This window comes from Haliaeetus leucocephalus, unplaced genomic scaffold (assembly GCF_000737465.1).
Source record: "Haliaeetus leucocephalus isolate CR32 unplaced genomic scaffold, Haliaeetus_leucocephalus-4.0 Scaffold1014, whole genome shotgun sequence".
Taxonomy (NCBI): Eukaryota; Metazoa; Chordata; class Aves; order Accipitriformes; family Accipitridae; genus Haliaeetus; species Haliaeetus leucocephalus.
Window position 1 is genome coordinate 2586181 of NW_010973450.1, and position 60948 is coordinate 2647128.

General features: G+C 42.3%; 2 protein-coding genes and 1 long non-coding RNA gene across 7 annotated transcripts; 2 read left to right on the plus strand and 1 right to left on the minus strand.

The window, feature by feature from the left end:
- Positions 1–17602: 17602 nt before the first annotated feature.
- MFSD1 (major facilitator superfamily domain containing 1) lies at positions 17603–38146 on the plus strand. 5 transcript variants are annotated; one of them, XR_775478.1, is made up of 18 exons: positions 17603–17774; positions 17850–17902; positions 18944–19056; positions 19418–19460; positions 20016–20083; positions 20922–21030; positions 22197–22299; positions 23037–23135; positions 23912–24023; positions 24791–24847; positions 25499–25655; positions 26730–26827; positions 27165–27277; positions 27796–27843; positions 28539–28599; positions 32045–32369; positions 37855–37933; positions 38068–38146. XR_775478.1 is itself a non-coding variant. In XM_010584963.1 (17 exons), the coding sequence occupies exons 1-17, from the start codon at positions 17609–17611 to the stop codon at positions 32300–32302; spliced, it is 1521 nt and encodes a 506-aa protein (XP_010583265.1). In that variant the 5' UTR covers positions 17603–17608; the 3' UTR covers positions 32303–33945. The 5 variants fall into 5 exon arrangements, 4 of the variants coding, with proteins under 4 accessions (XP_010583265.1, XP_010583264.1, XP_010583266.1 ...); XM_010584963.1 differs by lacking the exons at positions 37855–37933; positions 38068–38146 and having other exon boundaries at positions 32045–32159; positions 32297–33945; XM_010584962.1 differs by lacking the exons at positions 37855–37933; positions 38068–38146 and adding an exon at positions 32428–33945 and having other exon boundaries at positions 32045–32159.
- A 370-nt stretch (positions 38147–38516) lies between these two features.
- Positions 38517–39175, minus strand: LOC104842573 (P2Y purinoceptor 3-like). Its single transcript, XM_010585001.1, has one exon. It carries the CDS (start codon positions 39173–39175, stop codon positions 38543–38545), a length of 633 nt encoding a protein of 210 aa, XP_010583303.1. The 3' UTR covers positions 38517–38542.
- Positions 39176–40051: 876 nt separating this feature from the next.
- Positions 40052–49472, plus strand: LOC104842544. Its single transcript, XR_775479.1, has 3 exons — positions 40052–40136; positions 46066–46200; positions 49360–49472. It is a non-coding gene; the product is annotated as an uncharacterized LOC104842544 (long non-coding RNA).
- Positions 49473–60948: the final 11476 nt, after the last annotated feature.

The window sequence follows — 60948 nt, forward strand, 5'->3', positions numbered from 1 at the left end:
CATCACGCTACAGCAGAGAGTGAGCTGACCACTTGTACAGTCACCTCTCACTACATGCTGTTCTAAAAATGGGGTTTATGCATTTGGTCAAAAATGCTGAAGTGGGCATTAATGTTTAGTATTTTTCCTTTACATGAAGAGTTTCTATGAGAAATAGAGCAAATGAAAACGGGAAATGTTTGATGTCATGTATAGTCTAAATGGTAGTTCTGGTCTGGGAAAATAAGCCTTTGGTATATTCAAATGTGCAATATATTTTATCGGATTTTTTTTTTTTTAATCTACACCCTGGTCTTTAATTTTAGACATCAGCAGATTGGTAGTCAAAATCTAAGAATTTTATGGATTTTTACTGCTATTTTACTGGTGGGGAATGTGATATTAAATTAGTTTCCCTGGAAATGATTGGCGTATTAGTATAGTTTAGGAGATGTTTATGCCTAGCTCCAGCACAAACCACAGACCTGTTTTTTGGGTTTGGGTTGGGGTTTTTTTTTGCATATCTAGATCTAGACATAATGGCATTGAGCAGTCACCAGCTTTGTCCTGCAATTTGAAGAACACATTATTTTTCACCTGGTGACCAGCGTTTCCAGCACTGTGTGTGTTACCACCAGCAAAATGCACCTAACTCATTAGCTAAGCTGCTTCTGACAGGGAATACAATGTGATCTGCAAAATTATTCTGCTGTTTCACTAAATCAAATGGAAATGTCAGGGATTTGGGTTTGATACCCTCCCAAGTCTTTAAGAAAATGCAATTTATGGCAGAAACCAGATTAATATTTTATATTTTACAGATGCAAATTTGACATTTTCTGCTGGAAGATCTCTGGTTCTCCTGCTGACACTAATACATTAGCAATGAAAGCCTGGGATAGGGCAAGTTCTGATCAGAAGTTGTATGCGATGCATCAAACAAAACTCTGTGCCATTCTCCTCATTTGGGGGAACTGCTTGACTGTACTGAATCAATGTTAGCATGAAATGTGGGGTTTGGGTTACAATGTAAAACTATGTTCAGGATGGTTTTGCTAATTTTTTTTAAAGAAAAAATACGTTCACAGTTGTAGAAATTTTATTCTTCCTGATACCATTGTTATTAGGTGTTATTATTATGTGCTGAAGTATTTGTATCGACATCTCAGGTGAAATGGTTTGCTGCCAGTTTAAGAGCCTGATGCTATAATCTTCTGTTAGGTAGGACTGGGCTTCAGATCTGTAATACGTTCACGAACAAAACATATTGTCACAAGTATAGGAAGCAAAAATATATATATATTGACAGAGGTGTAACACACATCATTGAGGTATTGCTGTGAATATTGTGGTTAAGATTTCCTTCCTGAACCCCTAATAGCATCCGCCCTTTCCTTTTGGAAGAATTTTTAATTGAGGGTAGTATTCCGTTCTTGGTCTTATCCAAACAAATCTGGAAGATTTAAGGGAAATTATTGTGTAAAAGAAAAAGGGGGAGAACTTTTACTTTTTTCTCTGTAACTCTGATGATTATTGCAGAGTTTTCCACGCAGATAGCTCAAACCCGTACTGACATCTTGATTTGACTTTTTTTAAATAGTCCTGGCTGACCTTGCTTCCAAAGGTGAATGTGAAAAACAATAGCATGGGAGTGAATGCTGAGCATATTTAAAGCACAATAATGGGAAATGCTGATGACCTCCCATTGCCACTAAGTCCTTTTCCTTCTCCTGGCAAAACCTATGGCTTGTCCCCACCGCTGAGCTACTGGGCCCTGTTTCCATGAGCCTCTTCAATAAAGTAACTGTTATCAACATTAAAAGTATATATATTTTAGTGGTAACATTTTAACGGTACAATAAAATCTCACCACAACAGGCCCAAGATAAATTTTTTAAAATGATGCATAATTTGCTGCTTATGATAGAGACAGGCTAATTTTTAATAGCAGATTTCTCTCAGTAGCATCTTCCAGTTCAATTTCTAATGAATGCTTGGTTAAGTACTATTAATGCTCATTTTGAATAAAAACATTGCTGATTGTATATTTCTTGGATTTTTCCTCTTCACATTTTTGGGAAGCAGGAGATTAGGTTCAAGAAGTCTGCTGTATATTGGCTTCTATACAATAATAGATCAATTCTAATTTTAATAACTGGACTTTTTTACTGCTCTAAGTTAAAGTGTTTTCCAAAGTAACTTGATGTAGCAGAGCCATGATTTAAGTTGAGAAGTTGAACACAAGTTCCTTTATTGCTCTTGTTTCTGTATATTCCGCTATGCCATAGTCTAGAGGCTTTCTTCAGAAGGTTAAACATGTATTTTTAACTGTTGTAACTTTGCCATAATGCACAAACTGCAGACAGAGATGGAGAAGAATAAAGTACTTCCATAGCAGCTGAGTATTTTCAGCAGTCAGTGCTTGACCCCGTGCAGATTGCAATTGCAAGGGTGCACGGTTAAAGCACAGGCAAGGCAAAATGTGTTAATGGACAGAGAGGAAAAAGCCGGGGATTTTATAAAGCACTTGTGAGAGCAATGTGGTTTTGCCAAGTGATACATCACTAGAGACAGCAAAAGCAGGGAGGATGGCACTTTTAGCCCACGTTTCCCCACGGGCGTAAATGCAATCCCCATTTTGTGCTCTGAACATTTGTCAGTGCAGAAGACTACAGATTTCACCTCGTAGTACTCATGCAGAGCTTTCATTCAGCTTTCTAGGTGAGGCCAGGGTAATTATGTGGTTTTGTAGTATTAAATTGGTGAAGTGTGACCTTGTTTAAAAAAAAGAAGTCTCAGTTGTGCCAGTGCCTCATTGTGAACGCTGGCACTGGTCAGGGGTCTGGTTGTAGTGGTGAATTTTCAAATCTGCATGTGTTTTACTGTAACTGAGGAATTAGGAATAAAAAGGCACAAAGAAATAGGATGCATACAAAGGTAGAAGGAAATGCCTCTAGCTGGGTTTCACAAGCAATGTTACAAACTAGGCACACTTATGAACTTCTGGTGTAGACATTTTGCTGTATGCGACCTTGCAGCTATGAAGAGAACCAAAATCTACTTGAATAGATTAGTTTTTGCTGAGATTATGCAGCTGTTATGATTTAGGTATTTATTTTTAATGAATTTTTTTCTAGCCTTCTGGATTCTAATAAACTTTGTGTATTTGTAGTGAATGCAGTATTTTAGGAGCTGAGCAAATTTGTTTTAGGCATAAAAACTTGTTTCTTAACAAGACACTTAAAACGGAGGGGGTGTGTGTGATATTAATGTTGCACTTACGAAGGCAGCCTATTGATCCAAAGAGGAAATGCCTGGCAATTCCAGTGAACAAGTCACAAGCACCTGCTCTTAACTCAAACAGATTTTTGGCAGGAATGACCTAACTGCTCATGGTAAGTGTGGTAAAAAACATTTTCTTATGCAAATAATGAAGGTACCTGAAAATAGAAGACCATATCATGGCATCACTAAAATTTAAGAAAGTTTTAAATGAGCTAGAGAAGATAACAGAAATCTGCTGTTCTGTTAAGAAAAATATCGGATGGTGGAAGACCAACACCAAAAATCACAGACAGTGGGATGAGAATGGACCTGGGGAAGTCACGTAGCCCATCTCTCACTGATTGACTCTCCTGAGAATAAAGTTTATTGCTTATCACAGGAAAAACCATGGTTTTGTCAGGGTAAAAGTTATAAAAACCTTAACTCATGATATAGCACCTGATCTTGGCTCACAGTTTGTGTGACTCTGGTGTGGGCTGCGTATGTGTATTTGTGCATTTTTGTAGACCTATATATACGTATATATCGGATACTACAGATATTGTCAAGTCTGTAGGTAGCTATATCTGTTAATATTCTTTATTAGACACTGTATAATTATACCTGCCAATACAATTCCTCTCTGTTTTGTTCATGAGGTTTGTGCTGTGAGGATTTAGTGTGACAATGTCATTTTCTAAAAGCTCGCTTTCAATCATGAGGTCATCAGAGAGCTTGAGAAGGGAACAAAATTTTAGATATGAAAGCAAAGGTATGATCTAACCTATTGAGATATTTATAATCCATCTTGAATATTAGCATATAATACTTTCCACTAGTTCTGTGAAGTGTTAAGAAAATGAATTTTTTTTCCCCCTTCAGTAATTTTTGCTGTGTTTCCATCTGTCAGCAAGGTAAAGAGGGAGCATGGGTTTAGGACAGGTCTTGCTGGCACTTGAAGCAATTCAGGTTTCCCCAATCAATCTGTCTGATTAAATAAAAACATAGAATGGAAAAAAATGTTGGATATTTTTAAGTTTTTCTGAAGTAGGCTGTGGTGGAATTTTCTCAGACTAAAACAAAGATCACCTGTTTATGAAGCAGCTTTGCAGCAGTTGATCAGAAAAGGAATTGGAGACATTAACTCCTCGGTTTTACCCCTGTTTTTTCTTGCTCAGCTGAGAAGCGATGAGAAAAACCAGCAGAACCTCAGGTGGGAGTGCACGAGCATCTGACAAGCCTTAGGAGTGAGTTGCTGTTTGGGAGCTGGACTTTTGATGAACCGTTGTTGGGCTCTACGGCTTCTCCTAAGACAACAGCATCAACAGTAAATTGTCACTTCAGGGCCAATATTTAGTGCTGACTCAGAGAAACCGCAGGATTGCTGCAGCAGATATTAACAGTAAGCATACAAAATAAATCTTGAAGGAGGAACATATCTTAGTTTAACAATGCCTGGTTGTTAAATCTATTTGCTGGTTACCTGGTGCACACATAAATGAGAAAAGCATTGCAACAGCACAAAGATATTCTCACAGATTCAACATATCATGTTGCGTCAGCAAGACCATTTGCTGTTGGATGCCGTTTCTTTTCTTACAGACCCCGCTGCCCAAACTCTGACTAAGCCAGTTACTGTTGTACTTCAAGATCGGAGTGGTATGGTTGTAGGCAGAAACATGGTTGTAGGCTTCAGCAAAGGGTCCCCCTTGGCCCCCAGGGAGCCAATTATGACATTTGGAGCTCGTTTATTTTTCTGACTTTCTTGAAGACATGTTTTGTGAGCACTGATTCATCCACCAGTTCTTCCCAGTCCCGTGGGACCTGTGAAAGGATTGTTAAAATTGCTGTGTTTCTTTTCCATTTCCTGGAAGCACTCGCTGTTTGGGGCAGGTTGCTGGGCTACACGCCGCTGCTGGACACCTTCCATGGCCGCGCCGGGGCCAGGGCTGGCTGTCGAAATGTTATCTCCTGGGCGTAACGGCCGCGACATTATCTCCCTGAAAATCCCAGCCCTTCAGTTTTGTAGGAAAAGGGCTTTTCCTATGGGGGACACAGGGTGTGAGGCCATCTGTGGGAAATATTCCCAGGGAATAAAGGCTGGGAATATGCTGAGGGCAGCATTGCTCTTTCAGGTGCCAGTATAAGAAACTTATAAAAAAACCTTCATCCTTGCTTGTTGAGCAGAAAGTGCAGTAAAATGGCAGCCGGGGCTAGGAAAAACTAAACTAGAAGCTGAAATGATGTTGGGACAGCTAGGGATGGAGGCAGGAGGGTCCTTTATGGAAGATCCCTATAAAGAGTCACACTTGAGTGAAAGCTTATATTGAGGTGTTTTGTTTTGCTGTTGTTTACATTAATGAGAAAGCAAAGTCTGGAAAGCATGGAAGCCTAAACCTGGACGCTGTGTTTTCTGCTAAAGCCTCTTTTGCAGACTCCTTCTCGCAGGGTTATTATTAGGAATGCAGGGTTCCTGGCTTTGCTTTCTTTTTCTGTGGGACAAAGTAATTTTCAGCAGCAAGTAAGTAATGCTCACTTCACCTATGCCCAGGCTGTACACAAGTGCTGTCTGTCATGCACGTCTCATCTAAAGCATCGCTGCTGCCTGGGGATCGGTACTCCATCCCACCCCTCACCCCAGGGGATTTTTGATGCTGCAGCTCTGCCTGGGCTGATGCGCTTCCTAGTAATTACCAAATTACTGATCTGGTAGTGGAAATAACCACCAACGTAACTTTATTTGGGGCCAATTCTTCACAAAGCTTACAGCAGATAGGGATCTCAGGGTGCTGGAAATGTTTTTCACTTTGTCAGTCAAAATATTTTGGCATGTGTAATAGTTTTAATAACCATAATGGCTTTGTTCGAGCATACTAATATACTGAGAAGAATTTGATCAACGCTCAGCAAGAACAGCAGAGCTGGGCATAGTAACAGGCAGCCTTTAAAAGAAGAGAAAACTTGAAAATGTAGATTCTAGGCAAAAATTTATACAAAGATGAAGAATTATGATTAGTTTGCAGTGTGACTTTGATACATGTGAACCAGCTTTGGAAAATGAGATTTTTGACTCCTGAGCGGTGCAGATTTTGAAAACCTGACTATCAAAGCTATGTTTTTGCCCAGTGTGAACAGTTGTGACATTTGTTCACTAAATCACCTAAATCTAAACAGTACAACATCTAACTCTTGTATTCAGACATACAGGTCTAGATCCCCAGTCACACTGAGGTGCCTTTCAGGATCCAGGACTAAATCATTGGAGAAAAATGTTATCTTTGGGAAGTATATAAACGCTACTCTGGGCTGAGGAACGACCAAGGACAATGCCACTTTTTATGACATCTAGTGACATTAAAAATGTCATTGCAAAATGTTCCTTTTTTTTAAAAAAAAAACATATGATCCTGCCTCCTTTGTGAGGTTAGCCCTGTGTCTGCAACTTAGGTGCAAGAGGAGAAGGAAGCACCGATGCTTTGTGCTTGCTGGTGCCACCCCTCCTCCACAGCATGTACCACAGCAGGGTTTAGATGTGAGTGCCTTGTTCCACCCCTCTCACCTCCAATGAATCTACTGACTCTCTAATTCCCTGGAACAATCAGATTTTAAGAAGTTATAAAAGCACTAATTGTTTGTTTCTTTTCTTTTTGTAGTGATGTAAACACTCCCATGGAGCACAGAAAGCCATCCAAAATAACACAGTTGTTGCCAGTGCTTGGAAAGACTCCGAGGGACGCATTCCCCAAAGAAATTAAGAGTCAGTTCTTGTTCACCAGCGGGTTATATGTAAATTGGATAGGAGGGCATTTAATTGGAGATCTTGGAGCCTAAGTCTGCCCCAAAGAACTTATTGTTTAGAGTGTAACTATAAGCTGGGAGAAGTGTGATTTTTTACGGTTTGCCAAGGGAAGCAAACACTCCAGATCTTGCGCCGGGGCCAGGATGGGATGTTATTACTTGGTGTCATTCTCAAAGGCAGCGTTTTTATCTGTTCCCTTCCCTGAGTTCAGTTTTCTCTTTCCATTTTACATTCTCTCTAATTTTACAAAGCAGTATGCTTGGCATTTGTTGTTAGATGTTAGATACTTGGAAGTGTCACAGCAGTTCACTGCCTTGTTGTATTTCATTTGAATGCTTTGTGGTGGCAATCTCATTGTAGATATGTCACATGAACTGACTGCTCAAGTTTCCAGAAAAAACTTTGCATTTGCTTTACAGATAAGAGAAAAGAAGAAAACTTCCTATTTTTTTCCCTTCAATTTTTTCTGAACTAAGACTTCATCTGTTAGTTACCATGCAGACCCTGGGCTAGATCTGTGTGAGCAAAGCATTGGATGTGCAAGGGAACTCTGAACAGAGCGCTGGTGTTCACCCAAGCTCTGTGCAGGGTGCAGAGCATACAGGCAGGGCAGGAGAGGAAGCTGAAGCTGTTACTCATGGAGCATGCAGTCATTTACACGTGGAGCACCTGAGACTGAAGGAATTCCAGCAGCTCAGGATAGGTGAAGCCAGTACAAGCCCTTTCCAAGCTATCCCTCCTAGGCCAATGGGGAACACCAGGGATGTTCAGGGGACAAAGAGAAGTGCTCAGAAGTTTCCCACACAGGCGACTGCATGGTGTCAGCTCTCCTCTGAAGGTTAGCTTTCTCTTCAGTCTTGGCCTCTGCTTAAAAACAAGCAAACAACTTATTGCAGCTTGGAAGGGTATCTGCAGGCCTGAATGATGTGTAATCAAAACAGAGTCTACAGACGTCCAAAGCTAGTTCAGCGTAGTGTGATTTCCCTTGCTCATCCAAGTGAGATCACGGTTTATATGTCCAGTTACGGTAATTTAAATCATAAGGTTATTGGGAATTTTATTCCTGATAGAGGCAGGAAGAGGTAAGGGTGCAGCCTTCCCATGTCACTGGGATCAGTTTCTTGTTGTGTTGCCCTACTGCTGGTGTTAAGAAGTGGATGTAATTTAGGGTTTGCCTAAATAGAAGAAGTTAATATGTAAATAAAACAAGTTGTAAGAGAAAGGTTATACAAGCAAAGCATAATTTCTGATGAGAACCATCTCAGAACTTTCGCTTCACCCATTTGCTTACACTCAAATAAGGTTATTTTCAAAGAAGTCTTTGTTCTTCTTCTCCTTTCCAAAAGGAACCACCCAGAGTCCAGGAACAAATGTGCTTTGCTGCAGGTAGGTCTGACTCAGGTTGCAAACCAGTGACGTGCACAGCACGATTTTCCCTACCTGCGTGAGTCAAGGAAGGAACACCTTGCTTGGCAGGAGCATGTGCCCTCTCTGCTCAGCGCTGACCCTAGATGGTGCCCGGGCAGTTCCCCAGCTCTGGCCGCGTCTTTCCGCCAGCTGGCGTACAGGGCCCTGGGGGCTATGGCATTTGCTTCTCCAGGCACTCACGCGTATGAACTCATGTCTCCAATACAGAACAAGAGTATTTAAAAACTTCAGGCAGAAATATATGCAATATACACATTTTACATGCCATCTATGGGCATACACATGACAATATATTCTATCTATACAAAGCATACAGTATATACAACAGAAGGATGCATGCATGCCACTAAATCATCCTCTCCACCTGTCCCTACATTGTAGAAAGAAGGTGAGTCCTGTAGGTCTAATAAGAAACCAAGTGTCTTAACATAAGGTAAAATTTGCCACGCTAACAAACCTAGAATGACCCTTCATTGAAACTCTGGCCTAGGGATAATGTTAACTTTAACACGTGTTTACTCAGTATTGATTACCTCCGTGTAGAGCAATCGTGATATGCCTACAGTGCCAGGAAACGTTAGTGTAATATTTCAGTTAGTCACTCATATAACTTGTATTTATTCACTTGTCATTTATGTGGAAGAACATGAACCTACTTGACTTTTTTTCTAATGCTATGAATAATATTTATGAAGTTGTTTGTACTTCAAAACCACAAGGTGGTGAACTCAAAGATATAAAAATGCAAAGAATTGTAATCTCTAAGAAATGAAAATATGAAATCAAGTGTTGGGCAAGATGCTTCCAAAGGAAACAATATATTTTTTGAATTATATTACAAGTTATTTTCTTGCTGTGCAGAATAATTTTTCATTCACTCTTTGAAGGAAGGTAAAAAAGAAAACTGTGCGTTTCATCACCCTGTCCAGCCCCTTACTTTAACAAATGCTTAGGCAGAATATCTTGTCCTCATTTTATTTTTGATTATCAGTTTGTGAAATTTTTTCCTCCCCTCTCCAGGTAGATAAAGTGCTAGTTTCCAATTCTTTGCCAATGAGGAAAGGATTATGCTCTCCCCTCCCTTCTCTTTTTTCCTTATAAATGAGAGCTTTTTGTGATTTTTTTGTTCCCATGGTATCACTTTCTTGGGGTCATGAAACAGCAAAGCCTCATACTCTCAGAGATAACGCTGGATATGTGGAGATGGCTCAGAATTATTGGAATGATACTGATTTTGCATTTCGTGGTCTATTTTGAAAGATCTCAATCCAGTAAGAATATTTAACATAACCATGTTAACTACAGGTATAGAATTTTTTTTTTTTTTTTTTAGAAACTAATAGGTAAAACTACATCACACTTGTCTTGATTATTTGCTGCTCTTTGTGGATGATCATGTAAGATCACTGAATTTTGAGAATTCCTGCAGTGGATGAAATATCTACTTATGCTGTGCCACCTGCTAAAGGTGTTGCAGCTAGAATAAGAATTCATGTAAATGCTGGAGCAAAGGGGAAGTGACCATAAACCAGGAAACTAAAAATTGATGGCAGGGTGTCTCCTGGAATAACAATTGCTTGATAAGAGTGCGTGTAAAGTGAGGCAGTAGTTATCAGGACATTGTTAGGAAAGAGCTCGTACTCTGAAGCAAGTTGTACCTAGATAAATAGGACCCCAAGTAGAAGGTTGCACAGTGAAAGAGATGTTTCAAACACACACTTGCAGGTCAAAAGTGGAAAGCAGTTCCTCAGATTTGGGGCCTAAGAAAGATGGTGAGAAACACTGCACAAAGGTGAGAGGATTCAATTGCAAGGAAAGGAGTAATCAGGTGTCTCAGCAAAGGAATTAATCACAAAGGTCAGGAAATAACGGTGCCACTGAATAAAGCTCCTTGGAAAGTTCTGCTCAACTCTGGGCTGCAGCCTAGAGAGAGAAGGAAAGAAAAACAACCCACCTTACCCATGTCTTGGAACCTCTCCAGAAAAGTTCAATAACTTGACGGCGGAGGAAATGCCTGATGAGGAACTGCTTGATGTGCATAAAATACTCAGCCTTGGGGGAAAAAAAAAAAGGGAGTTTGACAGGAGATCTGCTTTTGGAATACAAGTAACTAAGGGAGATAAATACAGCGCTAGGTGGGGACACCATGAGGCTTTATGCTGCAGTTACAAAGGAGAGGTTCTTGTTGGATACTTAGAATGTACGACAGCCTGCTAGCCAAATTACTAGGTGGTAGTAATATGCATCAGTTTAAGAACAGAATGATATCTGTGCAGTGACCTATGCGCATTATGTATTTACAGGGCTATTAAGGGTAGACTGCAAGGTCTGCAATGGAGTCAGTGGGAAACAGTTTCTTTCTCCTGTCCGTTTCTACGTGCTTTCATTTCAAAAGAATGAAAACTCTAGCCCTGGTGACAAAGAGCGCCTTTGCACCGCTTTCACTTGGTCTTCAGCCAGAGGGAGGGAAACAAAGCCCTTGTCAAGGGTGTGAACTTCCTTCATTCCCAGGGCAGCCGGGCCAGCGAGCGGTGGTGGTGTGTCGCACCAACCGTTGAGCATTTTATTAAAAATCAGGGCTTCCTTCCAAAATTGCTGGGCTTAGTTATAAAATACTTCATGTCCATCCTGCTGAAAGAAACAGTAGGCTTTTAAAAACGTTTAAATATTATGAGAATGCCTATTTTCACTGACGGAGTATCCAGGAAATGCTTCTGTCATTTTGGACGCTTTATATTTGGCTCTAGACTCATACGTGTGTGGTAAGCAGCTTCTGATAATTTTTTTCCTTAGAAGGCTTGTTAGACATTATAGCTGTTTCCAAAGTGAAAAACACTTTGAACTTCTCTAGGTTGCACTTAGGAAAGCAACAAGACGAGAGAGCTGAATTAAGCTCTGGAGTATGCACGCAGTGCCCTGCTCGCATTTCTGCTCACTCCTGTCTCTGCTGGAATGCACAGAGAAAGTGGGAAGCGATCTCTCAGCAATGGAATAAAACAACCAAACCTAGCAGCTGGGAAAGGGGCCAGCTTCAAAATTACACCTGTGTGGACAAGCCCATGCAAAACAGCAGAAAAACTATGCAGAAATGGTGATTTCTGAGGAAAGGTGATCGATCCAGAGGCCTTTTATAGGGAGAAGTCATTATGCATGTGCGCTGTGGCCATAATACTTAGAGTTACACCACTCTGCTATGTGTGTCCTTCCTGGAAGCCGGGCACCGGGATCCACCCGTGTTTCTGCCTGCCCCTGGGGCTCAGGCAGCGAGACAGCCCCGCGGTCTGTGCCCCTTGCTTTGGTCTGCGTGGGTACATTAACGCCCGCGGACGCGCAGGCAGCGAGCACCCACCTCTTCATGAAGGGTCAGTGTCGGCAACAAGAGCGAACGGGTTCCCAGGCGTCGAAACTGGGCGGTTAGGGCAATGCAGTCCAGAAAGGAGACGGCACGTGAAGGTTTAGAGGTCTCCTGTGTCGCGTTATTTCAAGCGATAATCTGTTCACAGGAAGTTAAATACAGTTAATTAGCAGGGATTTTAGCAGTCTGCTCTGATTCTTTTTTTTTCTTTACATCCTGCTAGGTCAAAGTACCCAGATAGTAATGCTAAAAAAAAGTCTCCTGAAAGTACGGGTTTGGCTGACAAACTACACATCATTAATGATGCTCTTATACTCTCACTGCAGATGTTTTTTTAATACATTACCTGAGCAGGTTTAGCTGTTAGAGATAAAGCCTGGTATCCACTGGCCTTACAGAACAGCTAGGGGCTTTAAGGAATTTGGGGAAATACAAAGAGCAATCTTTCTTGATGAGTGTACTTAGAAAAAGGAGCAGTAAACCCACGACGCTCAGTGCTGTGGTCTGTTGTCTGACTCAGCTGAGAGGGGAGGAGGTGTTTGCTTTGGCAGAGTATCCTTTTGAACCTCAGGAGGTTCCTTAGGCCAAGATCTTTGGTCTCAGACAGATTTATGGTGCAAAAATGCTTCCTCAGTCTTTTTCCAGCTGTTTACAGAAATTAGACATGTCTTAAGGAGATTGTACACAAGTCCAATAATATTTGAGTGAGACAGGAAGAGTACAGGACACGGAGAGCTTTATAATAACACATTCCTTACCACATGAAGTCATTAAAAAAATGTTTGCATGCCTATGTGTGACATCTTTCATAATAGGTTCCTAATTCATGTTGGAGGCAAAGCACAAGATTCTTCTTTCAGAGAATGGATAATAGTCTAATGATGGTGAAGTAAATTTAATCATGTTAAATGCGGTTCCTGCTTCTTTGCAAGTTTGTCATATTTTGAAGCATCTTCACTGAAGACAGTAATAACTTAGAAGAACTAAACTCTGAAAGCTAATCGTTGTTTCACATGAGTATTTACTGTCCAGAGTGTTCAGTGGACTTGATTGATCTGGGCAATGCAAAAAGGTGAGGCCACAAGCACAAGAATTTTATAGCACCTATAAAGTACTGTATACAGTTTTTGCTCAATTTTATGCTGTTAAACTAAGCATTTGGTATCATATGGCACTTTAAGTACTTTGATTTATGTTAAGACAGAAATTGCATCTGTAATAAACATTCTAAAGTATGAGTTTAGGAGCAATCTACTGTATTTATTTGTGACATAAACACTCACCTGCAATGCATTTGAGAATCATCTTGGACTTAACTCACACTGCACATTACAGCCATTAAGCTTCAGGCACAGCAAGGTCATATCCAAGGTGAAGACGGAAGTGACTGGGAAGAAAGGGGTAGCATGGCAAATATTTTGAAATAGCAAATGGGAAAATATTCTTTTTCTCCTGTTAAATAGTCTGGATACATGACTGTAATTTCTTACTCTACTATAAAGAGTCCTATATTATACCGAACAAGATAAAGTACAAATCCAGTCTTGTTTAATATGAAATATTTAAGCACACAGCCATGAAAAGAACATGAAAAACTCACTGACATCTTTGAAAATAAATATAATAAAATTGCATGTGTTTCAGGTTTATGGAAACTCCCTCAAGGATGAATGAAAGCACAGAAACCCTTTGTTGTACTGGAACCTGCCATGGCTGTGCTCCATGGGAAGAATCCTCCCACCATTACATTTGCTATTTTTGTATTGAATTAATTATGCTCAGTGGAACCTGCTTAAGTGTAACATAAAGTACTAATTTTTAAATGATTTAGGTAGCTTTTTAAATAGCTTAAACAGCTTAATCCTTCCATCTTTGCATATATTTATTATGATAGTAATAGAGTGTGGGAGACTGGCAATAATGTAAATGATGTTATTAGGAATGAATGACAAGGCTTCAGTGGCAGAGTGAGACGTTAACACTCACTCATTTATTCCTTAGGAAATCACAGAATAAGTGAATTCAGATGGATCTCTGGTCTCCCAACAGCAGGCAGAAAAAAGGTCAGGAAAAAGCAACACACATTAGGAAATCATGAAGTTTTCAGGGTAACACAGCTCATTTGGGTAATGACATAAATAAAAAAGACAAATCCAGGATTCTTTAGTTTAAATAATAAAATTAGAGAGAGATTACAAAACAGTATTCAACCTTTGAGGTTGTGTCTGCTGACCTAGCCTCCTCTCACTGTTTTTACGGGAAAAGCAAAGAGACTTAGTCTTTTTATGTTTGTTACATATTGATGCAACAGTGGCGCACTGAATTTCTTATAATAAGGAAGACTTGACCTGTAATGCTACAGAGATTTACATAAACTAAAATGGGACAAGAAGATGGGAAACCAGTGCTTAAAATCCTACTGCTAAGTTTGCAGAGAGTCAGGATGATATTCTTTGCTGAGTATTTATTTTTCCAGAAATCCTTTGTTATCGTACTTGGCAGAGACAATCTGCCATGGTTGTCAGAAGCTCTTAAAAATACTTTTGCAGAGTGCATTTTTTTTAGTATACAAAACACTGCAACAAATGTAACAGGATGAAATCCTGATCCACAAGTCAGCTTGAAAGATTGCAGAATTTTTTGTGGTAGTTAATTGATTAATTGAAGTCAACCAAACAAGAGCTTTGGTGATGATATCCCTAGAGCCTCTGAAAGCTGTTCGCTTCCATTCTTCCCATTGGCATACACAGCTGAATCCGGGCCATAATATTATCATCCTACATCAGAAATTTCAGTTTCATGTGTTTACTCATTATGTGTTTTCACCTATTACTTTGATTATGGGGCTAGAAAGCCTTTCTGAGACTTAGGAGATAAAATCTGTTTTTCTAGATCTTTCTTTAAATATCCTTGCTGATAAAAATTGATCAAAAGTTAAAGGAGACATTTTCTGTGGGATCCTTTTGTCAAAGTGCTGGCGTCATGTCACTGCTCATATGACTTACACATTAGGTTGATTTGAAACTGATATGAAAGTATTATAGTTTCAAGAATAAAATTGAAATACTACTGCTTAAGACAATGATAAAACATTAAAATGGCATCTCTGAGTGTGTGCCGGTTACCTCTCTTTCAGCTTTAACTACCACTTCTCTATATTTACCTGTGCCTTCTGAACCAGCATTTAAAGATAGTTACAGGGACATCTTTTTGACGATAATGTTCTGGCACTCTACAGATTTGTTAAGTTTAACTTTGCTGGGTACAACAGCCTGGAACTGGTACTTCTTTTAAGAAGTAGGCTGTGCAGTTCGTTTCTTGTTGGTGAGGGTTATCTTCCTTGATCCACAATATAATGTCTCTGAAATTGCTGTAGTTAAGATTATGCTTGAAATGGAGGAGGAGGGTCTTGGGGGAGGAGCTGTGAGCCACAGAGAAGTCAGTTCTGTTCACTCTGGCTCTGTATATCATGGTCAGAGCGGACTGGGGCTCCCTTCACCCTTACCAGCGATGGATCCAGCTGTGTCCTGAGGTTTCTCAGCATCTTCTTTCTGAGAATGATGGTGGGAGGGTAGTCTGGGGACTCTGTCCTTTTGCAACAGCCCTATCTGTGTCCTGGAGGGAAACTAGAGTGTGTGCGTGAACAAAAACCATTTTCTGTGGATCAGAGAGACCTAGAAAAGTACTGGGTGGTATGACAGTGGTCTCCTGGAGTAATTGGGCTAGTTAGCTAGGAGAAAGACAACATTTATCTTCCGTACACAAGCTTTCGCTAGATGTTACCATTGCTTTCCAGAGTTATCCCTTTTATCTGTGTGTATAAACTCTCTCCCTTTAATCATGCCCCCTGTGAAACTCGAGGTGACCTGCATGGGCACCACGCATTACCTTTGAGCTCCCTCAAGCGGCGAAGAAACCCGCAGGTTTGTTGCACGGGTGCTTTTGCAAGGAAGCCTTGCAGTTTAAGACCGTGTTTTTAAGAGCAACTGTAGTAAACTGATAGAGCCGCTCTAATTTCAAGACATCTTGACTAGTTTAGGGCCGTTAAAATGTGACCCCATAATTTCATGACATAGTTCTCTTTTGACAGATCTGTTAAAAGACACGTGGCGAGGGAAAAGCAAGCATTTTATGTGCAATGGTCTTTTTACAGCAAATGAGTAGCTTGTTCAAAGGTTTGTCCAATATGGGAAGACCTTTTTGGACCAGACATCTCAAGTAAAATTACTTTAATAGCCAAAAGGAGGATAATGGAGAAATTTTACAAACTTTCACATTTCCCTGTGTGCTTATCGTAGGGCTTATTGCAGCCTACACCTTTAACTTTCTTTTTTTCTAGGTTGCAATTGCTTACGAGAGGTTTGTTCATCTCAAATGTCTCAAGCAAACTACTAATATAAAAAAACTGAAGCCTAGCCACGCGAGGAGAAAGCCCGGTGAAGCTGTGGAGGAGGCAGGGACCAGTCAGGGCCAAAATGCTGGCTGCCATTTCTCCTTGGCCACTCCAGCTCCAGGCAGGGAGCACCTGGACTGGGCAAACCTGCCTGCAGGAAAACCAAAAGTAAAACCTCCTGGGTTTTATGTTGTAAATCGACCGGAGGCAAGAGAGGCACCCTTCCTCTGGGGAGCTCGCTCGCTGTTTGGCTACGACAGGCCTGCCTTTTGATTCAAAGAAACTAACAATAGCTTGATTAACTATTAAGTAGGTATTCTTTATTGGCAGCGCTGGGTTCATGGAGGATCGCTCCACCTATCGTGCACACCGTCGGGCCTAATTGTGCAGGTTAAGTACATATTCTACATACATATTCACTAGATTTCTGAGAAATGTTATACATATTCATTAGTTTTCTGGGAAACTATTAGCATATGCAAATGTCCTTTACACAGGCGCATTGAAGGTCTCTGGTGGTCTTCCATAGTCTTCTTCATTTGTCCGCTACTTGACGTTCCTCAGGTGATTCTGTGCAGTATGGTCCATTACATGCTTTGATACATCAGTGCTTGTTAGTGCTCTTATTATCTAAGTTTTCATTAGTGATGTAAAACCATATTGGTTAGTTTAAGCTAAATTATCTACAAGGACGAGAACAAAGGCAGGAGTTCTTATCTTTTCCGGCCCTATCTATTCAAGCAAGGCCTCTGCTTGTGCCTTCTCAACAAGATCGTAAGTTCATCAAACATTTAATTAAGTTTTGTGATTGCTCATGGCTCCCTCTTGCTCATCACTCCCAAGTACCAGTCTCTGACAGGCTTAGTCCTTGACAAGCACCAGTCCTTGGTACGTAAAGTTACAGAGAGAGAAGACGAGCTAGATCATTAATGAGCAGTTCGTTCTCTGTATCACTTTAGAATCCCTCTACGTAGAAAAGGCGGCTCTAGGCGCTAAAATGTGAAGTGACGTCCTGCCAGCTGCGTGCCTACGACAGAGTTTTGTCATTGCTGCAACGCCGGGCACGTTTGAGGCAGGCGATGCCCTCACCAGACCACGAGGTCAGCTTATGGGTACGTTTCGGGGGGATTTTAAGGCGGTTTTTTTGCCGCTGTTACGTTCGTGTTTTAACCCGGCGAGCCTCGTTAGCTGTAGCACGTAAACGCTCGGGATTTTACACTTCTGGTTTTAGCGACCTCCTCATTTCCCACAGAGGCGGCGGGCCCGCGGCGGCCAGGCCTGGCTGCCATGGCAACGAGCCGCGGCGCATTGTGGGGCCGCCAGCTCACGTGACGCCCGCGGGCGGGCTGGAGACCACGTGACGGCCGCTCACGTGACAGCGGCGGCAGCGATGGCGGAGGACGAGCGGGCGCTGCTGGGCTCCGCCGCCGCCGCGGAGGAGGATGAGGATGGCGGCGGTTCTCCGGGGCCTCTCCGTTCCCTGCCCGCCGTCTGCGATCCGCGGCGTTTGCCGCACCGCCTCCTCGTCCTGGCGCTCATGTGCTTCCTGGGCTTCGGTGGGTGGCGGGGGCAGGGCCGGGGGTGTGGGGTGCTGAGGGCAGAGCTCTGAGGCGGTCCCCTTCTCCTTGCAGGCAGCTACTTCTGCTACGACAACCCGGCGGCTCTCCAAACGCAGGTTCAACGGGTGAGTAGCTGCCGGGGGCGGCAAGGGGGGTGCGGGCAGTGGCCAGGTCAGGCAGTGCTTGTTTCAGAGGAGTTCTGCTTGGGTGCTTATGCCGTGTCTCTGTAATTACCTTAGGAGGACGTGACGGAAAAGGACTTAACTGCCAGGTTCAAGCAAACGACTTGAACTTCACTCGCAGGCTTAACTGCAAGGTTCAAGCAAATGATTTATTTGAAATTCACTTACAGACTTAACACTATTGCAGGTTCTACAGATACAATGTAGGAATGCACTATTGCAGTTTTTTAAGACAAGAGTAGTACATTATTGCAACCACAAGCAGTTTACAGACAACCACAAGCACACACGCATTTACAAACTTAAAGCATAAACAATATTCACTTACCCCTCCAGGTAAGGGCTTTCAATCCCAGGGAACTTACCTCGACCGGTGTCCCGATCACGGGGGGGGGGGGAAGGGTTTCCTTCGCAAGCCAACTGTATAGTTGGAGAAGTGACTCCCCCATTCCAACCTGAATCTTAGCGTTTTTATCCCCTGACTTGTGGAACGGTGTGTATGACTATGTCTGAGTGGATTATGATATATGCCTAAATGGATTGTGTATATCTGAGTGGAGTTTCCCCTTATCTTTCCTTTGTTTGTCTGTGACTTTTTGAATACACAAGGTTGTCATTTGAAACTGAAGCTGAAACCCTCCAGGCTTTGGGTTTTTTTACCTTGCTTCCTCAGGAACTGAATAGTGGTTGGACTGAAACTCAGGGCATACTATTTGTTAAGGGATTTCAAGGCTCAGTTCAGGTTTTGGTTCTTTGAATGGTGCAGCCGCTGCCCTGTTTACTTTAGGGTTTATCAGACAACCCAGGGCTAAGCTGTCTACACAGCTCCCATGAGTCGTCTCTGCAGAGGGACAGGGCCTCAAGGCAACCCAAGGCTGGGTCACTTTTGTAACCCCCCCATGAGTCGCCTGTGTGCACTAGACATGGTGAAACTCCACACAGAGTAATTACTTTTCTTTTTTTTTAATTCTCCCCTCTATGTAGGATATGAAGGTGAACACAGCTCAGTTCATGGCACTCTATGCATGGTATTCCTGGCCCAACGTGGTTCTTTGCTTCTTCGGAGGTTTTCTGATAGACAGAGTGTTTGGAATACGGTAAGTGGGATGTTAGTGTCGCTGCTGTTCAACGGGTGGTAGACTTAAAGTGCACGTGAAGTATAGGCTTTATAATACAAAGTTTTTTTCAAGTTATAATAAGCTTTTTCAAATTTTATTTTCATGTGATCTAGGAATTTCCAGTGGTATAAATGAGCTTCTTTCCATTTATAGCTTAAGTAAAGTGGCTTCAGAAATGCCAATCTGTACTACCTTTTTTTTTAAAGAGGCTGTCACATTTGTAACAGATATTTTATTGCATATCAACCTCCCATTGTTTCCTTGCTGTAGCTCTAATATAGTTTTTTTTAAAGGAAAGAAGAGTCTACCTGTGCATTAAGTGATTTTGTTTGTCTTGCAGGTTGGGCACTATAATATTTAGTATCTTTGTTTGTGTCGGGCAGGTAAGTGCAAATGAGAGGGTGAAGGATGATATGTGTCTGAAGCTTCTCTACTGGGGTGGGGTGGGGAAAAAAGTCAAAATGGCTTCTCGTGTACTAGAAAAGTGTGTATTTCCAATGGAAGTAGGCAGGTGAAGAGAACTGAAATGGGAGAACCATGAATTTTATTGGGGTAACTGGGAACTGAGGACCTCAAAGGATGAGTGAAATAAGAATGTGGAGGAACCAAATATTTTATCCATTTGATGTGAAACTAGTATGTAGGTGTATTTGGCTAGGGTATGATGATAAAGGTGAAGCATGACTTAAGCCTCTGGAGGTGTTTTCTGAGTGCAGTTTCAGGGTGGGCCAGGTTGGATATTGTGTAGCCAGCAGGATGATGTGTAAGGGATGCAGAGGGAGCAAAGGCAAAAAATTAGGAGTAGGAATTGGGTGTGAAGTATTTCTGCAGGTCTGGGAAGGGAAAAAAGCTTTTTTGTTTCTGTTTTGAGATTATTCTAGTTTGTTTCATACTTCAAATACAAAATTATTATTTTTCCTTAAATGTTTATTTGGCAGGTGATCTTTGCTTTGGGAGCACTACTTAATACTTTCTGGCTGATGGACCTGGGCAGATTTGTATTTGGGTAAGTCTAGAAGAGAATAGTATGTGCTGTCTGAGGTAAGGGCCTGCTTTCTGTGTCCTAGAAAACTGCTACCATGTTTACACTGAGAGATAAAATTGTTGGATTTTGAGGCACCTATAAAGGTGAGGCATGCAAGATCTTAAGTCGCATTCCTGGTCTAACTTAAAGTTAGAAAACAAAAACCAGGACTTTGCGGGTCTTACTGAATTCAGAAGTAATGAAACTACGCAAATACAGACATTCAGTAAACTGATAAAACTGTATTAGTCCTCCTTTTCTCTTAATTCTTACTTTCCTGAGTAAAAAGGATTCTTAGCAACAAATACAACAGAGCTCCTAGAGTGGCAAAAAATGAGAGCAAATGTCAGAACAAATACTTCCAAGTTGTGAATGTGCCACAGCATAAAAATGTTAGAAAATCTGACCAACTGTATTGGGGGGTGGGCAGAAGACTCCCTTAAATTCTGATTATGGGTAAGATGCCTGCTTTTTGGTTTCATTTGGGTCAGGATCTGCAGCACTTGGTTCTTTAATGCAGAAGAGAAATGAGAAGCTGCTGCCCATTGCTTTAATGTCTGTAAATGACCAAAGGCAGTTATAATTGCTCCTAGACTACTTAAGATACTTTGTACTCTTCATTATTAAGACCCGGCAATTCCCTTTTGAATTGTCTTTAAGACTTCTGTTGCCTTGCATGTGTGCATTAGATCTACCTGTACATAGATAAATTTCTCCGAAATACTGTTATCTTGGTATTGCCAGCAATTGATGGACTGCTTCCTTGTTGCTTTGCATGTTGCAATTAATGTGTTTTCTTTTGTGCCTTCCTTCTTCTTAGAATAGGTGGAGAGTCCTTAGCGGTGGCACAAAACACGTATGCAGTCAGTTGGTTTAAAGGCAAGGAGTTAAATCTTGTGTTTGGATTACAGCTAAGCATGGCCAGAATTGTAAGTGTAAAACTGTACAGCTTTAATTCATAGACTTTAAGGTGTGTGGCTTCTCATGGCAGTGAGACAGGTGGAAAACAGCGTTTCTAATCCTCCCTAGCGAGTTTTAGTTAAAAATGGATGTGGAATTTAAAATGTTAAAAATCTGTAGTAAGTAGACAAAGGATACACAAGGAAATGGTTAATAAGATTTCTTAGAACCTGTCAAACTTCTAAAGAAGTCTGGTGGTGTTATTAGTGTAGATTACTGGGTGGGACACAGTGCTGTATTCCATCAGACTTATTGATTCTTGGCATATCATAAAATGTTAGCTTAACTGAGTGTATCTTGGGGACTAAGTGCAGTCTCTGATAAATGAGTGGAGATGGCTGCTTTAGGAAACTCCCATCCTTATCTGCTATTGTAAGATGGTTTTGTCCCTGTTGCTGGTTCTGATAAGAACTGTGTGACTGCATCTCAGCTGTGCTGTTTTGGTTTGATATAATCACTTAAACTGCTGCTAGAGGTGGGTTTATGCTAATATACCAGGCTGTGAATGAAGAGTGGAGACATGCCTCTCCTGTTAGGGGTCCTCTTCAGCAGCCTGTGGTATCTTAAACCGCTGCAGGTATTTACCTCAGTAAAAGAGTTAACTGGTCACAGCTGGGTCTGGGTTGATGTTCAGGCTGTTGCTAATTAGCAGTTGCCTCATCTCAGCTGAACTGCAGTTAAACTGTCTGTTGTTAGCCTTGGGATTGCAGCCATGGATCCCTTCTCTAGGGGGAGAAGGGGAGGAAAAAAAGTACTTCTTGCTGATGCCTCTCAGGTGGGAATCCTGTTTGCTTTAACATGTGGTATTGAATTCAACTCAGTTTATGAGCTAATGCAGTGTGTGATGTAGATTTTATGGCACTGCTAATGTCTCCGTTGAAACACTGTTAGAGTTGTATACAATTTCAGTTTGTGATGATATATTATTGTTGCAGTGGTTGATTTGTTACGAACACTGACTAAACCAGCAGGGAATAATTTTATCATTGTTGCTGGTGGTTTATGTTCCCTCAGACGATGTTTAATCTTACTTGTTTGTTTTAAACACTGTTCAATAAGCAGTCTGCCTTATGTTCCTTTTGAATTCATATAATTGTGAAAAATGTTATTCTTCATGTGAGTCTGTTCTGCCTAGGGGAGCACAGTGAACATGAATATCATGGGATGGATATATTCTAGAGTTCAAGATCTTCTGGGGTATACTGGTCCCAGTACTCTTGGGTTAACTCTCATGATAGGTCAGTAATATTTTGAACTGATGTCACCTGCTATTTTAGGCTTCTGAATTTGAACAGCATGCATATGTGTTAATGATTTCTTACTAACTTGAAAGTAGGACAAATATATTTGAGACTAGGAAGAGCAATTCAAATACTGTTTGTAGCAATGGCAAATATTCTTGTGCAGAGTGTACGATTACTGCACCTGATAAAATGCTGTGTGATTTTTGTGGTTGCCAAATTCAAGTTTTTATCTTATGGAGATGAAACATTTAACATACTTTGAGTAAAGGACAGACTTGAAAAATTTTTTGAAGGGTATCATATCAAAGCTTGCGTGTAGTTGTCTGGTGTGTAAAAATGAAGTTTCAACTGCCTTTGGATCCGTGTTCCTTTCCTTCAGAGCCATGGGTATTAAGGCCCTGGTGCTGGTAACAAGGCCCAGGCTTTGTTTCTGTTATTACGAGCTACAGACAAGAAGCTGGGCTGTGCTGAGTGGGAGCGGTGGTAATGTTTTAAATAAAATAAATGTAGCTACATGTTTGTACTCCAGTTCAAGGCCGATGTCTCATGTGGCAGGCTTCAGTATTTACACCTTACTCTGAGTTGTACAGCTATTGAGCCTTACACATAAGGCAAGCTGGTGTTAAACTTAGTTTGTATTAGATATGTAAAGGTACATGACACTAGTTGTGCTTAAAAGCCAAATTATCGCTTGAGTCAACAGCTAAACATGTCATGTTGCCTTATTGCAGGTGGCATAACGTGTCTCTTTTCACTGACCTGTGCATTAATCCTTGCTTATCTGGACAAGAGAGCGGAGAAGCTCCTTTGTAAAGAGCAAGGGAAAACGGGTGAGTGGTGTGGGAGCTTGAGCTTCATTCTTTCATTCTGGAACAGACCCTTCCAGTTACTCTGTGCACTATGCAGGTTTGCGTTTTAGGTAATTCAGTAGCTGCTGCCTAAAATGTTTTTCACAGTTACAGCTTTAGTCATAATTTTTAGTTCATTTTTATATCAGTAGGAAGTTTTACAGTTTTAAACACCAGTTTACAGGCAGATGCACTGTTGTCTGATTTATCTGTAAAGCATGTGGAGAGCCTCCCGGTTCATACCAATTTGATCTGTGTCATTGCTCCTGGTCCTTCGTTTTGTTGGAATTGGTCTTATTTCCTTTAATAGGTGTGCAAAACCATGCAGCTCTTCTCCATCAATGTGTGGTGTTTTGAGTTTTCCATGTGGGAGAATTTAGACCAATTAAAAATAAACTAAATTTGAGAGCCAAATAAGAGCATGTAACATGAGGCTTCAGACATGAATTTTGCTAGCTGATTAAACATTTCCTGGAAAAAGTGGTTTGTATTTAATTCTGTATAAGACTTTCAGAGGCTTTAGAGAACTTGTGCATGCAGCTTAATGTGGGAGAGACAATTTGTTCTTGACTTTGGCACTGTTGATTTAGCACTTGTATATTCTTAACCAACCCTCACTCTGTAAATGAGAGAGTAGGCAGTGGCAGAAATATATGCTTTAGTTGTGACTTGTGATCACCTTAATGTTTACTCAGTGTGGATGAATTTCAGATGTGCTTATGCTGACTGAAACAATATTGTCTCTTGCCCTATTCCAGGTGAAGTGATTAAGCTAACTGATGTGAAGGACTTCTCTTTCTCCTTGTGGCTTATATTTGTAATCTGTGTCTGTTACTATGCAGCAGTTTTTCCTTTCATTGGACTTGGAAAGTAAGTGTGTCTCGCGTAGCTATTCCCCTTGAATTTGGCTAGGGTCTTAACTAGCTACTTACAAAGGGAGAGGTGCAGGGTAATATTTAAGATTCTCAGGTGGCTACAGAACCACTGGTCTCCCAGCAAGTCTGTGCCGTGGTTTGTCATTTCTTCTGACGTGGGATAGGACAAGGGGTTATGGCTTTAAACTGGAAGAGGGTAGATTTAGATTAGATGTAAGGAAGAAGTTTTTCACAGTGAGGGTGGTGAGGCACTGGCACAGGTTGCCCAGAGGGGTTGTGGATGCCCCATCCCTGGAAGTGTTCAAGGCCAGGTTGGACGGGGCTTTGAGCAACTTGGTCTAGTGGAAGGTGTCCCTGCCTGTGGTGATGGGGTTGGAACTAGATGACCTTCCAGTCCAAGCCATTCTATGATGCCTATTTTTTCCTTGTGCATGTATTCTGAAAATTCTCACTTCGGTCTCTTACAGTACGCTCATTGCTAATGTCTCATTATTGGGTTACATGTTGGTTATGTACTTTGGATGTTTTCCCCAAAGTGTAATTTGAATAGTTCTGAGACAAAAATGTGTAGAGTCTGATAATAAGCTCCTAAATGCATTATAACTGAGGATCTGTGATGGGATGTTTATGTCAAAGCTATATAGATATATTTAAAAGCTTCCTGTAAACTAGGTTCTTGTGTCTTTACTTTGTCTAGCTTTATTTTTCTTTCATGTCATAAAAGTATGCATTTTTCTAAATCTGCTTTTTTTTTTTCTTTAGGGTTTTCTTTATTGAGAAATTCAGATTCTCATCTCAAGAAGCAAGTGCAATTAACAGGTATATTGTGGTTGATTTAATAAGTAAGTGTGCTGCTGCTGTGTTCTAGGGGTGTATGTATCTTTGGGCTCTGACCAGGTGGGAGGAGGTTTGGGATCTACTGTTGCAGGTGGTGACTTGCATTTAAGTGGCTAGATAGATTTCACATGGCTGAAGGAATAATTGGGAGGTGTGGGTAATTTTTTTTTCAATAAAAATGTCTTAGATGTTCACACTGAGGAATTGGAAAGAAAAAGCTCTGTCTGAGGGTATTATTTTGGTATTTGGTGATTCTCTTCTGAGTGATCAAAGAAGTTTAATAGCAACACTAAATGAACTTAATTTTCCTAGTTTAAAGATGAATTTGTGATGTGTCAAAAAACCAAAAAAATAAAAACCAACAACAAAACACTTGCTGGTTTATGATTCCAAGAGCTCCAAGTATGTCACTGTTTCCTTGGATGTTGAGTGTTTTCGTGTCCTCAGACCATTTGGGAATTTTGAGTTTTGGTGTCTGTTGTTCAGGGTGGGGTTTTTTTGTGTGGTTTTGGGTATGACCTTACAGGTAACAAGGGAATATGGTATTTTATCTGGAGACACTTGTACTATGCAACACCTAAAGCTGTCCATGGCTCGATAGTGTTCAGTTCTCTTATTTTTATTCTTTTGTAGTATTGTGTATATCATATCGGCACCCATGTCCCCAGTCTTTGGACTCCTGGTGGATAAACTTGGAAAGAATATTATCTGGGTTTTATGTGCTGTAATAACTACACTTGCTTCTCATATTATGTTGGCTTTTACCTTCTGGAACCCCTGGATAGCAATGGTAACTAATTCTCTGAGACTTATAGCTGAGTATGATAAAATAAGACATGAAGTTAATGCTGAATTATTCTGCATAAGTTGCTACTGTCTTCTGACTGTTTAGGTAGTCCTCAAAACCTATTTTTATATCCCTGACTTTAAGAACGATATGCTAGGTGAAACTGAGCTTAAATGGTGAAAAAGCAAAGAATGCATAATACAGGCAAGACTAACATGAGGTATCTGTGGCCTAAAGATAACACTTCAAGTTTTGGTGTTTCGTGGAGGGAGGCAGTAGTTATGCATGTGTGTTTTGAGGTGGAAAAGACTGGCTGCTGCTGTCTGTAGCAGTAATTCTGTAGTTGTTTAGTGCAAAAGGGTGTTCAACTTCTCAGGAAGAATGAGATTAGTCCGGAGAGCTGTATGGAGTGACAATTCCGTGTCCCTTCCGAGAAGGACTCAGTTTATCACGGTATCTGTGGTTCGGTGGTGCTCTGTTGCAGAGTTCTGCTCTCACGCTTCAGGGATGCTCGTTACACAGGCTATTACTAGATTACTTGTGCTAGGTGCTTGCTTTTCTCCTAAAACTTGTTCTTTTGGTAGAGTTCTGAAGCTTATGACTATTACTTAAACTGTCTCTAATGTGCTGTATTGGACAGTGGTAAAACTCAATAAAAAAATTTGTTACTGATTTTCCTCTTCCTAGGGCAGATTCTCTGAGAAATTGCTTTTGAACTAAGGTTTACAGGCTTAAATACAGTGTTCACCAGTGTATTGGGGTTTAAAAATAGGGTCCTTGTTTTTCAGGTATTTTTTCTAGTGAGTTGCAGCATTGATCTTTTCCTCTGGGTATTCAAGTCAGGCTCTTTACTTAATGCTAATTAGATAGGGTTTAGTTCGTGGGTCACTCCTGGAAAAAGTTCTCTCTCCTTCTAGATGTGTGTATTTATTTAGAATGATATTGCAAAAAGTGTTACTTTAGCTGGGTTTTTTTCCTCTTTTGGGAGAAGAGGAAAACCGGTATGTTCATTTATTGGAACTTTACAGCAAGAATGCATCTCATCTAACATCTGTTTGCTTGTTCTTATTTCACCAGTGTTTGCTAGGACTGGCCTACTCGCTGCTTGCCTGTGCCCTGTGGCCCATGGTGGCCTTTGTTGTTCCAGAACACCAGCTGGGAACTGCTTATGGCTTGTAAGTGCTTAAATCTGCCTGTCTGCTGCTCTACAATGACCATGTCCTGGTGCTATTGAACCACTGAATATCGAGCGGTTCTAACATGTTAATGGTTCCTAATTCCTCCAAATTCGGTCTAGCAGGAAGTCTCATGTAGTTTCAGGATGTATATGTGTGGTAGAGCATGTGGTTGTGGTAGATGCACAGAAACCTCTGCAAAAATGCGGAGTCACGACTCTGTCACATGCTGTCACAAATGGGGAGAAGTTAAACTCATTGTTTGTTCAGTGTCACTAATGATGTTTTCTTTAAAAATAAATTTCTGCACAGCGGTAATCCTTTGTTTCTGTGTTAGTATGCAGTCTATCCAGAATCTTGGTCTGGCAATTATTGCTATAGCAGCTGGGATGATTCTGGACACAAGAGGATACTTATTTCTTGAAGTCTTCTTCAGTGCTTGTGTTTGCCGTAAGTATTACGAACATTGAAAATGGATTCTGTACATTCAGGAAGCTTTATTAGGCTTTTTTCTTAATATTTCCTGTAAAACAGTAATACCTCCTTTCTTACAGTTAGATGGGGGTTTCAACTGGGACAATATTGAAAGTAATTCAAACCTAGAAGTGTTCTGTGGTTTTCTTGAAGCGATTTATTGTAAGTAGTTTCAGTGTTTTGAAAAAAATGAAGAGTGAGTAAAAGGGTGGGTGAATGATACTCTTAAAGGCTATGTTTGAGGGCTGTTATTAATATAACTAAAAGTAGAATAACTTTTTTTGAGTTACCATGCTACTTATGAGCATAGTGGAATTTTCAAAAGCAGTTAAGAGATGCTGCTGGCAAAAATCTCCCCTCAGTTACAACTGTTGTGAAAAATATTAGTTGTTGCTTGGTTGTATGTTAAAGCTGTTCTTCTGTCATTGTTGTAAATTTATTTTAAATTTAATTTAAATTTAAACAGCTAAAACTGTTCCTTTTATTTTTTGTAGTGTCACTAATTGCTGTTGTCATGCTGTATTTTGTCAATCACCTCACCGGTAAGCAAGTGTTTTCAGCTTCTCTTGATATTTGTTTTTATTGTAATTCTTGAAGTTATCAAGCTGAACTCTTTACAGGTGGTGTTGTACGGTCTTGTGTTGGGTGCTGTAGCTCATGGCTTTGGTACCAGGAGCATCTCTTGATGAGGCCTGTCCTTGTAACATCGTCTTCGTAGATGCTGTAGTGTGTCATTCCCTGAACCTTGCTGTGATGTTAAATCTCATCAGCAGGGCAGTGGTACCTATCCCTTCAGCTGACTTGAACAAACATGTAGGATATTCTGCAGCTTTTTCTAAACTGCATATCAAACTTGACTGTATATGTATCTGCAAATGTAAAAACTTAATTCTGTAGGCTTTCCTTCAAATAGCAGTGTTCTTTCTCAACTGGTTTTTGAAGCAGTAACTACTGAAAGATCTGGAAGGGATATTAATTTGTTTCTTTTAAAGTTGCTTCCACTTTAGTTTTATGGGATGTTATGGTGAGTTGTAGAGAAACTTAATTGTTACTCCACATAAAACTGGATCAGGCTTGGGAGCTTAGTTTGGGTCCTGATTTTGCTTGCTCGGATGATTATGAACACATTGCTCATTCTTTACCTCAGTTTCTACTTTTGAGAATTACTCCACTGTCAAGATATAATACAAAAAGACCAATTTTAAAAGTTTCAAAGTGTATATTACTTCTGTTGCAGGTGGTGATCTCAACTGGTCTGCAAAGAAAAGGGAAAAACTGCAAAAAGTAGCTGCAACTGAGTAAGTATAAAGAACAATAAAGAACAGTGTCCTTATGGAATATTTAACCTGAAGTAATTGAGTAGATTACTGTCTGAAGTCAGTCTCTTTTGTAGGTCTGCCATTTGTATTGAATGTTATTTTCTTTCTTACTTTTTACTAGTAGGAGTTCCTATTCCTGCCTCCTGTGAATGAATAATTAGAGGAATTAGCAATTAATCAGGTGTCCTTTCCTGGCACTCTTCCTTGCTATTTTTCTTTATTTCAGTGGCCTTAAAAAATGTTGTATCGCTTATTTAAAAATGTGCTTGACTTACATGGTGCGTACCTGACACAGTCAGCAGCAAACGTTACCTGGGTTTAATGTCATGTAATGCATGGACCAATTTTTTTTAAGTGTCGTTAAAACCTAGATCTGTCTTCAGAAGAAACTACACTCCAGTCCCTTTCCCTTTAGTTTCAGCTTGCTCCTCTTGTTATTTTATTTAGAAGTCTTAATTCAACTTGTCTCTGAAAACCGAGGCTTGAGTCTAAATTGCAGTGCTAATGTGAAACTTGATTTTTGGTCAGATCTGTGTCATAAATGTTATTGATTACAGTGAAAAGTTTCCATTTTCAGAAAGAAAAGGGGGCAGGGATATTTCAATAAAGTGGAATCCACTTCTTCCTTTAAAAGGAAATGGAGAACTTGGGGTGGGCTTAGGGCAGAAATTGTTGAAATAAGCAAATTTTGACAGTTCATCCAATTAAGCAAACTTCATTCTGTGGGATACTTGCATGTCCTGCTTCCCTCTCTACAGAAAATAAGGACAGTGATGCTCTTCAGAATAGTAACTTAAAAAATTCTCTTGGTCTTGACAAAACATTGGTGACACGTTAAGGGTCTATCACTGTGCATAGCCTAACAGCTGGAATCGGGTACTCTTGTGCTTTAGGAGTGTTGTTTGATCAAACACGAAGGTATGTTACCTGCTATTGGGGTGTTCCCTGAGTTCTACGGCACTGGCTTTAGCCCCTCTGCACAGTAGAAAGTTTATTTGCCTTATTGTTTGCTATCCGAGAATGCTAAATGAGAGGTAAAGCTCTCAATGGATATGGAATGCTGTACAAGGGAGTCAAACACCGTGTTAGTCTTAACTTTCAAAATGCTTGCCTTGTATTGGGGGAAGAGGAGAGAAAAAGCATTGTATGGCAAAGTCCATTAGGAGATGTCACCTTAAAGGCAAAACAAAGGACACTTCCACTCCAGCTTTTCCATTATCTACTTAACTGTCTAGAAAAGTTGCTTTTTTTTAAGTAGACATAATGTAAAGTCTGTCCATCAGACTGAGTTTGGGTAGCTTAGTTTGTCCTGATGATCTTGTTGAAGATGCTTCTTCTAGTAGTGTCTCAGCACCCAGAAACTGTGTTAACTTTTCCTAGTTCTAATTAGTGCTGTGAGGATTAAAAATATGTGCATTGGAGAATGTCATGTCAATGGGGATGAAGTCTTGGCTAATTTACTGATTTTTATTTTTTTAATATATTTAAAGCAAATGTTTAATTTACTTAAGGGTAGAACAAGTTTAAGAAATTTGAGGTTCTGTTCTTCCAATCTGAATTTGTTTTGGTGAGATTGTGATTGAGAACTGTTGGACAGGGCGCAGTATATGCATTTCATGACTCTAGTCACAGTTTAACCTTTGTCATGTGAAAGAGTATGTCAATATGTAGCAAGTCACACCTTTCAAAATAACATGGGTAGAATTCAAGCTGCTTGTGTGTGAACAACACAGAATTTTTCTTTTGAAATGCTTTCTGTTCTGACCTAATTCAGCTCAGCGAGTCTCTTCAGATCTTGAAGTTCATTTGCCTGTTCATTTACTTTTTAATAGGTAACTACATTTCACCTGCAGGTATTATACATCTCACAGCTTATAAGTTTGTTCCAGATAAATACTTGACTATAACAAGACACCTCTTATAAATGGACTTTATGGACTTTTCTAAAATGGGACTGTGTAACTGTCCATATGATGATACTTAAGTTAGTCTTGAAAAAAAAACAAAATGCTTGTCAACAAGGTGTAGCTAGGTGACTTGTGGGGTTTAACATGGTTTTGTTTCTTGTGTAAAAAGCCCACAAATTAGGACATCAGTCTTGAGGAAAGCTCAAGGAAACTAAAACCTCACCAGACGTGGTGAGCTGGCTAGCTTAGTTGTAATGAGAATCATCCTCGAGCTGAAAGGTCACAGCCAGTTTTTAATACAAATGCAACAAAACTCCCCAAACCTTGTACCCAGGAGCAAAGGAATTCTGTGTCCAAATAGAGTTGCCTTTCAATCTGCCTGGCCCATGCGGGGTGTGTGTAACACTTCCAGGACTTACTGTGAAAGATGGCTTTGTATTAGTGTATGCTGTGGGATATAGTGCCTTAGAACAATTATTTTCAGTAATTTTTATTACAATGTTTTTTTCAGAAAAGAAATTTGAATAGCAAATATCATCCAGAAGTGGGGAGCATTTGATGATCAGCATGTCAACTCGAAGAATTATAGTGGTGTTTAGTTTGGTCACTCTGCACAGTAGTTTTTTGGAAAAGAAACTAACATGCTGGGGATTTTACAGTAAATGGCTAAATTTTATGCTTTGTAACCGGTTTGAACTAATGGCATATCACCTCTTAATTTGCACAGAATGGGTTTTATAGCATTTTGCACTGTGTTTAGGCTCTGTCATTGGAGAGGGTACTCTGCAACCTGAGACAAACATGTTCAGCGTAAGATAAAGACTAGTTAGTACGAAGTGTCTTTTATGTGCAGTGCTACCATCTTGGTGGGGGTGGAGGTTTCTTAACGTAATGGCACTTTATGTTCTGTAATAAGCTCTGTAAGGCAATGAGCCTTAGAAACGGGTCACTGTTACTGCCTTTGTCACTGTCTTAATGCAAACCACTGTCTTAAGCTAAGTGTATTTAGAGCTTGCTTTGGTTCTGTTTCTCATATAAGTCTTAAAAGAGAAAAGAGCGACAATGCTCTGGTGAAATAGTGACTGTCTTGTAGGAGACTGCTATTAATTCTGAAGACTGCTGAGCAGTCTTTTATTAGCTTTTTTGACAACTGATTCCTTTTGTATTGTAACCTTTATTTTAAGGAGTGAAAGCTTGTTTAATAAAGAGATAGTAAAAATTGTTACAAAAGCGCACTGAGCGTGTTGTAATCTGTGAAAACCAAAAGGTTTATCTTTCTATCGAAGTCTTGCAATCTAAATAAAAGGAAACTGCAGAAAACAGCCTCTCTCTTTCTTTACACTGAATTAGAGTAATCCGTACACATCTCTTAGTCTCTTTTAATCTGATATCCAGTATTCATCTATAAACATTACAAGCATTTTCTAGTTATTAAAAATAAAACTGCATACACAAGATAAAGTTGCTTGGGTTTGCACTCCTCAGTGCAAATATCTTAAACCAATTTTCTTTTCCAGAGCGGAAGAACAAGAGAGACTCAGACGTCAAAATGAAGAAGACTTGGCTAAATTACGGCCAAAAGCTGATGCATTTAGTTTAAGGAATAAGTACCTCTCCAAACTAGGCGCTCAGGTATTAGTAAAAAAGTAGGGGGTTTAATAACTAAGAATAGAACAATGAGATGTTTACTTTAAGAACTTGGGCTTATTGTTTCAAATAGCCAGCAAGTCAACCTCTGATTAAAATGCTAAATATATGCTTGTTCTCAGAAATGAAGTCTCACCAATGGTAATTAAAAATCTAATGAAGAAAATGAGAATGAATCAATGGCTGGTGAACCAAGTAAGTTGAGGAGCAGGCTTATTATGATGCATGATTTTTTTAAAATTATTTTTTGCAGCTACCAGATAATTACTCTTCCTATTTATCGACAATGGCACACAGAAGCATCTTGAAATAGCATCTTGCCCCACTTGCAAAAGCAGAAATACAGTGAAGTCCTGGTACACAAAACTTTGTTTCCAGTCCTGACAACTACCGGAGCAAAAGCAGAAAGATGCACCATACTTTTCTGCAAGTGTAGATACTATTTTTAAAGTACTTGGCTTAAGCTCCCCCTCTGCACTGTGGGTAAATAACACAGATACTGATGAAGAACCATCTGGCTGTTTATTTGAACCCATGAGCTATGTACTACGCCCTTCTGTCTAAAATACTCAGTGAGTAGCTCGAGTCAATAGCTAAGACTTGATCTTTTCTCACTACACAATGATGTTTGAAATGGGAAAGCTTTGTTTCAGTAATAAAATTGCTGTGAAATGAGCCTTGATCTTGGTATGGGTTATATAGCCTCTCAAGTTGGACAGCTCTGTTTCCATGTTGGAAGTGGCCTGTTTCATTTTTCTTATAGAAAAAACGTGAGAAAAGAGTACCTTTCTATTTTGATCCAACCGAGTATTTCAGGGGAAACTAAACTATACAGTTTCAGTGTTAGCTCAAAAAGTGCTAGCCCTGGAACTTGATACAAAATCACAGGCTTAGCAATAAACCTCATGTAAATCCTGATTAATGTGAAAATTTGTGTATTTTTAAGATGTTGTGACTAAAAATGATGAAGAGAGTTAAATGCAGGAACTGAAGTTTGGTGTTCAGTGGAAAAATGTTCAATTTCATAATGAAACTTAACGCTTTCCCATAATTTCAGTGAAAGGCCTGTTGCTGAATAGCTGGTTACTAGCAACTCCTGCAGAGTGCGTTGTTCTTTGTGTTGTGTTAATGATAGAGGCTTGCTTACATAATTGGACAAACTATTCCGAAACTAAGCTAATCTTACTTTAAAAGGCAAGAGTATCTGGCTTTCTGGAGCACTAGGTGCACCAAACAAAACGCTGCTACGGAGGTAGAGGATAAGGTGCACAGGGGTGAGGGAGCTTTCCTTGGCTGACTGCAGGGAGTCCTTGTGTGCCACGAAAGGCTTCAGACCCTTTGGCGAATTGCTTGATGCAGAGAAAGTAGTTTGCTTTAATAAAATGTTGTATTATACCTGTAATAATTTTTTTTGCCTGCAGTAATTTAAGCAGACCTTCTGGAACTCATGGTCTTAAGGATTTTTTAAAGCTGCTTTTCAGTGGAGATTTCTTTCTTGTTCCTGAAGCGCTAAGGTCATCTTCCTGAAAGACTAAGCCAGGACTATTTTGGTTGATAGTTCTGTATTCTGGAGAACAATCTGGGAAGATAAAGTATCGGGTTGTGAACTCTGCTGAGCTTACTGCTGAAGGGACTGACCTGTGATCATTTTTATTGGTGCTCTCTGTGCTCCCTTTGAGAACCAAACGCTCTCAGCTCTGAGACTGGTTGATGCAAGTTGGTTTATGTTTCCTTGTTGACTTGTGAATTCTGGGTCTTTTTAATAAAAGCTTTAAATGGATCCTGGCACCTGTATTTTTCTTACCTGACTGTTTAGTGATGTGTTGTTGCCCTTCGTGGTTGTTGAGACTTACGTATGTATTTTTTTTAAACAAGCATGACTTCTGCTTCCCCTTGAGAAATATGTAGAGTTTCTGGGGAAGTGTATCTTTGAGGATCCAAAGGCAAAGTTTCCCCCAGTTCTCCCCCCCTGCCCCTGATGGGTTGATGCTTTTTTTTCCTTTCTTGGGGAGGGAGGGATTTAGATTATTGTTGCTCTTCATTTCCAACTACCTGGTTCTCCTCTAATTCTGATGTGGTATAGTTGTAGATAACTACTGCTGTTACCTGTAGGTTGGCATTTCGTGTGTGACATGACAGACAGTAACTGTGAATTTAATGTCGTCTTGAAACTTTATTTTCGGTTCCTAAACTCTCTGTACCCTTGAGCATCTTGCTGAAGTACAGTGGCGGACTTCTGCAAATGATGTAACCTCACGTGTCAGCTCAACTCCAAACACCCTGGCTTTTCCTTTCTGAGGGTTTTCAGCCCAGCAATTTTTACCTTGTTTTTTCGTTTGTGGATATGGAGCATGGAAGCCATCTGGCTTTTGTTCCCCTATGCCCCATTCCTCTAATAAATTTCTGGTAGGATGGAGCCTTCCTCTTTCTATTGCCAACCCTTTTGCTTCCAGCCCTGTGTTAGAAAGTCTCCTGCTGTGTTTGTGCTTCAGACCTTCAATGCATACTTTATAGGCTGGGGTTGATCATCAAGAGGAAAACGGGAAAAGGGATTTTTGAATTCTGAAATGCAATTTATTTTTGATAGAGGAAATCTGTTTGTGATCGTTGTGGGAGGAATAAGGCCAGCAGCTACAGCACCCAGCAGGCCGCCTGCCTTGGCCAGGGAGGGACTGTTTGAGCATGGGCTGCTGGAGTGTTATTTGGCAATGTCTGCACGAGTCCTGTTTGCAATGAATTTGGAATGGCTTGAGCTGAAAGCTGCTTATCTTTATAAGACTGCCTTTTTTTCCCCTGCAAAGCTTCCCTTAACGGCTTCTACCCCCACTAGCTTGAGAAGCCGTTGGTACAGTATGGCTTTCCTGACTTTTTTATTTTTAAATACAGAGTTTATGGGTTGGGCTCTGCTTCTGGACTGCAGTGGTCTGACTGAATTCTGCTAGTGGATATGCACACTTGTCTGGAGATGTTTATAGAAGAGTTAGTAAATATGGTAGTAAACAGTAGTTCAACAGAATATTTTATTAAAATTATCTGGGGAAATTTCAGAGGGAGGTGTATCTTAGGAAGGATATAAATGGTGTTACCCATCTCTCTGCTATTACTTCTGCTGCTCACGTGGGGTACCCCCAAGGCACGGGGGACTCCCAGAGCTGCTCTGGCTTTTGGGTGGTTCTGTTCCTTTCTATTGGGGGTGTGTGTTTTGTTTTGTTTTGTTTCTTTTTTTTTTCTTCTCCTTTGACATGTCTTTTCTTCAGGGGCTATCGCTGGGTGTTCCAATAGGCTTTCTCATTCTTATTTCAAAAATTGGTTGATATTCCATTGCGTATCTTACCACTGTAGATGCTATGCTCTCTTACTGATTCTTCTGTTGTGCAGATCGTCAAGCAGACAGGCAAAGCAGAGCTGTTCAAATGAGCTGTGTCCCTGAATACTGTGAAAAATCTTTATTCCTGATATGTTCACGCTGCGTTCTGTTGGATGGGACAGATGTGTATTGGCGTGAATGGGAAGCCAGAAAGTCCTAGACTTAAGTACGCACAGCGTACTGTTTCATGCAGACCTCTTCAAAAGGAAATGTTTAAAGCATAGAAATACTCTGTAAATATTTAAACTTCCCATGCATATGAATCATGAAATATCTCTTTCAGACATTCAGTAATGGAGTAGCTGCGCGAGTGACACTGCGGTGCTTCAGATCTTGCAGTGTTCTCCAAGTACGCAAATGTTTTTGCACATTTGAGATTTTTTCATAAATACTGGTCACTAAGAACAACAAAAGCATTTGTGCCATAAAGATAGTACTTATGACCAAGCTTCTTCTCATCCAGGACCTTGGGAGTGTTATAACAGCAACGGTAGCGAACTCTTCTTCATCCTGAACTTCCCAAGAAGCCTGTTTTTGAGGTGGCCCCAGAGCAAGACAGCAGGAATGGTTTTGTTTGTCATTACCCACGAGGAACTGTGCTGAAACCAGCTTGCGTGGCCTTCTAAACAGCTGTCAGAAGTGGTGGGTTTCAGTTGTTACCAACCTCGGCTGAATTTGAATCAACAGATTGGAAATTCAAGCTGCTCTGTCTCATTGCCAAGCCTCCGTCTGCTGAATGTTGGAGAAAGAAATCGAAGCAGCTTTGGCTGCCTGGGTGGCTTAATCTGGATTCCCTGGTTGAGTTTGCCCATGTTACTGTGGTTACACCAACCATGCTCGGGTGGGGAGAAAGCAAATGCTCTTCTGTCCAGAGTTCGATGGAGGTGATCTGGAACACCTGAAGTAACAGGTTTGGATTTTGTTTTAATTAAATAAGGAAAAAAATCTTCATAAAATAAGACAAAGTAGTTCTGTCTGTTTAGTCTGGGCTCTGGCTTCTGTCAGCATATGTAAAATTAGATAGCTGAGGCAGTTACCATGTCCTGTCCATCTGGTCTGCCCTTCTGAGAGAAGCTGCCACTGCTGTTGCAGAGGTGACTTGAAAAACATTACCTTTTTTTTTTTTCCTAATTTTGAGTTCTTTTTTGCCAAGTTCCTTGAAGTTGAGTATTACGAAAAGGTTATGAACAAACAGGACCCAGTTTCTTGGCTTTTCCTAAGCTTGCTTTCTGCTACCATGTCTCTGCTGCTTCTCGGGCATATACTGTGAGTGCTTTTCTGCTGTTTTTTGATTCTGATGCTTGTGTGGATGTGGTCAGGCAGTGTCCCAGCTCGATCATTTGTTGTCAGCCTCTGAGACAATTCCTCTTACTCTTGTAATGTTTTCTAGGTCTCCTATGGCTGGCAGCTCCTGTTGTCTTACCTTGCTTCTTCTCTGAATAATTGCTGCTCCCAGCTGGCTTGAACGAAGGGGTGCGACTCAAATATTGTGGGCAGCAATGGGTCTACAGTTGCCTGTAGCTCAAATACGGGTTTGGAAGCAATTAGCAATTTCGAAGAACAACAACTCAAATTATATTTCTGTTACGGTACTTGCCGAGGTCCTTATCAGGTTCTTGCACGTTAAGGTTTGTACAGATAGTCAAAGCTTGCTCCTATCTCGTTGCGCCCATGGCATTTAAACAACATGTAATGGGGTTTGACATTGTGGGAGGGAAGAAATCAGAAGTTCCCTATTCGTCTGAGCACCAGCTTGGCTGTTTTATTGAGCTGCCTTTGCAGAGAGAACAGGTTTCTGAGCCAGACCGTTACGGCAGTGACAGTGAATGTGCCGTAGATGTGACCATAGGAACAGCGTGTTCACATTTCTAATTGCCTTATGTTAGGTAAACCCCCGCTTCTTGGCTAGTGAACCCCCCCAAAACCTTTGGCTCCTGCTGGCGTTATGATCTGCAGGACACCTAAGCATCATCTGATGATGCTGTGGAGAATAATTCTGTTACCTTTTCTGAAATGCACTACATGTAATGTAAAAGCCTCTCTTCATAGTGCGTTTATTCACACAATAAATTCACGCTATTTGCACAATAGTCTTGGCAAGCAACAGAAGGGCTTGCTACCCTTTAGCGAAGGTGCTGATGTGATGGACCCTGCCAAGGAAATAGTAGCGAGGTGGTAATCATCCTTGAAGTAGCTTTTTGAAATAATGCTCATAGCTTTTTAAAAATTTGTTACCTAACTAATGGCTGGAGATGACTGCTTACCTCTGCTCTGGTGTCTTCCTCAGTTATTCACTATCATTTTTCTTTACAGCCCTCTTTACAACTAGAAGCAGTAGATGTGCCTTTTGGAAAGGGTGTTTTTCAGCTTTATTTAGTCACAGCTGGCCCCGGTAACGATGACAACTTGCCTCTTGGTCCTTTATAAAAATACCTCCTGTGTTCTTCACCCAAATTTGACCTCACTGTGGTTTGCCCTCACTCTGGGGGAATCGTAATTATACTTTTTTTTGTTGTTGTTGTGCAGGTGAGTTTTATGGCTGTTCTCCAAGCTTCACACCCAGCGAAGTGGAACAAATCCGCGGTGCTATGCGAGGGCAGCAGGGATGTGCTTCCTCAGCAAGGGGCAAGTCTTGGGGCGTCCGTCCCCTCTGCGTTCGTGGCAGGACTGGCAAGAGGACCTGCCGTGGGCAGTCTCAGCTCCAAAGCCAGCCTGGCTCTGTTAGATTGACCAGAAAGAAAGTAGAGGAGGGGGTTGATGCAGCTGTTGAGGCTCACCAGTGGCCTCCAGATCTTGTAAAGCAAACTCCAGCGCTGTAGGAGTTGGCAGTCGGCTACCCGGTACACACGGACGAAGAGGTAGATGCTGCGGGTGATGTGGAACGGCAGTAGACAGACCGCAAAAAGCCCGCAGACGAGGAGAATGGTTCGGATCGACTTGGCTCGGGCAGCGCTGCCGGCGGGGTTGGCGTCTCCGGCGTGTTGCGTGAGGCTTCTGATGGTCAGGCATAGCAGGCTAAAATGACGAGGAAAGGAAAGAGGAAACCAGACGCGGTTAGAGCCATGCCGTAGGGGAAATAGCCGCTGAGGTTCTCGGGGCTCGTCATGTCGTAGCAGACGGTGTGGTTGTTGATAACGCCGGTGCGAGCGTAGATCAAGGTGGGCAGGAGCTGCAGGAACACCAGCGCCCAGGACGTCGCTGTGCCGGCAGCGGCCAGGCGCCGGGTCCGGTAGGGTAGGGAACGGATGGGATGGCAAATGCCTAGAAAACGATGGATGCTGATGCAAGTCAGCAGCAGGATGCTGCCGTACAGGTTGGCGTAAAACAAGAAACGTACCAGTTTGCAGAGCAGCTCTCCGAAAGGCCACGTGTCCTGCAGGAGGTAGTTGACGATGAGCAAGGGCAAAGAGAAGAGGTAGAGGAGGTCGGCCACGGCCAGGTTCACCAGGTAGATGGTGGTGCAGGTCCAGTTGGCGCGGCAGCAGCTGAGCCGCAGCATGGCTCCGTTGAGGAGCAGCCCCAGCACGAAGACGGAGCTGTAAGTAAGGGGTAACAAGATGTATTTGTAGCTTTCCACGAGGGGGCACAGAGCCTTCCCGGAGGTGCTGTTCTCCGTTCCCTTCGGCCCCTCCATCGCTGGGTGCAGCTTTAGGCACCGTGCACCGCTCTTCTGTTGCTTTAAAGCTCTCCCCGCCAGGAATAGAAACACGAACACCCGACAGTCATTTGTTACTCTCGGCCCTTGGCTCTCGCCACCACAAAGAAACGTGTAAAATCCTAATTAAAGCACGCGCAATCCTCTGAAGAGGCGAAACCGCCATGGAAATGGTGCGTCACTGTTACCGCTTGAATTCCACCAAAGCAGCGACTGCTGCAAACGCTTGCTGGTATGCCCTTGGGCACCGGCACTGTATTGCAAGGGCAGTTAAATGAAGTTTATTGCAAATGCGGGCTCTGCCACGGGCTGGAATTCCTCTGAGCTTCAGTTACTTTAGGGGGGCAGTTGAGGGAAGGGCTGAAGCGAGCACGCGTTTTGCAAGAGGCAGTGCCTGGAACTGCGGCTAGTTTGGCATTGCCCGCAGGTTGGTTGGGAAGAGGTGAATTTACGGCTTGTCCATAGCAGCAACAAGAAAAACAAACTTGATGGATAGCCGCAGGCGGCCTTGCTCGCTGGGGTGGAGGCAGAGCCAGGCTGGGGAGGGGTTTTCTCAAAATGTGTGTTCGCTGCAATCCGAGAAAATATGGATGTCATTTCTCTTTTCCCAAAGGAGTGGAGAAGAGACGTTTTTCTGCTTTCTGGTGTCCTCTTGGGTCCATTTAGAAAATATTAATATAAATTGTATAGACTAAATATATTTTTTTAAGTTTGTACCCAATATATTTTCTGAATCTCCCAGAAAAGCAAGGGAACCAGGAGGGGTTCATTAGCAGGCATCCTGTTCTAAAGCGGGCAAGGATCAAACTAAACCGAGAAATGACTGAATGCCTTTTTGTTCTTCATTTAGGGGAAAGCTTGGTAACTTCTGCGTGTGGTCACCTCAGCCAGAACTGTTGAAGAGTTTTCTCCTGGCAGGAATGATGACGTGCATGTGCTGGTGAGCCTGCCTGATTTTCATCTACCTGGGATGCTCGTTTCGCACTCTTGCACCAGTCCCTATTTGGGTTTGTCTCCTGTTGTAAATCAACAACGTGACCCCCTCGTAGCATCTCTGTCTGAGCCTGCGGGCTCCTGGGTGCTTACATTGCTCCCGAGACCTTCCCTTGCCGTGGATCGGGCGGTGAATCGGGCGGTGGAGGGTCCTGGCTCTTCTCTGCCCAGCTTCTGCCTGGTCGTCGTCCTTACTGCAAAACCCCGCCAGGCACGCACTGGCCCCTGAGTATGGAAAAGGGTTTTAACCCACACTAGGTAGTGATGCAAATAACTTACCTAACTTAAATATCTTAAAATCAGTACCTTACTGCTTGGCTTTTGAATTATTGTACCAATTTCCTCATAATCTGCTTTACGTAGCTTGAGCAGCAAACCTTCACTCAGGTGTGTCTTTAATATTTTGATCCTCTGAAAAACTGTTTTGTGTGATAAGTATGCGATGTTGGCGGTATTACCTGGGAATGAGTGCCCGGGGTGTCTGGGGGTGCTCACCCTCTGAAGGTGGGGGACATGGGTCTGGGCTGGTGGAGGAGGTCAGGAGGGAAGGGGTGAGACGTGAGGTTTATCCCAATAAATGCTCCTGTTTTATGGGCTATCTGTCACTAGAGGTCAGCACTGCAACATTAATAGACAAGAAATGCTTTCTGTATTAGGATGAAAAGTCTTATTTCAAGGCTGCAACTGCTGTCATTCATTTCTGTCACTTATTTACATGACTTTGGAGGTTGGTTTCCAAAGACAAATATTAATACCAACAGTCTTCAGCAGGAAGAGGTCGCTTCTGTTTCTTCTCATGCAATTAACCGATGCTGTTGCCATCCCACCTGATAGGAACACAGCGATGGCTGCGGCCGCTGTCTCGGCTTTTTGGTGGACGTGCAGCAAACTGTGGCCCCTGGTTCCCGGGACGGGTTCCACCGCAGCCCCCTCCCCAAACCGGAGCTGTCGACTGGCAGCGTTGGCATCCTCAGCAAAAATCTTTTTTGACCCCCAATCGGATGTGTTTTTGTGAAGCCTGAAGTTGCATAAAATGATGTAGGTTTAAATTCTAGCTGGAGTGATCCCCGTTGTCATCCATTACGTATACGAAGCGAAGGTATTTAAAACAACCCTCAGAAAAAATCCAGCCCTCTGGATTGGATGGAAAAGGAAGGATTGGTCAAAAAAGTCCTCGAATTTTGCAGTCTAAGACCCAAATTGTGTCCTCCATAGAGACATAATACTTTATGTGTGCTCAGTGGTTCCTTATATAGCTGTGTGCGTGTTCAGGCACAGGGTGTGCTGCTGGCCCCTTTCACAATCAGGCCTTGGTGTTCCCATCACAAAACCCTCTTGTTTTCTGTAACTTTGCTTCTGTCAAGAGCTCATTCTGTTAGTACAGTTTTGGAGGGTTGCAGCAGGACAGAGAAGCTTCTGCTGCATGGAGTCTTGGTCCAACCAGGTAGTTGGCATCTCCCAAACCCCTCAGTTCTCTTAAATTGAATTTTTTTCCAAGCTGGGTGAATTCTTGGTCTTCTCCATTTCCTTGGGAGTGATTCAGTCCATGTCGTGCAGGCTGCTGGCCTGGGAATAGTTTGTGTTGGAGACCGGCCCGTTCTTCAGTGCGTTACTGAGCGGTTTTGTCTGATCTGGGTGGAAGGGTGCCACTGGAGAGGTTTCGGCTGGGTCCTGTAGCTGGACCTGACCTTTGGAGGAAAACCTACGTATCTGTGGATTTAGGGCTGAAGCCTCTTTGTTCTGCAAGCAAAAGGTGGGGCCTTCCATCAAACAGAAGGGAGGAAATAGTTCCTGTTCTGTTTCCTCTGAACAAGCAATTTCTTCTTTTTCTGGTATTTTTATATAGCATCTGTGGATCTGTGAACATCAGGCTGTTCCTCAAATTATTAAAATCTGTGTTACTGTAGTATCTTAATTGACTTGTTTACAAAGCTCTGTCTGTAGATATAAAACAGCTGTTAATGTCAGTAATTCAGAAATAGTGGAGCTGGTGTCCTGAATTTCTCTTGTCAGCTGCAATGATGATTGAACATAACTGGCCGCTTCAAATTAAGGTAAGTGAAGTAACTGCCTTATAGCAGCTGGGGTGAAATGGCTCACTTATGGCTGTTGCAAATGGATGAAAAAATCTCAGATGTCACTTATGGGAAATTGGTTAACCTACTTAATACTAAAGACTTTAGGACTTTTTTAAAAATTCTACTTTATTCACAGAGCCAGTGAATGTCTACAGGTGATAATTAAATTTTTTTAAAATATAATTTTATAGTTTTAGATACGTGTATTTTGGTGTTTATTTTATAGCATAACAGGGAACAAATCAGCTTAGATCTGTTGGTCAAGATGAGGTCTGTTGGGGAACTGTCTCTTAAAATGCCTTCCCGGTGTTTCCCCATTGACATCTTCCACGCTGGATGGATTTGCATGGGTGTTGGGCAGTCTCTTACAGTCAGTATTTCTGGGTAAATCAACCTGGTAACCCGCGTTTAAAACCATCTTGTTTGGCTTTGCCATTGCTTTAATGTGAGCAGGCTGACTTGGGGTGACCCTCGTTTACTGTCCTGCATTTCAGACCTACCTTGAATATGAGGTTAAGTGTAAAACTTCACTTGCGACGCTTAGGCTATCAGAAACTATATTGCTAATAAGAAGAGCTCCCAAAAGCAGATTTTTCCAGTCTTTGTGTATAAAATTCACTTAAAATAGTTTTTAGTGAGACTAGAGGTGATATCCCAGTGTATGAAATCTGTCAGAAATGATTGATACACATATGAGGAGCTGGGTGAAAATTGAAGGGAAGACGTGGCATTGCCAGGCTTCATTTAAATACAAGAGCTATGCATTTAGATTGATTTATTTTTATGCCAATAGATTCTGACATAAATATAGTGATATATAATGTATTGACTATAATGTCAACATTATTTTAAAGCTGACTCGAGGAAAAATATCTCATTGTTAGTGCTGAAATATAATGCTTTGTTCTGCTGAAGGGGAAAGCCTACGATCAAATAACCTCTTTCTTAAGACCTCTTTTTGTAATGGCTTTTAAAATGAGTGAGTAACAGCAGAGGTGACCTGTCTCGGGGCGCTCTGTGTCCTGAAATTGTTTTGGGACTTTCAGGGCAATAGCAGACTGAGCAGGAGAAGCATGTCCTATGGTGCTGAGGCTGTGGCTCTGCCTTTGCATGCTGTTTTGAAGTATCCTAAACTTGCACCCACACTGCACAGTAGGCTGGCCCTTAGGCTGGCCCTTGGTTTTTAATGATAATCACAGTTTTATAACATGCACTCTGCATGTTGTACTATATTAAACTAATGGGTTACAAGTCTGTTGGCAATGTGCTATTGCCCTGAGCCCATGCTAAGATGTCAAATGACCTTATTTGAATTTTGCTTTGAGGTCTTTTAATTTTTTTTTTTGACTGGTTTTGGAGCTAACCTTGCTAGAGGTGGAGGAACTACTAGATGTTTGAGGGTGAAAGGGTAGCTATTCATTGACTGAACAGTCCAGTGCAAATGGGATTCACTCTTTTTCTTTACTGCCTCTTCTCTTTACCTTCTGTTCTGAATTTTCCGGGTCAAATCTCTGGATGTTCAGTGAAACAACAGGACCAGGTTAACTGGTGTTGGCTGTAGCCATTGGAAGTCAGTGGAAACTGCAGGCCCAGGAGGAATCTTCCAGCCCGCTTCTGACTTAGATCCGCTTCTGACTTAGATCCACTTCTTCCAAATGCTTCTGTATTTGCTTTATTTGCTTTGTTTAAAGAAAAACCCAACCAATACAAAACAAACCAAAACAAACCCACAAGCAAAAAAAAAAACCCCGAAACCCCCAACCCTGAAAAGTTTCTTTTCCATTAAAAACATTTTTCAGCATTCAGCTGATGGATGCCTTGGCGTTCACTCAGTGTAGGTTTGAGAACTTGGCTGTGCGAATAGTGGCGATGCTGGCCCAAGGGTGGCTGCTGCACGCTGGGCTTGTGGTGTGGTCCTGCTGTAGCCCGTGAACCGTAATGGCAGAGATTGGGTTAACTGAAGGCTTTTCTTCTATTGAGTATATTGTACCCGCAGGGCACCTAGATACATATATTTTGGTGTTTATTTTATAGTGTAGGTGCCTTAGGTGCCCGGTGGGTGCAGATGTGCCGAGGACCTGCAGCTCAAGGAGGGGTCGGTAGAAGTTCCACCCGATTATCACCTCTGCAAATCACCGCTGGGTAACTTCATCCCAGCCCCCACAACTCACGTCTTGGTTTTAGGTTGGTCACTTCCATAATGCCGTACCTGTACGTTTTGGTGCATCAGGTACTGTGACATTTCTATTCACATACGAATGATTTTAAAAGTGTCAGATGGAGAGTGCTATACATAGGTGCAAGTTTTTCCCTTTGCATGAAATTATTTTTTATCTTTCTCATTTTCTCCTTCAATTTTTACTTCCACTTTGTACAGGCTGCTGATATAAAGGGTTTATTCATGAGGTTAACCTAATTACTGTCTTCAGAAACAAAGCCTGTTTCTACAGTGAATATCCTTTTGATATCCATCATCTGAATATTGCCTAATAAAGTTAGCAAATGGCCTCCAAATGAACCAAAATGATTCAGTATCTCATCTAGCAAAGAATGTATTATGGTTTTACCGATACTGACAGAAATGTTTAAAATTCTCAATGCATTGCTCTGCTGGTGGATTAATATGCATTTTTCTGTCTTGAGATGAAAAACACCGTCTGGATTTAATGCAACGCTTACAAAATTGCTGATGTGAGTCTCTGTTAAAGCTGTTTTATATACACACTGGAGAGTTTACCGGAGACAACTGGAAAGTTCACTTTGAGTAGCTCCCATACTTGTAATCAGTAACTAAAATGTATTCATGGAGTTGCAAGACTAAAAGGCAAGAATTTAAGTGCCTTCATGTATTTTCCTTGCTTGGAACAAAGGTGATACATTTTTCATGTAAGCAAACCTCCTTGGAGTTGAATATGCTCTGGGGAGATAGTTAAGAAAGATCAATATGTACTGATTTGATTGAGTTTTGACCTGAGCATATGCTCACTGTCCACGTATGGTGATGGGCAGGCTTTAGAGTGTGCGGCTGGTGGCTGGGTCCCTGGGCTGGCTTAGCTGCTGCTGGAGTCATCTCGTAAGATCTCAACGTTGGGTGGACGTGGGGAATGGTTAGTATTTGGTCAGACTTTTCTGGCTTTCTTGTGAGTGTTGGTTTAAGAACCTGACATAAAAGGCGGTTTCAGCCCTTTCTGGTACTTGTCTCAAGACAAATATTGCTTGTTCTCCTCTTTCATTTGTCTTTTTTGGGGGTGGGGGGAGAAACAGAAGTGGTAAGTGAAGACAGAAATGACCTTTTTTCCCCCTAAAGATCATCATTCTATTAAGTGAATTCCTGGACAACAAAATTTAGATTTAGCTTGCCTTCTCTGAAGCAGAAACTGAGCTAATCCTGTTAAAAAGAGTGTAACCGGCAGATTTCAATGTTCTTGCTGCTGCCTACCTGCTTGATTCTTGCAGGTATTCGTGAAGAAGACTGAAGCAGTCTTTATGTTCTTAATTTTCCGTCTTTACTTGGACTGCAACTTTTATAAATAATTGAACTTAATTGTAATATATCTTTATTGGAAAGTATTCATTTACAGGGGAACATTTCAGAAAGCATACTGATGAACTGCCTTGTTCCACTGAGTGCAAAAAATCCAGCATTAAGCGATGATTATGTTCAATGCGTCCAAAGGAAAAATCATTATTTCAGTTACTTCTTAAATAGCTCTCTGGATTGGAAAGAGTATCTGAATTAATGGTAGTTTGGCATCATTATATATTAATGGGCTCCATCTGATTTATTTTTTCTGGCAGTTATCCACTTGCACGATGTATTACGCCTGACCGTTCCATTTCCCCTGCTATTGAGTGGTAGATGGTGGATTAGTACTTTGAGCCTACGAGAGAGGCTGCATGGGAACATAATGGGATCTCGCATCATTTTTAATGGTGAGTTATGGACTGTCACGCAGAATATCTGGACACACTTAATAACTTTCTGATGACAACTGTAACAGACATAACGGTACGTGTTGTCACTGAGCTGCTAGAGAGGCAGGCTCCTGCTCGCCAGATGCTGTTACGCTGCACTGAGTTGCCTTTGTAGATATTTTTGTAATTACAAACTTTTTCCTAGCTCCAGTAGTGCTTAAATAAAAAATTGATCCCATGGAATTATATTGCTGAATATTAAAGTCGGTATTTATTTGCAAGAGTCACTTTGGGGTGCCTAATTTGTCCGCAAGAGCAAGGTTTTCTGCTCAGGCTGCAAAATGGTGCAATAAAAATCAGTGATTGATGTTTATTATCAGATTAAATGGTTTAGCTGTGGGGATCAAAGTTATAAATTACAGCCCTCCCCAAGCTGTGATTGGCCACCAGAGATCTTTCTAAGTGCCAGCGTTTTTTAATGAGATCGTATATTTTCAAGCCTCTAACAGTATCAACTTTTGTAGTTTATTGAAACTGTGCTTAAAATAACAGCTTACCGGGTGTCAGAAATATTGGATATGTTTTGTATTTGCTTGGTCAAACATCCCAGAGGGAAAAAGCATGCGTTAAAAGCAGAGATTTTGATTCCCAAGCGAAGTCTGAGGACTTAAGGAGCATGAGGGATGCCATCCTCTGGCTCTACACTGATGCAATTTTTGCTGCTTCTGTATTTTGGTCATTTCACTATAAACATGGGGCCTCAACGTGCAGCAAAGGCAAATGCTCTTGGGCTCTCCCTCGGGCTGCCTCCCTGGCACGCTGCAAAGAGGAACCATAACCTGGTTATTCATGAAAATTAAATGTTTCCATTCCCCAGTGTCACGGAGCAACTACAACGTTAGCGTAGTATTGGTTGGATCAAAGTTTAATGGTCAGCTTTTCCCCCGGTGGGAGACTGGCCCTGGTGACACCAGCATTTCCCCCCACTGCTCATCAAAGTAGAGGAAATGGAGATTTCTCTAAATGGCAGAAAAATGCAAATGCCCTCATATTATTTGCGTATAGCTGACAGGGCATGCCCTAAATATCAAACGCGTAATATTCAAATAATAGACATTTGATGAAAGGAATACTGAAATAATTTTGTTAGATTGCTCTTAAGTTCTGTGTCTGTAAACTAGCTAAAATTTAGTCTGCCATTAGAGAAGACTAAATTATATTTTGCTACTTGCTATGGGAGATCTGTAATTGGGGTAAAATCTTAACTGTGAAAGCATTAATCTCAAGTACAGTATTGTAGCATCAAATGCATGACATTGTCTTCCTGTCCCCAGGACATTCTTTGTTAGAAAACCATTTGTTTTACTCAAAGGAGGTCTTTTTTCTTTTTACATTAAAAAGTTGGGTCTTTTTTTCCTTGTGGCTGTGTTTACTCTCCGGAGATTCTGATTAAGCAGCTCAGTTCAAAAGAGTTTGCACTGTACAGTCTTTTTGGGGGGGGGGAGAAATCATTAGGTGTGCTGTGGGTATTGCAGCTGCTCAGCTGGGGGGGGAGTTTCAAAGCAGGCTCTTCTTCCATTCCTCCTGCATCAGCACATCGGATGCTCTTCCCTGGGTGCCAGGATAAACGAGGGCCTTTTTCAAAGGTGAGAAAACACTATTTCAAGCGATGTACAAGTATCGCTTGATTTGCAGCCGGTCGTGCAGGTGTGATTTCCCTCATTTCCCTGACGTGGGAAGGATTTGCCCACAGCCCACCTCAGGCGCGGGGGAACCCCGTTTCTGCACCCCGCTTGGTGTACGCTCGCTTTAGCATCGCTGCAAGGACATCGCAGAATGAAGTAATGCTCGCTTTAATTACAACAGGTTCATACGTGGCGTGCTTTGGTCCAGTATCGAGTCAAATTGGCCTGGTTTGTATTTTTCATTATTTTTCTAAAGGCTGAAGTGAGGAGAAGCAATCCGTGACTACTACAGCGGAGGCAAAGCCCGACGCGTAGCAGAGATCCGTGCTTAGCGCTTGCGCACTGGCACGGGGCTGTCGAGGAAGCTGGCCCTCCCTTGGTGCAAGTAGCAGCCCTTGCTGCTGTAATTGCACCTTTACCTTGCAAGCCCTGGTGGAAAATAATTAAATTTCATAAAAGCCTGTCTCGTTTTGAGCCCCTGAGGGTATCAATTAAATGTAATGATGGTAACTGCAGCTTTTAAGCAAATATGTAGGGGTTTTTTTAAAGAAATGAGGTGAAGTCTTTTGCACAGTGTGGAGCTGAAGACTTTATTTTCATGTTCCCACCCCCTCGCTGTAAGTACCACTCCTGTAACGTCTCAGGAGGAGCCATTTATGCCCGAGAAACAGAGGCAGGAAGATCTTGAGGGGGGTTTTTTGGTGGCCAAAGGCAGGTCCTGGAAGTACCAAGCAGTGCCCGTTGTTTTACATTGCTTAGCCGGGATGTGCTGTACGTGGTCACCTTACACTGCCCGAGCCATGCAAATTCGTCATCGAGCATCTTTAGGAGTAAGCCACCATAGATTTTTTTTTCCTAGTGTCTTGCCACAAATGAATGCACCCCCCACCCCGTGCTCAGACGTGATGCAAGGATCTCTATACTTTGGGATATATCCGCTTTAAAAATAAATTAGCGTGGACTACACACCCGATCTGGAGGTTGGCCCCTTCGGAGAAGGGGATGCTCGTCACTGGGCTGCGGCTCCGTTGGCAGCAGCACGAGCTGCTTTATGGGAGCATTCGAGAAGCAGCATACACCTTCTGCAAGGTTGCATCAGAGGGAAATAAACCACCGAAATTATCCTAATAAATTATAATAATTGTGCCTGGCAGCATGCGGTAATTTAAAATAGATTAATCTAACAAGCCTTAAATATGAATAAATAATAAACATCTTCATGCATTGGGAATCTTATTCTGCTTACTTCTGAATGAATATTAATTACTCCTCATAAACTCAATGCAAAAATCGATCCGTGTGGAGAAGGCATGAGGTATTAAGTATACCAAATTGGACAGAGCCCAGATGAATATTCTCATCGTCAATTAAAGTCCGATTACACTGCTGCTCCACTCCGTCACCGGCTGCCTGGTGATGCAAAGCAGGCTTTACAACGGGATCTGTCCTGTCGCGGCTTATATTCGATTTTGTACCCCTTGTTTCCTGGCAGGGTGGGATGGCTGGCTGACCACTGAGCGGGATGGGTCAGGAATTATCTAGCGTCCCCGTGAGAAAGAAGGAAACCACAGGTGATGCTTGGCCACGGTGGCTGGTGCCGGCAGCCGGCGTTGCAAATCCGTGGAGCTGAGAATCGGGATTCTCGCCTCCTGACTTCTGCAGGGATAAATACCGCAGAAAAACTTTCTTACCTGCCAAAATGACCCCTTGGGCCACGGTGACCCACTGGGTAGGGCGAGCCGCGGTCGCAGGCGGTGGTGGGATGCTCTGGTGCCTGTTGCGCCGCACCTTGTGCGTGCGGAGGGTGGGGATTTCAACCGGAGCGAAACCTGAAGACCCGCTCGGTGTTGAGTGGGAACATATGGAAGATGGATGAGAGGGAACATCTGCACCATCTGCTGTAGGGGAGCTCGATCCTTCATCCTCGCACCTCGCCGTGTTGCTGTTGTGTTTGGATGATATCCTTCATTCCCTCCCGTTATTGCCGTTCTCCTAAGGCAAAGTGTTTCCTCGGTAAAATGCTTTGCTTAGCAGTGGACTGCGTTGGGAGCTCCGAAATGGAAATTTCCTCTGCCGCCTTTATCTGTGCGTGGCTTGGGCAAATATATTTTGCCCGTACGCTTTGCCTGTGCAAGTGGGCATCGGGATCTTGTTTTTTGGCGAACGTATGCTGCGTGCCAGAGTGTAAAATGAGCTGGAAAGGATAATCGGGGGGTTTGGAGATGCAACGTCGCGCTGGGGCTGAGGTGGGGAGCTGGCGGGGGATGCTGGCTGCGGCGCGGGGCTTGGTACGGCAGGAGTGATGCTGCTGCGGGGAATTACTGGGTAAAACTGGGTTTGTGTGCGGGAGGGGAGAGCCCAAGGCAGGCACGTCGTGACCAGCGTGCTCCTGGGGATGCAGGGGACGGTGTTTTGCATCTTGGTTTTAAATCGTAAAGCCTGGCAGAGTTAAATGAAGGTCACCGGCTGTAAAAAGTGACGGGGGCGTTTTAAGATGTATCGTAAAATAAGCTGTAGCCTAGAAAAAGCTTACAATGGTATCTGCTGTGGGCTTTGGCCTCCATTTTAAAGCTGCCTTGATCTTTTAACATGGAAGCGTATTTGCTGCTGTTGTACCACGCCTGAGATCTGCAGATACTGTACTTAAAAGTGTTTGGAGGCTGCTGGTATCCTCGGGGTTTAAAGATAAGGGCGAAAGGGAAAGGAGAAAAATATCCTTGTGTCTTCCTGAGGCAGTCCAGGGGCTTCTTCCAGGTGTAGGTTGAGCAGCCGCTCGTGGACCGAAGCGTGCAAGTAAAGGGCATCCAGGAGGGAATGCAGATAGGGAACGGATGGAGAGCACCGGGGGGATGTCGTTCGCCTCCCTGGGGTCTGTTCCTCTGCGGGTTTTTTCTGGGACCTGGGAGTCCAGAATGCCGCTGGTTCGGTCCAATACCCGAAATTACATGGCTGTCCAATGCTGCGGGGAGAGGGAGCGACACCGTGTATGTGTGTGGTGGTGTTCAGGATAAAAATGTATTGGCTGGCAATTGCGCAGAAATCTTTATGCTTTTCCTCTGCCCGTGTTGTCACTCTTTGGTAAGTAGAAAGGTCTTCGCCATGTACTGCACATAAGAAGTGTTATGAGCTAATTAAAAAAGCCGATCAGTCCCCAAATCTAAATAGTTCCCATTTCCCCAGAAACCAGCAATTAGCAGATGTCTGTCTTGCTTTCACCTACAGCTTAAATACCAAAGAAATATCTTCCCTACTTGCAGCAAAATTCGAGAAGCGTTAGCAATCAGCTTTCCGTGCTGCCTTGAATGTTAGAAATGGATGGACAAATACAGCAATGTTTTCTCTAGTTTATGAACCAGATCTGCACATGCATCTTTTCCAAATACTTAATAAAATTTTTCAGAGACTCTTTACGTGAGAAAAGAATTTTTAAATGGAAATGTGAGACCTGAACTTGAGCATGAAGTGAGAACCACCATGGTATCAGCAGGCCAGGAATTAGACTTGAAATAAGATTAGAATAACATGTTTTGAAGAACTTGAAAATATAGTGATTGCTTTAATGTTTGTATGAATTTGATGGCTTTTTGTATTTCTACTTATGGACATTTTCTGAATTTCCTGACAGGTCTTACCGAGATGACAGATTCTTTGGGTTAGTGCCTGTTGTGAGGGCTGTGAAGAGCCTAGGAAAATATCCTTTTGGTACACAAATGGGCTTGCTAAGTAAAAGCACTGCATTAAAAGACAACAAAAGGAGCAGATGATCTATGGGCCAGTTTTCCTTCTGCTTAGAGCATGCAATGGTTTTGTTTACCATTCATCAGCCTAAGGACAAATTCTAGCAGTCACACGTACACATTTTTGCCAAACCTGACTTTTTTCCATTTCATTTAATACATTTCCCCAATCGGCAGATATTGCATTTGCGGGGAAGGAGGAAAAAAAATCAGTTGCAACATCTGCGGGTCCAGGCACGGACAAAGGTTCATTGAGCTTTGGACCGAGACCAGCAGATGCTGTCTCTGCAGATCTTCTTCCCAGGGGAAGGTTTCCCAGCTCCTGCCCTGGGAAGCGGATAGATGGGGATTCGGGAGAGGGGCGGGCGATGGCTTACAGAGCATCCTGAAAGGCACTCGCCTGGGATAGTTAATCGATATCTAAGATCGCCATGGCATTTCCTTGGCGAACCCAAGTACACTTCAACATCCAGAATACCCGTGGGCAGTGGAAGTGCCAGCTGGTTGCTGCTTTCCAGCTGGTTCATTTCTGTTGCTCTGGTTGCAATGTTTCGTCCGTCTTTTGAAGCACCCGTGGCACAGGAGGCAACGATGGTGCCAGCCCTCGCACCCTTGCAGAAACTCCGCAGCAACCGTGTGTTCCCAAAAGCCGCTGTTGATGCTAGCTGGTGATGAAAAAACAAGGAAGAAGTGGGGAGAGTACACAAAAAGGGGGTTGTAGGAGTGGAAGCTTATAGGTTTACAAGCGTCTTTAGAGGATGCTTCATTGTAGCTTAAAGCATTAATTAAATGTGTGGGGGCTTTTTTTAAGATGGGGAGTGCTGGAGCGAGGACTGAGTTGCAGCAGCTCGTGTGGACGTCACAGCATCTGCACTGCTTGGGGACGTGAAGCAAACCAGCCGAAGCATGTACAAAACACAGTGGATTTTAAACATAATTATAGCATAGCTTGTTTTCGTCCAGGGTTTTCTGGAAACACCTTAAATCTGACAGGTCCAATTAAAAATAAAAAATTTCTTGTCCTCCATGCTAACGTGGAGACCACTGGCCATTTTTTACGGTGCAGGGACACGGCTTGATGTCACAGGGACAGAAAGCACTCGTGGTTTTTTTGTTGGTTTTGTTTGGTTTGGGTTTTTTTTTTTTCCACCCAGAGCCTGGTGGTGTGAGTGACGGCTGCCCGCTGCCTCGGCCCCTGCGTGAGTCGAACCGCCGCGGCTGAGCCGCGCTTGCTGCCGTGCGATGGGCTGAGCTCTTGGGCTTTTTCCTGGGAGAAAGCTGTCGAGCACAGTCTGCGGCGGGTGAACCTGGCATTTACAGGGCATCGGCCTGAAAGCTGCGTGTAACCTGTGCTATGGTGCCGGGAAGAATTTAAGTAGCAACAGTATGGTCTAGCTGGGGACTTTTAAAAGCATTTTTGTATAGATCCATTACCAAGGACTTCAAAGAGATTGCGCTTTGGTCTTTGCTGCAAAGGTAACAAAGTGTTATGAGTTTGACCTGTCTGGAGAAGCTGTTCCTTTGCCTTGCTGCTAGGCAAGATTTAAATCCTGCTGCCGTCTTGCATTGATCCCGAATAATTGCTTTAATAGAAGTCCCAGTGTAAACAGTGAGTAGGTTTCTGTCACTCACATAATGAAATTACATATATTTTTGCTGTGAAAGAATTCATCCCACAGCTCGGTGTTGTTTCCCCAGGATGAGGAAGCTCCTTGCTCTGAGGTTGTACGAACCTGCATCCCCCAGGAAAAATGAATTAGGGGGAAAGATGGGGAGAGGGCAGAGGTTTGGGGAAATAAATTCTTTAAGGTATCAGAGCAGTTACTTCTGTTAGACAAGAAAATAACAGGTTATTGCTTGTATTGTAGGCTGTAATTCCAGCAAAATGTCTCATGGTTTCTCTTTGTCTAGGCTCCTTCAGTAACACCCAGCGTGATTTCCCCTTTTACCGAGTAGCTGTTCTCTAGCTTAGGGTGATGATATTTAGCTGATCCTATGTAAATTGTATGGGTTTTGCTTAGAAAAAGTCAGCAGCATCTTTCTCTTCCCTGCCCATCCCAGTCTATTTTGTGACCAAATACAGACCACTTCTTGCTCCTCCCGTGACAATCTTCTATTTATTTACATTGGTTTACACTTCTCCATTTCCAGCAGTGGGTGAGAAGCTAACAGAATTCGTGAGGTGGGAAAAGAATAGTTTATGAACCAAATGTCCGAGTTCAAGAATAACCAGCACATCATCCCAGCTCTGCAACGTGAGCCTTTGCTCTACCAGAGCTTTGGGACCTTAGTTTCATTTTTCTTTCTTTATATTTTTAAATACACACAAAGCACTTGAACGGCCTGGCACACAGCCCGGGCTTCAGCCCTGTCTTTGTGCAAGTGTATCGCTCCCGGTGAGAAACAAATTTGTGACACCTGCAAGTTTGTCCGAGAGTTTTGTGGAGATATTTACCATTTGGCAGGAAGCAAGTGAAGAAGATTCTAGAATAAAAGTAAGGCTCATAAACAGCCCAAAAGGGAAACCATTACAAAACCACAGCAGTCACAGCATCTCCGCATGTAAGGAATGCCTTTTACTTGAAAGAGTGATTTGCAATATAGCATTAACTGGCAAAATGTGTACACTTGAGTCATAAATTCTCAGTAATGTGGAGCTCTAAACAGTTAGCAAAATTCACCACATCTTTATAAAGTGTGGAAAGTATACTTAAAGTATATATATGTATTTTCTACAGCGCAGTAGTTTCATATGGTTCGATCTACTTGCATACAGGCAATTTGCATGTGATTTAGTGCAATATTTATGCCAGGCATTTCATGTTGGTCTAAGTAAATGAAGTAGTGCTGGCAATCCTTTTCATTATTAATACCGCTAGAAGTAATGATTTTGTATACCAAGTTGCAGGTTTTCAGCATGCAGATCCTTAGTTAATGTAATGTATTTGACCTTCATGCTTAGCAGGGTGAGCTCTGATAGTCTATCTGTTGTGTAATTGCCTTTTGATTATTATTCACCAACCCCAGTATTGTTTAATGGGCAGATTAGTATCTTGCTTGTGAGCTTTGGTTCATAACCACAGCTCTACTAAACATTGTGCTATTTTGTCCTTAGTGAAATCACCATAGTAACATTGCAGGGAAAATAGTGTGCCTTATATTTTTATCCTATGCTGAAATATCAGGGCTGGCTAATTTTTTTTTTCTTTTTTTTTACTTTTGCCTGTCTCTCATCTTTAACACTTGTGGAGGCCAGAGGAAGTTGTACCTTTGGCTTCAAGATGATTGCAGTTTCTCCCGTGGATGTGGATACAGCTGGTCTGTGCAAGACCCCGTGATGCTCGTGGACCACGGGAGCCTGTTGTGCAGCCGCTCCCTATACCACGCCGCTCGTGATCCCTGGGGCTGTCTGCTACAAGCAAGATGAAAGATAGTCCTCGCTTCAAACAACTGGTAATCGAATGGCACAAACCCAAACCCTGTTTTGTGCACAGGCAATTGAGAAACTTAAGAGTAAAGTTATTTCAGGGCATAGCGTAGAGCACTGGGGTTGCGTTGCGCCATCCTGGGGGTTTGCTTCCTGCAGAAGGTCTCTGGTCTTTGGGTCCTGTGTCTTGTTAATTAATCTCTGTGTTCGAGAAGCGCTTGTCTGTTTAGATGGGTGTCGTTGAAGGTAAACTTACCTTCCCCCATTCTTTCAAGAAGACGGAGGGATTTAGTTCCCCAGCAGATCTGTGCATTTTGGGGGCAATATGACCATGATTTTGTTGGCAACGGTTGGGTTTCCCTGCTCGTTAAAGCACACTCCGCTGTGTTGTGTGAAACGAGAGAAAGCTTTTGTTCAATAATACATTGATAAGTTAAACTCTGTGATTCTGAAGATAATAATTGGGTTGCCAGTATGTGTTTAAACAAGGGATAAATTATATGTGGTTTTTGGCATGCAATTTCACCCCTACTGGTCCAGAAACTCATTACAAAGGTAGGAGTGATTGCTAGCTAAGATTTCCAGCTTCCATTCTCTTTTCAATAAGACTTTATACTATTGCGTTATAATCTTTGGCTGATATCAGCATGTATCATGCCCTAACTGCCACGGATGATAAAACGTTTGACAGTTTTCCGCATCCCCGTTAAATAAAACCCAGTAATGGTAAATCATCCGGAGCAACGTCCCTTGGCTGGGTACAGAGCACATTGTTTTTCAGCCTGAACCTCTCCGAGATGTGAGAGGTGATAATGTGTGTTTCCCAGCCCTGTGCAGCATTGCCCCCTTCATCAGAAATAGCGGGGATTGTTTTGGAAGCTCTTATGGTTGCTGTTACGGCTCTAAGCGAGGGGGATCCTCCTGCAGTGATTTTTCCAGGGAAGTCCCGCTGTGTGGGCAACCAGCCCAGTGTGGCCAAGCTGCGGTGGGAGGCTCCTCCGCAAACCTTAATTCCTTCTCTACCCCCCCTGCAAATAGAAATCATCTGCTCTACTTGAGTTATTTTGCTTTGATATGGAGAAGACTACATCAGATGTGTTCCTTGGACTATGGCTGAATAGTGGGTCAAAAACGTAATGGTATTTTTGTTTCTGATCTGAAAAAAAAGGATTACTCTCTGGGGTGTATGCTGAGAGGTCTCATACATACAGCTTCCACAAACAGAGCACAGCTTTGGCAGGGGTTAGAAATCCCTTTTTGGCGTGATGATTTGTGACCGTGTTGCTGTGTTATTGGGTTGTCAACTTGAAAGAAAAAATACCCCTCTGCTTTCATTTATTATGCTTGGAAAAAGGGCCCCTGTTGCTCTCCTTGCTCTTGTCTTGATTCATCACGATGTGTAACCCCGAAGCACATGGGGAAGGCTGGCTGCATGCTGGGTTCTCTGCTCCCCTCCTAAATACTTCTGTAAGTTGTGGTTGTGCTTACAGCAAAATGGAAGGCGAAACCTGGCCTCTTCCAGCTGCTCGTGTGCCATTTTTGAGGTATTTATGGGGGAAAATGGAACCTGTATCTTTGAGGAAGAAGGCTAGGATATCGGCTGGGGTATTCCTTGTAGAAATTCAGAAAGGGGTTAAAACCCGGGCCACTCTGGGCTACCTTTGGCTTGAATTTTTCCTGTCCTGTGCAGAAAAACGCTACTGGAAGACATGGGCCCAAAATCATTAACGAAACCATCTGCAGACCGTACGTTGGCACAGATGGGCGTCTTGCTTCAGTTCTTGATTAATCGAAGACAAAAATATGTGTTTCCTTGCTCATTATGAAGAGAAACTGTTCTGCGGAGAGCAGTAAAGCTTGTTTTGGTGCTTGAAACAAAACTTCTCCTCCTTGGGCAGCTTGCTTGGTGGCGTGACCAAGGTCAAGACCGCAAGCGCGGGACGGGGCCAGAGCAGGGCTGGATGCCACAACCTGGGGAAACAGGGGAGATGCAGGTCCTGTCAAAGCAAATATCTGTGCGAGGAGTTTGTAGTTTGGGTTGAAATAGTTTGATACATAGATAAATAATAGAAAAGCACTCAATTCATAATTGCTTAACATCAGGATGTTTATGCATCTTTGCTGTTCCAAAAATACTATCATGTATTACTCCTTCTTATTGCTTTTCTTTCACTTACTATTCTTATTATTGCCTTCAGGTGTTTTGGGAAATGCATTTGTAATAGGCTGCTTCAGCAAACAGGTGTCAATTTACAAAAGCTCCATTATATGCCTATATATAGTATAGTAAAATATGTGTAGTAAAGTATACATACTTTTCATTAGTTCCTCTTTTAAGTCCAAGTCCTTTGGATTGCTTGCACAACTCAACATTAGTGAAATCTATCCAGGCAACACACTGAAAGAGATTCCCTTAGCATAATGTATTCAAACTGGGGTTTAAACATCCTGCAGAAAAAAATGTACCGTGTGCGATTTCATTCCCAGGTCACGTTAAGTGCAATTACATTTATGTGGCTCTGAATCAGTTCCTTTAAATATCTGGGCTATATATTTAACTTCCCAATGAAATGGCTTATGCTGTAAATACTGAGGTCATCCAGGGTGATTAAATATTAAAAATGACATTTAAAGAAAGCCCCAGTTGCTGTGTGAGCTGAGCCTTCCTGGCTTTTGGCAAAGTGCAAGCTGACAGCCAAGCTTTGCGTCTGGCCACCGATGCTTGCTTCTGTGGAAAAAGTGGGAAATGCCTCAGGAAATCCCACCCGGGGGTTATGGGTGGGTGTCAGAGCCCTCTGGGTCCCCAGGCAACGGGTCCTGAGCTTTAATGTCTTCTCGCTTCTCCCTTGCTCAGCCAGCACCTGCCCAAAAACTTCCAGCATCACAGAGAAGGAATAAAAAAAAAATCCCAGGTCTTGAGGGCAGTCCTGGTGATGGGAATGGCTTTGGGGAGCTCCAAGAGGGGGAGAATGACCCTATTTTTACAGTCAACTTGCAAGGGTTTTCTCCTGCCCGTGAGCCTTGACGTGGGCATGCCATCAGGCAGTAGATGTCCTGTGTGAGTTTCCAAAGAGCAAACCAGAACCAAACCGCCCCAAACCCTTTCCCCTGACACGTGTCCCAGCTCCTCGGAGGGGAAGGTGTCTGGCTGTCCCAAGTCTCCTCTATCAAAAGGTTATCGCATCGTGGAGGGCACCGGTGGAGGCACCGCTCTAGCGTGAGAGTTGCTGTAACAAGTCAGGCAGTGGGATCGCAATGTTATAAAGCACTTGGTAAATTCGGTCTTATTTCGCATAGCATCTCTCTGACAACTGGCATGAAAGTCCTGAAGAAAATATATATAGAACAATTACAACGGTCGGTTCAAACGCTGCAGAAAATGAAGCAGATTTAAGGAGAATCCTTAAAACAGCCTACTTGCTTCAGGTATCACAAGGTAATTCATTCCCCTACAAGGAGCATAGTAATAAAGACTAAAGCTCTCCTGCCCAGGGTTTGACTTCTAGAGGTCAGGACTTTCCCGAGGAGAGAAGTTGCAGAGTAATAACTCAGGGAGAAGGCACCTTACCCGAATACAAAGTCTTTCTGTACGTAATAAAAATCCAGTACGTGTGCAGCCCTTGGCTCCATTGTAATCAGAATTAAATAGCCTGACAGATACTGTTGATTTTTCAAAATTACATTTGTACCGTACTATTAAACTCCACCGGTGACCTAAATGCGAAGAGGAGGGTGAGGAGGGAGTGTGGGTCTGTGTGCAGGGTGGTACCCGGACGAGGGGGTCTCGTGCAGGGGCAGCTGCAGGCGGTGGGGAGGGAGAGGTTTATGGTCCAGCTCGGCTTCATCTCTGATGTGGCCATACGGTTACATCCCAAATCCAGCCTGGGTTTCCTTGGAGATCCGTGCCTGGCAGAGATGTGGGCAGAGGCACCAACCAGGAAAGCACTTTTCTGCACTGTCTGGTGACACCATAACTTTCTTAATTACCCTCTCTGACAAGGCTTGCTGTTTGTCAGTCTTGAAATAAAGTAGTATTAAAAGTCAGAAATTTACAGGATCTGCGTGCCTGTGGGAAGGCTGTAATTTCAGGCCAGTGATTTAAAGGGATATAAATCAGGAGGGAAAAATAAATAGAGTAGCTGTCAACTTTAAGATTGCAGGTGACGTGTGTTTTACTTGGTTGGGTTTTTTTTTTTGAAGAGCGTATAGCCATCGTTTGCTTTAAGTGGAAATGATACAAATGGGTTGCACACTGATCTCTGTCCGAGTGGGAATGAGCTCCTGACCACATCTCATTCGTTATCCTGCAAAACCCAAAGGGTGTCTGGGAGGCTCGTCAGTCTGAAGATAAGTTGCTGCCTCTGCCGTCTCTCGTGACTCCGAGGTACTTGTAGTTCACTTTGTTCAGCAAGATAAACCTGTTGTAAGTGAAGCGAAGGAGGCAGTGCATAAAAAGACCCAGGATATCTTTGCACACTGGTCCTGTAACTGTTGTGTTCACCAAAGCAGAGTGTGTGGAGAGGACAGAGAAATCTGTGACTTCCAACCCCCCCCCAACTCCATCTAAAAAACCCCCAAACATACAAAAGACAGCCTTCACGCTGTCACAGAAGCCATGTGCCGAATCTGAAAATACCCAACACAGCTAAAATGCTGAAATAAATTTTACAAACCATGGGAGAGAATAAAAATGTTGATTTCCTTCCAAGTAGGTGGTGAAATTCAATACAACTGTGCTCATATTAGTGACTTCAGTGACATACGGTGAATGCATGCTAATTTTAACTTTCCATCTGGAAACATCACTAGTTAAATGGTGAAGTGTCCTCCTCGTACTTTATTTCAATAGGAAGGTACTTGAGGCTTTTGGAAACTTTGGATTTGAAAAGGCATTTGCAGACTGGCTGAAAAACCATTTACTAAACTGGTATTAATGTGCACATTAGACTTATGGGTTTACCTCTGGAGCCAGAGGTCTGCAAAGCCAGGTGCGGAGGAATGCTCCTCTGCATGTCTGCTGGACCACTTGTATTATTTGTGACAACCTGGTACGTCCCCAGAGGTCAAGAAACATGAGTGCGTGTCCCCTTCGATGGATTCCTATCAAGGACGGTCATGAAGGACTTTTGTCAAGTCAACAAATGTTTTTTCAAAACCTCTGACATGTTTTGTCTCAGCAGGTGAGTTGCCGCTGAAGTTTATCCACCAATGGTCTTGGGAGAGACTTTTGTAATAAAAGTCAGTATCTCAGATTAGTGAGAGGTTTTGTTTAGGTTCCTGTTGGGTGCCGGATTGCTTTCCAGCTGAGAGCAGATATTCAGTTTTGGCCTGGATCTTGCACTAGAATATAGGGCTGCCTACAGCTCCTGGTGTTTTCTTTCATTTATTTTTTTTCCCCCAGTATTTTTGTAAATTCATTTAGCCACTCATGAATACTGTGAACAAAATTTTTCATATGTTTTTATGCCAAATGATCTTTAGATCTGCAAGAGAACTGTGGGCTTTTTATGTTATTGCCGAGGTTGCACTGAACCCTACTCAATTTGCATCTCCACTAATGCTTCCCGAAGCCGGAGATAATATTTCAAAAGCCTGCTCCGAAGTTAACCCTTTCTTTTGGTTGCTCTAGCAGATCAGCCAGGTCTGCATACAACCCCAAGCTGGGAACCATGGTAATGCAAGATAAATAAAAGATGATTAACCACTTTCCTGCTTCCCAGGGTGAAGGGCAAGTTGGGACACCACAGCTATCTAATTGGTCCCAGGGTATATAGGAAATTTGTAATAGAGCAGGTACTTGAACCCACGTACGAGGCAAGCGTCCTGTAATTGTCTCTTTGGCAGGCTGTGGATAAATTTATTGCTCAGCCATCAATGGGATAACGGACTTGCTTGTTCCCTGCCCTCCTCAGAGAGC

What these genes read in the sequence shown, in the direction of transcription:
- MFSD1 (XM_010584962.1), top strand. Translation starts at nt 17,609, where the DNA reads ATGGCGGAGGACGAGCGGGCGCTGCTGGGCTCCGCCGCCGCCGCGGAG. An exon ending in GACAGAGTGTTTGGAATACG is followed by an intron (nt 19,057 to 19,417) that starts GTAAGTGGGATG and finishes TTTGTCTTGCAG; the next exon opens with GTTGGGCACTATAATATTTA. An exon ending in TGGGTTAACTCTCATGATAG is followed by an intron (nt 22,300 to 23,036) that starts GTCAGTAATATT and finishes GCCTTATTGCAG; the next exon opens with GTGGCATAACGTGTCTCTTT.
- LOC104842573 (XM_010585001.1), bottom strand. Translation starts at nt 39,175, where the DNA reads ATGGAGGGGCCGAAGGGAACGGAGAACAGCACCTCCGGGAAGGCTCTG.